Source organism: Convolutriloba macropyga, chromosome 5 (assembly GCF_964194025.1).
Source record: "Convolutriloba macropyga chromosome 5, txConMacr16.3, whole genome shotgun sequence".
NCBI lineage: Eukaryota > Metazoa > Xenacoelomorpha > Acoela > Convolutidae > Convolutriloba > Convolutriloba macropyga.
The window spans coordinates 21,502,559-21,563,506 of NC_134472.1; the positions used below are offsets into that span (position 1 = coordinate 21,502,559).

Here is a 60,948-nt window from a genome sequence, read left to right on the forward strand (position 1 = left end):
TCAGAATGTTCACATCCCCCACTTTTGATTATTTATTCGTTCTCTTGAATCTTGTTTCTGAATTCAGTTGCATTCAATCTAGTCAGTTTTGCACTAGTCGAGATCCTATAGGATTTGAGGAGGAATTCCACTCTCAATAATTTTGTCTGCAATCGCAACTCGATTGTTGCTAAGTCTAAATGTGGTAATCCAAAAATTCAGTAAAAGTTGGATTCGCACCTCGAATCCATTCACCTAACTCTAAGTGGATTTGTGACACGAATTGTATCTCTACAGTCAGGGATATCAAATGGCGCAGTCAGCAACTAAATAACGTGCACACTTGGGAATCGAGCCCTTTTGGGATAAACCAACACTTGAACCTCCATTGCGATGGGATAGATGGCAGATCATGCTAAAATTGGCTATCATGGCTAAAGAAGGAATTTCAATTGACACTCTCCTTGACGACCCTCCGGACAAGGTCACTCTACCCCCAGAACCCATTTACGAGGATGATGTCGAAAAAAGTACAGCTCAAAGTGAACGAGATCGACGTACCAGAAACAAACAGCTCAAAAATTCGCGGCTCAAAAGATGTCAAAAAATAGAACTTGTTGGCATACTGTGTGGAAAAAAAACCTTGGAAGTACTGTGATAGCAAAGCAGTCTCTCTAACATACCTCAGCTTGGGAATGGAAGGGAGACGAATATTTGGTTCGCAAGAACCGAGTATCCAGATCGATAGAGTGACAACAAAAGTTCTTTGGGATTGCCTTGATAGTGTGTTCACTAAGCAAAAAAATATCACATTTGATCGATACACATTTCTCACTCGAAAACAAATGAAAGGAGAACCTGTGGAAAAGTTCTACGGGTGTCTTCGAGAGTTGTCTCTAAACTGTGATCTAGGAAGTCACGGGGAGTCGATCATTCGGGATGTCTTCATTGCTAATATGCAAGCTGGTGAAATCCAAAGGGAGCTACTCAAAGAAACACGGAAGGCTCAAAAAGCTCTCGAGGTTGCAATGAACATTGAAATGGGAATACAGAACCAATTGAAAATTTCTGGAACTCCAATTCCCAACACCACAAATGAAATTTCAAGTCAATCGATAAATAGTGTTCAAGGATCGTGGATTAGAACCCGAGCACCGACAAACCAGTTTGTCAAACCTACGATTTGCCCAAATTGTGGCTATGGCTGGATTCCTTCTCATAGACAAAACTGTCCTGCTCGTGGAAAATCTTGTAAAAATTGTGGAATCGCTAATCACTTTGCAAAAGTTTGTCGCAAACCAAAACAATCTAGTAAACCAAAACCTAGAGTAAACTATGTAGATGACTCGGTTTCTGAGGCGGCTACAGTAGGTACTTCAACAACGGCGGCGGAACAAGTTAACAATATCAGCAAGCTTCTACAGCAGAAAAGCATTTACGATGCCAACTACGACTCCAATTACGATGATTATAACGATAACTGTGTAGCTGCAATTTCCATCAAAACCGACACTCGTGAGGTAGAACCCGTAAATTTAGTCATTTGTGTTAGAAATACATGCACAAAAGCATTGGTGGATTCGGGAAGCGTATGCACTATTGTAAACAAAAGTCTGGCGGACACAGTGGTGTCCGAATGCAGAGAAAGCTATTGGGTACAGTCACCCGAAATACATGATCTGAAAACCTTTTCTAATGATATAATCAAGATTGTCGGTGTAATCATTACATCAATCAAGTGTAATGACTGGATAGCCACGGGCGTTGATGTAACTGTCGTGGAAGACGGTCACCGACCCATTATTGGACGAGATCTCTTTCCAAAGCTAGGCTTTTCTGTTATTCAATTGAAACAAGTTGCAAATATTGATCAAAATCAATGTCCCATCAAGAGGCAGATCTCTTTTGATTTTCCAGATCTCATCACCCGTGGCGGTAAATCTTTAAAACATTCAGTAAAGAAAACATTTCATAATGAATTTACACCTACACATCAAAAAGGGCGACGAGTTCTAATTAACTTACAACCACTAGTTAATATAGAACTTAAAAAACTACTTGACGAAAAACACATCATAAAATTGAACAGTTGTTCAGATAAAAATTTTATTTCACCTATAGTCATTACAGTTAAAAGAGATAAAACAGTTAAATTAGCTTTAGATTCCAAAATCTTAAATAAATCTATTCATAAAAACAAATATCAAATGCCAAATATTGATAATTTGATTGATACAATTCAACAGAATTTGAATACATCCGCATCACAAGAAACAGCATATTATTCAATACTGGATTTGAAGTACGCATACAGTCAACTTAAATTAGGCCCGGAAACGGCTCAACACTGTAACTTTAATATCATTAGCGGTGAGAGAACTGGAACATACCGTTTTATTACAGGTTTTTACGGTTTAACTGATATGCCAGCAGCTTTCCAAAAAATGATGGATTACACTTTAGTCGGACTTCAAAATACCTATTGTTTTCTGGATGACATTATAGTAGTTAGTCGTGGTTCTAAAGATGACCACTTAAAACTCGTCTATAAATGTTTAAAGAAATTAGATGAGGATAACTTACGAATCAACTTACCTAAATGTCATTTTGCAAAAACCGAAATTGAATGGTTGGGACATAAGTTTAGTCAACCAGGAATTGCTCCACTTGAGTCAAAAACAGCGGCAATCGCTTCACTATCAGCACCTAAAAATTTAAAACAACTTAGATCTTTCTTAGGTTCTGTTCATTACCTCGGAAAATTTATCCCTAATTTGTCCCAATTGTGTCATCACCTTCGTCCCTTATTAAAAAAGAACACAAAATTCATTTAAAACACTGAACATGATACAAACTTCCAAGCAATTAAAGATAAAGTTGCAAACACCACAGAAAACACACACTATAATCCTCACTTGGAAACGCGGATCAAATGCGACGCTTTAAGAGCGAGTTTAGGAGCAGCATTAGAACAACGTTCGCATACGGGCTGGCACACAGTTTCATTTGCATCTCGTTTTCTCAACTCTAATTAGGAACGCTATAGTATTAATGAACTAGAATTATTAGGTGTGGTGTGGTCTGTAGAGTATTTTAAATATTACTTATTTGGCAAATCATTCACAATTATCACGGATCACCGAGCATTACTCTCCATTATGAAAGAACATAGATCAAAAAAATCCTATAATAGTAGATTAACACGCTGGATCGATCGTCTTTTGCCTTTTGATTTTAATATTGAACATATACCCGGTGCAAAAATGGGGCTGGTAGATTATATTTCTCGCCAACCAAATCAAAAAGCAAAAGTTACAAACAAATAAGATGAGGAATTTGCGGTAGCAACAATTACCCGCATTCGTGACGCTATTGCTGCAATTTATGTAAATACCACACCACAAACCTGTCAATCACAGCACTTTAACAGCGTTACTCACACAAATTCCACACGTGCCTCGTATCCTCGCTTAACAAACTATTCTAAATTGATTTCTGCCATTAATCGTAATACAACTCAGTTGCTTCTTGAAAACTCTGCAAACGCAGCACAATTCCAATTTCTCTCTACTAGTAGTACAAAGCCAGTTCAAATCCAGCCTCATCTTAATTTCGCATCATACACATCACATATCCATTCAATTCATAATCACACAATGAGCAGCTCCGCATCTTATCCGCAAACTCCCCCTACACACAGCTGGGTCACGTTCCAATCTACCCCCAATTCAAGAGTGAATACCACCCGCTCATCGAATAAAGGTCAAACATCACCAAACTTGGAACTGTCAAAAGAAGAGGTCTTTGAGAACAACTTAACACAACTCTTCACAAAGGGATTCTTGGAAGTTCTCACCAGTAAAGACGCAGTTCTGAAGGAAGTACATGACTGCATCCTTCAAAATGACCCCCAAAGGTGTAAGGAAGTGAATCCTTATCTCTTCTCGTACTGGAGGGATTTATATGTCCGCTCGGGATGTGTTTTTGTGGACGAACACGTGGCGATTCCACATTCGATTCAGGACGCGGTCTTGGAAAGCCTCCACTTAACACATCCGGGAAGTTGGGGCATGATAACGCTCGGGCAATACGCGTTCTGGCCGAATATGCACCGAGAAATTTTGAACAAAGCGGCCCAGTGCAAGCCTTGTACTGATATTGGTAAGAATCTTAAACCTGTTATTCCGGCGTCTAAATGGAAACCTTTATTGCCATGTACAGAGCCGAATGAAGAAATACAAATTGACTTTGGAGGTCCAATCACCAATGAAAAACATCAAGATATTCATTTTCTTGCATGTATTGATCGTTTTTCTAAATATCCTTCTGTAGAAGTATTTGATAAAGCTAATGGACCCAATGTTCTAAATTTCTAGACGACTACATTCAAATTCACGGTGTCCCTCGAAACATTAGATTAGATCAAGCACGTTGCCTGATAGGTTATAAAGTTAAAAATTTTTGTAAACAACATAATATTAACATTCTCACTGCCCCAGCAAACGATCATAGAGCTATAGGATTAGTGGAGCGTTTGATACAAACTATTAAAAGACGCTTAGGCTGTATGAAATTAGACAATAGAAATAATACATTCACAATTAAAGAAGCAATAAAGTCAATTGTATATCAATTACGTATATGTAAACAAAAGACAACAAACGTAACACCTTTTAAGCACATTTTGGAAGAAAGCCAAATACACCACTGAGTAATATAAGTACAACACCTAAATCATCTAACTTATCATATGAAAACATTCTTCACCACTATTTAGACGCTGATACCGTCCGAGTTGAAGACTACTTGGACGAAAATGGTTGGGTGACGGGGGATCGCAGTGATATCTTGATTGACGAGGCCATGCAGAGAGCTCAGGTGGACGCAGGTCGCCGCTACAATGGTGATCACAACAAGTCTGTCTCCCGTTTCATTCTGCACCCAAAGATGAATAATCCGATCCCACGGACAGAGCAGTCACTGGACCTTAATTTGGCTCGGAAAGTAACAAAGCGTTCGAAACGAGATTTGAGGAGGAATTCCACTCTCAATAATTTTGTCTGCAATCGCAACTCGATTGTTGCTAAGTCTAAAAGTGGTAATCCAATAATTCAGTAAAAGTTGGATTCGCACCTCGAATCCATTCACCTAACTCTAAGTGGATTTGTGACACGAATTGTATCTCTACAGTCAGGGATATCACACGAGGATTGGGTATGGGCCATACGAAACAGACCGAAGATTGGATATGGACCAGACGAAACAGACTGATGTTTGGGTATTGACCAGACCGAACAGACCGAAGATTGAATATGGACCAGACGAAACAGACCGATGTTTGGGTATTGGCCAGACCGAACAGACCGAAGATTGGGTATGGGCCAGACGAAACAGACCGATGTTTGGGTATTGGACAGACCGAACAGACCGAAGATTGAATATGGACCAGACGAAACAGACCGATGTTTGGGTATTGGCCAGACCGAACAGACCGAAGATTGGGTATGGGCCAGACGAAACAGACCGATGTTTGGGTTTTGGACAGACCGAACAGACCGAAGATTGGGTATGGACCAGACAAAACAGACCAATGTTTGGGTATTGGCCAGACCGAACATACCCAATTCAGGTAATTGCCAGACAGAACAGATCCAGTTTCGGTATGGGCCAGACGGAGCAGCGCGACCGAAAATTTTCCAGACTATGAGCTCGGTCGCACCGGACCCCCCTTTCCGCGACCCAGGTCCGTCTGGCCTATACTTGTCTTGGGTCGCGGACTTCATCCTGGGTTACAAAAGAATTCGGATGTCATTTCAATGAATTAAGTTCATAATCGAGCAGTAATCGATAGCAGTCATGTGATCGATTATAAAATGGAAGTTTTTTGTTCCTGAAGCCATACTTCGAATCTGAAAGCCTCCAATGTATGTTCAAATGTTTTCCAGTGATATCACAGCTAAAAGACAATGAAAAAAGGCCGAAAGACAATTCGGAACAGTTTAAGTTACGTTTAAAAATTCGATGCTGTTTTTATGCTTAACAGACTTCGTTTTTTGTCTGAATTTTCACTTTTCATATTAAAAACTGATGTGATCAATGACACGATAATATTGGGAAACGAAGACACCGAGTTATAAAGTTTGTAAATTCTTCTGCATGTAAAGAAGCAATCATTCAGTAACCATAAATTTCATTCCCCGTCTAAAGTGTCCACACTTATTCCAATGTTATGCAATTTCCGCTCCTAAATAGCTGGGAAAGAGCGTAGGAGTGTAATTTTGAGGAGATTGCACTTTTTGTACACTCTTTACACTCTTTATTACACTCTTAAAAATTACTTATGTTTACTTTTAGTCCAAATTTTAGTAGAGAAAAGAGTGGAAGGGTGTAATTTTAAAAAAATTACACTCTTTGTCATACGGCAATGGATACCCTTCATGTATCCATATCCGTATTTTAAAATAAATCATTGTTGTAAGTTCCTTTTGAAGAGCGAATGCCATTTAAGTTCAGTTGCTATATACTTCCTCCCATTTTTAGCAGTTTAGTCTGTTCATTCCGTCTGTACCGGATATATATTCATTCACGTTGTAAACAAATCAAACTTTGCTTCCTTTTTGTATGATTAAAACCTGAACAAATTTTCTTTCTCAATATGTATCATCATTAACTTTCTTTCTTCAATTTGCAGCGCTAACGCTCAGTTTAATTTAATTCTTGCAAACGCTTCTCATTTGAGCCGATTAGTTCAGTTAGAGTCAATCGCACCGCGATTGCCCAATCTAGAAAGAATCTAGTTGAAAGTAACAACTAAACCTGCCATTCGCGGCGCAAATGCCTATCTCAGTTTGTGCGAGGCCATTGGCAATTCAATTGACTATACTCATTGTGTACGAGTATAACATGGCGCAGTCAGCAGTGGACTCAAAGAAAACACCACTTCATATAGAAGCATTTTGGGAGAAACCGACAGTAACACCTCCTCTGACGTGGATCAAATGGACGCAGCAATGGAAATTGGCTCTACTTGCTAAGGAAGGGACACAATTAGACATCCTGTTGAATGATCCCCCAACAACAGTGACCTACCCGCCTGAACCTACCTACGAAGAACCGGTGGAAAACCACACACAGGCAACGGAAAGAGATCGTAAAGTTCGAAACCAGCAATTGAAAGTAAACTGGCAAAATCGTTGCGCAAAGGTTGAAGAAATCGGGATCCTCTGTGGCGACAAACCGTGGGGAATTTGTGAACAGAAGACAATATCGTTGCTATATCTAAGCATTGGTACAGAGGGACGGCGGATCTTCAAGAGCAAATACCCTCATTTTCAGATCGAGAAACAACCTTTTAAAGATTTGTGGCGGGCAATGGAGGACTCATTCACAAAGGTTCGTAATATAACTTACGATCGCTTTGTTTTCTACTCGTGTAAGCAGCAAAAAGGAGAGTCGGTAGAAAGTTTCTACGGCCGTCTCATAGAATTGGCGGAGAATTGCAATCTTGGTAGTGAAGAAACTACACTAATTCGTGATGCATTCATATTAAATATGCTTGATCACGAGACTCAGAAAGAGTTGTTGAAGGAAACAGTAGATCCACCAAAAGCATTGGAGATAGCCATACAAATGGAAATGGGAGCACAGAATCAGCAGAAAATTAACCAAAACTTGATGTCAGGTAATACATCTGTGAATTTCATCAATAATAACTCAGTATGCAATCGCAACGCGAATGGACCTTCAACAAAGCGAGAATTCACACGCTACCCAACTGTCCCTCAAAATTATCCATATACGAGTGTTTGTACGGATTGCGGTCTTCGTTGGAGCCACAACCATAAGCAGATTTGTCCCGCGAATGGTAAAAAATGCCATAACTGTGGTATTATGGGTCATTTCGCCAGAAAATGTCGCAAACCAAAAAAGTCACAGAATCCAATTCAGAAAACTCAAAAATCAAATGTAAACCAAATCGATCAAACGCCGGAAAAAAGTGATGATGAAGAATAAGTAAACTATATAACGAGCTATCAACAATTGTACGAACAGGTGTACGATTCAAACTATGATGGTGATTCTGACGACTATGTGGCGGCGATTTCTCCGGATTCAGTTCATAAATTGGAACCATTAAACGTGGAAGTGCAAATGGGGGAAAAAAAACATCTGCTATGATTGACTCTGGAAGTGCTGTCAGTATCATCACAAAAAGTGTAGCGAATAAAATCCTCTGATCTACAAACTCAGCTAAATGGACAGAATCAACGGAAAGAAGGAATTTGAAAACTTTTTCAAATGAGCCGATTAAAGTCATTGGGCACTTGGAAACCACAGTAGTCTACAATCAATGGCAAGATAAGTCAGCAATGTTGACTGTGGTAGATGATGGACACAAAAATATCATCGGAAGAGATCTGTTCACTACATTGGGACTTGCAGTTGTCCAACAACAACCAGAATCTGGTAATATGTGTTTATAACATCAATAATCCTACATGTAAAATTAAAGAGTCAATCGCGACGCAATTTCCACATCTAGTATCGAGAATTGGCTTATCTAAAACACATGTAGCAAAATCAAAGTTTCATCAAACGTTCACAGCAAAGCATCAAAAAGGTCGACGTGTTCCGATAAATCTTCAACCTAGAGTATCAAACGAATTAGAAAGATTACAGACTGAAGGTCATATCGAAAAACTATCGAGTTGCTCTGACGAACACTTCATCTCCCCGATTGTAATTACAGTGAAAAAGATAAGTCGATAAAGCTCGCATTAGATTCTAAAGTACTAAGCAATACATAAAAATAAATACCAAATGCCTAATATTGAAATGTTAATTGACGCCATCTCACAACACCTTACAGATAGACAAAATGGTCAACAAGCATAATTCACCACATTAGATCTAAAATATGCATATAGTCAACTAAAACTACATCACGACACAGCAAAACACTGTAACTTTAACATCAAATGTGGAGAATCTACCGGTACATATAGATTCAAAACTGGTTTTTATGGGCTTACAGATATGCCGGCAGAATTTCAAAAAGCCATGGATTACACACTCATAGGCTTACAAAACACATATTTTTTCTTGGACGATATCATAATCGTTAGTACCGGCACTGAAGCAGACCATTTAGCCTATGTTCACAAATGTCTAAAGAAATTAGATGACGATAACTTGAGAATTAACCTCCAGAAATGTCATTTTGCTAAATCAGAAATAGAATTGCTCGGTTACAAATTTACACAGACTGGAATATCACCTTTAGAGAGCAAAACAGCGGCAATCTTAACAATACCACCACCAACAACATTAAAACGTCTTAGATCATTTCTAGGGTCAGTACATTACATTGGCAAATTTATACCACACCTAGCATAATTATCTCATCCACTTAGACCACTTTTAAAGAAATCAGTCAAATTCATCTGGACAGACGAACACACTAAACATTTTAATCAGATTAAAGAAAAAATAGCAAATAGTACAGAAAATAGCCATTACAACCCTAAATTGGACGTTCGTGTAAAATGTGATGCCTCTCGTTCAGGATTGGGAGCAGCATTAGAACAAAAAACACCGGATGGTTGGAAACCAATAGCCTTCGCGTCACGATTCCTAAATTCAACGGAAGAACGCTACAGTGTCAACGAATTGGAACTATTGGGGATAGTTTGGTCAATTGATTATTTTAAATACTACTTATACGGAAAAAACTTTACGGTAGTGACAGATCATAGAACTCTATTGTCCATACTTAAAGAACACCGATCAAACAAGTCATACAATAGTCGACTGTCTCGATGGATAGATAGATTGCTACCGTACAATTTCACAATTGAGCATATGCCAGGTGCAAAGATGGGACTCGTTGACTACATTTCTAGAAACCCATTTGCCAGAGCTAAAAAGATATCTACATACGACGAACATTTTGTTGTAGCAACAATTTCAAAAATCCGTGATTCAATGAAAAACCTAATTACAAATAGACAAACAGCAACTAAAAAATTTAGAAACATATTAAAGTCAAATTTGTCTTCACTAAAAGATACACAACCATTCGCATCGCGATTAACCATATCACAAACTGATAATTCAACTAATTGCAAGAAAGCATTTGTATCAAAATTAACTGTTTCACCATTGAAAACTCCATTCGCACCGCAATTAACACATGCTAATTCTAAAATTAATCCGTATTCTGTAAATCCATTTGCGTCGCAAATGCCACATAAAGTTACAAAATTACAATTTGTACCAAATCACCGTAAAGTAAATAATTCACATTCCATTAACAAATTCGCTGCAAAAGAGGTGCACATATTAGACAGTAAAGAATGTGAACAATCTGAACAATTATCCTCAATGCAGCCCATTAATGGTAATAAGTCAAGTAATACACCTAATAACACTAAATTAAGCGCGAAAACACAAATCCCCAGGTATAAATACCACTTACACAAAAATCACTCGCTTTTTGCCCAAATTTTGCCTAAGAAACACTACTTTGTGAATAAACACCATAAACCTCTCATATCAAATAATTCAGTAAATAGTCTCAACACGATGTCAAAAGCCAAAGCAACCCGCTCTAAATCGACCCCTACTAAAGCGAGAGTAACTTTCTCCGACACGACACCTTCAACACCCGAATCCAATGCAACAACTCATACAGAAACCCCAACTGGTAGTATGATAGACGAGGCCGAGGACATAATGTTCACTGAGACACTCAATAAATTGTTCAGTAAGAAGTTCCTAGCAATACTGAATGAAAAGGACGCGATATTGAAAGAAGTAAGGGACTGTGTGGTTAGAAATGATGCGGAACGATTGCAAGAGATCAGTCCTTATCTCTTCTCATATCGGAGAGATCTAAGCGTGAAACACGGGTGTGTCTGCCTAGATGAGAGAATTGCGATCCCAAAATCAATTAAGGATGCGGTGTTGGAAGACATTCATTCCACACATCCAGGCAGTTTCGCTATGCTTTCTTTAGCTCAAAATATCTGGGTGCCCTACATCCACAGAGACATACTGGCAAAGGCCAGTGAGTGCAAAGCTTGCACGGAAATTGGTAAGAATCTTAAATCAGTGATTCCGCACCGCAAATGGACACCTCTACCTAAATGTAGTGAACCAAATGACGAAATACAATTAGATTTTGGTGGTCCAATTAAATGCGAAAGGAATAGAACAATATTTGCTTACTAGTATAGATAGATATTCTAAATAACCCACAGCAGAAAAAGTAAATAATGCATCAGGTCCAAATGTAATCAAATTCTTAAATAATTATATATATCAACACGGAGTACCTAGAACTATTAGATTAGATCAAGCTAGATGTTTTACAGGAAAAAAGTTTGGGACATTTTGTACAGAAAATAATATTACACCTATATATGCACCAGCAAATGACCATAGAGCAATCGGATTAGTGGAACGTATCATTCAAACAATTAAACGACAATTATCTTGCATGAAATCACAATTAAATAAAAAATTTATTTTAGAAAATTCACTGAAAGCAATAATACAACAACTAAGAATATCAAAACAAAAAACAATAACAACCACACCATTTGAGGCCCACTTCGGTAGAAAATGTAACACACCTATATCAAATATTACAACTAAATCTGATAGCAAAAATCTCAACTATAATGCAATAATTAATTATTATTTAGACGAAGATACAATCCCGGGTCGTTCCTACCTTACAGATGAACAGTGGGCGGATACAGCTCTTTGTTCTGACACGGAAATTGAGCGAATCATTTGCGCCGCAAGTACCCTCGCAAGAACAGAACAAGAGAAAAGAAACGACGGGGAAGATCGTTTCATAAAGCCAGATGTCGTTTACCGCGCAATTCCCTGCTCCGAACGTAGCGTGCAGGTGAAGTTGGCCAGCAAGATACACGAGAACCAACGCAAAAAGAAGAACTTGGATGGCCTCTATGAGGTATTAGCACCTGGCAGCACAGTGTGCAAAATAAGTCCAACGACGAGTGTCATCAAAGAACCCTACAAACCAGAAGTACGGGTTAGGAATTCTGACATCGCCAAATTTGGGACGCGGGCTGAACGTGAAACGGAGTTAGCACAATACATAGAACGACGCCCAAAGAAAATAAACGAAAAAACTCTCGAACAAAAAATTCAACAACACAAACGAGAGAAAAAGATAAAGCGCAATAGGAAACAAACAGACGATGTAAGTGTCGTTTCTTCAGGACGATCTTGTATATCTTCAGCTAGCAATATTGCAAGATCATTGAAGATGAGAGTGCCAAAAAGAAACCCGAAATACGACGAGGCATTCCAAAATCGACCCGATCTTACACAAATATTAAATTTCAGTCCAATCGCGCCGCAAGTGGCATCGTCCGATACAGCAGGACCATCCGGGGCACAAATAGCCTCATCAGTACAAAAACAGCCTACACCCATCTTGCGGAAAACTTCAAATGCAAAATCACGGTCAGTGATACATCGGATTCGGACACGTCTTCTATTCGAAAAAGCAAGAGGACATTGAAAAAGAAATCCCAAAAATCACAAACAATTGTCGAAAAAGTTCGTAGCACAGAAGGCTACACTGATTATCAGGATACTGGAATTGCGGGAGAGTCAAATGAAGGAGCTGAGTATTCGCAAGACCAACTGAGGGAGATGACAGTTCTCCAGGCTGAAAATGCTGGAAAAAGCGATAGCGAGTGAACTTAGATAAAGAAAACTTTCATAAACTTTTATTCTACCTATTATTTAATATTTTATTACTTAGTAACCGGTGAATATTTATTAATTTTCTGATTTTAATTTAGTAATTTATTTTTCTCCAAGAGGGGGAAATGTCATACGGCAATGGATACCCTTCATGTATCCATATCCGTATTTTAAATTAATTCATTGTTGTAAGTTCCTTTTGAAGTGCGAATGCCAGTTAAGTTCAGTTGCTATATACTTCCTCCCATTTTTAGCAGTTTAGTCTGTTCATTCCGTCTGTACCGGATATATATTCATTCACGTTGTAAACAAATCAAACTTTGCTTCCTTTATGTATTATTAAAACCTGAACAAACTTTCTTTCATAATTTGTATCATCATTAACTTTCATTCTTCAATTTGCAGCGCTAACGCTCAGTTTAATTTAATTCTTGCAAACGCTTCTCATTTGAGCTGATTAGTTCAGTTAGAGTCAATCGCACCGCGATTGCCCAATCTAGAAAGAATCTAGTTGAAAGTAACAACTAAACCTGCCATTCGCGGCGCAAGTGCCTATCTCAGTTTGTGCGAGGCCATTTGCAATTCAATTGACTATACTCATTGTGTACGAGTATAACACTCTTAGAAGTGCACTTCGATTACAATGTTTTATAGTCCATTTTTTAAAATTTTTCTTTTTTTGATCATAAAAGGTCAACAAAGCACTACAATTGAAAGGACGGACAGTCAAAAATATGCCAAAACATCTATATGAAAATGGATGGAACAATATATACGAAACTATGAAAACATCTACGAAAACGCCTTTTGTAAGGGGTACGCTCTAAATACAAGTGGCCATAAGTGGGTTCAACTTATTCAGCCTGTTGACTTTAAAAATTATTGATTTTAAAGTAATCAACACTGCCAGATTTTTCCTTCGTTTCGATCTACTTCAATTTTTTGACCAGGAATGAAACCAGGGCAAAGAATTTTGACAAACTTATTTCTTTTTTCAGACAGATGTCAGAAGCATGGTCAAATTAAACTCCAGCTTCACGTCATTGGTTCTAGACATTTTTGACATTTTTGTAGATCTTTTGTTTCGAGCAAGACAGATTTAGCTGAAATCGAGCTTGTTTTTCAATTCACTCTTCTGTCAATCACGGTCATCATTGATGTCGACATCGATAATATTTGGTACTTTGGTGGTAAGCACTTGCCGTAAAATTATCGCGAAATTGTTGTAAAGCCTAAAAATTGATTGAAAACACAAAAAAAACAGGGATGAGCAAAGCACCCGAAAACCAATAAATTGAAGGAAACCAACCAAGTTTTCTGCAAAATCAGTGAACAAAGACAAACTACGAAAAAAGGCAAGACGACTCCTCCAACAAACAAAACCACCTAAACAAAACAAAAATTTAAGTTCTGGATTTTAATTTTTTAACGATTTTCAATTTCACTAATTATAGAAATCAAGAATGGGTTTGCCTTTAACATAGTAAACAATAATAGGTTATGCTAGGTCAAATTTTCCCAAAATTTCAGGTCTGCATTTGCAGTGCAATGGGGTGTTAGGGGGGGGGGGGGGTGAGGAGGGGCAAAAAATTATTACCCATAAAGCTGAGCTGGATGCCGAAGCAGTTGAAATATTCACAGATCATTGGCTGTTGAAAACAGTTGATACATGATAGAATAATTTATTTTATAAGCTAAGCATTATTTACAAAATCGTAGACGCAAAATTAAAACTTGTTATAGTAACAAAATAGTCAGCATATTCCAAATTGTAGAATACATTATTGAATATTAAAATCATTATTACAATCTAAAATTGTTACCAATAATCAACTGGTAATTGTCCTTTTCCCTTTTTCCATTTCACTTCATTTTCAGCTGAAAATTTAACGGCATAATTGAGAAAATGCCAATAAACCAAATGAACTAATATAGAAGAAAATAAAGAGTCGAAGTTCATAATTTCGTCAATTAAACTGAGAAATTGAAAAATTACCCAAAATAATTGATCGGTTTTGACTGCCAGAGCTTGAGAGCACTGGATTTTTAGCAGTAAAGTGTCCCAAAAAACCAAAAGAAGCAAAGGTTTCAATAACCCGTTGAACAGGTCAAAGTTCAGTTCCAAAAACAAAAAAGTTCAGTTCTAAAAACACGGTAACTATGTTAGATATTCGAATGACAACGTTTATTTTCAGTTGTCTGTTTCTTAAGGTTTTAGTACGCTCAATTGTTTCAACTTTACGGAACAGACCATACTTCGACTTTTATGGTATGCGAAACTTTTTAAGTTTCATTTATGCAATATTATGACAATTATACATTTCATTCATTTAAAAAAATTCCAGCGGCAGCGCATGAAAAAAATTGCAAATCCATAACCTAATAAAAAAATGTTTATTTTTTTAAAACAAACTATATATTATCAATTGATTGTTGAATTTTTGACAATAATGTCCAACCAAAACTTTACTCAGTTTTGTTTTGATTTAAATGCTTCCGAGGTTCAACGACTGATTAAAAGTTAGAGAATTAAATTTGTTTGAGTTTTACCTAATTGTAAAAATTTTTCCAGATTATTTCTTCTTATGCCACTCTTTTGTGATTTTGGGCAAGATAGATAACTGCTGCAACAGAGAGTTGTACTGTTGCCTAGATTTTTTTTAAAAAATGTTTCCTTTGATTTTTCTGTCATTAGTTTTGTGCATTTTGCTTCCAAGTGACAATTAAGTCTGAAGCAAATGGTTCACTCAAAGTGAAAAAAATTTTTTAATCTCAATTGATTTTTGCTTAACTGCTTTTTGTTAATATCGATATTAAATCTACGAAGAGCCCAAATTACAATTTTTATTGTCCATTGTAATTGTTACTAAGGGGTGTATGCATCTCATCTTTGACTAATAGGAGAATTTTCATTTTGTTGATCGTGTAGAGGGAATAGTAAAAACATCAAAAAAAGTTCTAAATTATAATCCCAATATTAGGGTTATGAATATTTAGTCTTTTTCTGCTTCCAAGCTTGATATTTAAGGTTATCGTCGGTGCATGTGTTTCTTTCCTATTGTGTTCCCAAAACTTTTTCTTGTTTTTTTGAGTTTTGGATTTTTCTTGTTTTAATTCAAATCACAGTACCACTGTTTGCTGTTCTTGTGATGTCTATCACATTCAAATTTTGCAAAAAAAATCATATAACTTTTCGCAAAGAATTTTGTGTTATTTTGATACAATTTTATGCAAAAATTGGAGATGATTACTATTTACTTGAGCAAGAGCAGAGTTTTTGTTATTTTTTCTGTCATTGTGATCGCTTTTGAATGATCCGACAGGCTCAAACTTGACGAAGAATTGACTGAATAAGTGTTTGGAGAGCCAATTGAGAACAAGTTATCCAAAAACTTTTACTGCGTTTTTTAGTTGACAATTTTCTTGCGAAAGTTCAGTTAGCATTTGATTGAGTCCCATAATAAATTCTCAATTGGTTCGAGGTGAGAGCATTAAATAAATCATGAAGCAACAAAAATTTTTTCCGAAGACTACTGGCTTTCTGCAGAGGTGAGGGGGTCGAGTGTTATCGCGACGCTACGGGTCGTTTTTTCAACCGATGAACTGTTAGTCGTGGGCATCGAAATATCTTGAAATTTGTGATAAATTTGAACCATTTTTAATCATTGCGATAATCTGATTTCGATCAAAAGCAGACAAATTTGCCATTTAGACGACAATTTTGCTCAAAATTTGTTTGAGAAAAATGAACGAATTATTGAAAAGAAAATAATGTTATAAAAGTTTTTGAAATCGTTCAATAACTTAGGTGCTAACTTGCTTTCAGTACACTAGTTATTACAGGATCATCATAAAAAGGCTATTTGAGATTGAGGTCAGATTTTGAAAAACATTGGGGTCTTTCCCATTATACCCCCCCCCCCCCCACATGGAAATATAGCCGGCCCCCCATTAAGGTATAATTACCATGATTGGGGGGGGGGGGGGGCTATAATTTATCTGACCACTAACCTGGGGCGTGGGGGCTATAACGGGAAAGACCCAAATATTGGTTGCGCAACTCTTTTTGAAGTCGCTGAAAACTTCGGGCGTTTATTAAGAACAGAGCAGCGGTTCATCCTTAATTTCAAAATGACTTCTATAGAGTCACATAACCATTACTTAAAACAAACAACATGCAAATTTTAAAATGACGAAAGTCAGTAGAATTCAAATTCATATACAGCTAATTCTGGTAATTTAACTTGGGGCACTGCAAACTTTCGGCATTTTTCATACTTGCGAGTGGGTGCTTTAAAAAATTTTAAGGTGACGTAACCTTAAGGCACCTCAACCTGGGTTACTCGATACTTAAATTTTGTAAACTTCATATAGGAAAGTCTAGATTCTAGTGTCCAATGCAAGTATCTGCCACTGCGTTTTAAAAATGGCATGTGGTTAACTCAATTCCAGGTTCGTTTCGATCTGATTACATCTAATTCTGTCAATCAGGCGACCCAGACACAACTGAGGTACTGAGATCCAGCGAATTACTGTATGCACCACACAATACTGTATAGACCTGTCCAGAAAACGAAAATCCTATATTGGGAAGATTAGCCAATGTTGAATAGAGAAACGTTCCGTCATTTTGTAGGTAAAATTTTTTCAGCGAAGATTTTGCTATGAACAATCCAGCTTTTTTCTCTGCACTCCAGTCGGAAAATTCGCCTTGCAGAAAATCAAATCGTAGGCTTTTGTCAATGTAGAAAATGATCTCGGCGTAGGCCTGAAAAAATAAAAGTTCTATTTTTTTCATATCATCGCTTTTGATAATAAACTTCAAAGCAAAACGGAAATTTGTCTAGTTATATGCTGAGTGTGTTGAAAGTGTGGGTCTATGTGCTGAAAATCTTTTCAGGGCACTCAGCGCATTTTGTAGTAAACCAAAAATCAAGTTTGAGAGTTTTCAGCACATAACCCGAAATTGGGTCTCAGAGAAACTTTGAGTTGAACCATCATATTTTAATTGGGATCTTTTCTGTTTGTGCCTCCAACAGCCTAGTGAGTGCATTTTTTTGCACCCACTTTTTTCTACATAGTGATTTACTTTGTCATGGCACGTGCTCTGTAACAGGGGCGTATAATGTATTTTTTTTTGGGGGGGGGGGCAGAAATGATAAAAGATCCTTCAAGCGTAAAATGCAAAGTCAGCTCTGTTGATATTATAAATTCCACTATGCAAAATTTCTCATCAATTTGATTTTACAGGAGTCATTGAGCAAAAAATAACAAACTTATCATAAAATGTGTCAGAAATTTTTCAATTTTGAATTAAAGTCAAATCATAATGTCATTTTGTAAAAATAAACTAAATAACAACATGCCAATTGCTCTCGAACGACGAGAGAGTCAATGTAATAGAGAGGGTGGTTGTTTATAGGGGCGAAAACTCCAACTAGGAAAAAATTCAAACCCTGCGTTCTAGACTGGAGCAATTAGCTCTCAACTATCAGGGCACTAAAATATCATATCATAAAATCGCTTTTGTTTTAACAAAGTACTTAATCTCAGAAAAATAACCAGCTCATTGCCAAAATTGCCGCAAAACGTGACTAACGTGATAGAGAACAACAGAAACGTTTTGAAAGTTCCAAGTTTTTCAAAAAAAAAGCCGACGTAGTTATTTCTTTTTGGCTGGCGTCTTTTATCATTAATAATGCTCATCAAAGGAGTCTTATTTTGACCTTGAAAAACGTTAGAGTTATCTCAATTGATCATCGAAAATTGAGAGGTTTAAAGAAATGACTTCAGCAACTAAAAGTAGCAAAGTAGCAGTGGAAAAGTGCCATGAAACGATTTAAAAAGGTTCTTTTGAAGTATTTGAAACCGTAAAACCAAAAGTGCTTTAGTCCGCAAAAAAAAACCATGATCCCTGCAATATTGCTCATCCTAGAAAAACATCAGGCAAAAAGCTTTGCATATAAGAGGCGCATACGTTTACAATCTTTTTTCAAAAACTTTTTTGAGAGCATGTAATGAAAATGACAACACACAGCTGTAAAAGAAGTGGACACCTACCTGAAAATTGAGGTGATTTCAAAAAGATTATTGCATATGTGTTAAGAATTAAAACGCATAAAAATAAAATGTTCATACGCGGAAGTTCAATTTTACAGTGCATTTTTCTAGGGAGTTAGTTGAAGTTCAAATCAAACATGTAAAAAATTTTGCTTGCACAAATAGAAATTTTAGTGAATAATTGTACATACGCAAAGTAATAATAATCGTTTTCGGCGCTGGTTCACTGTGCATCAAAGATGCGGTTTATATGTGAATTTTATAAGATTTTATCAAAAAAATTCACTTAGTTTCAGCTCAATCTACACGTAAAATCAGCACATGATTTCAACATTTCGCAGCGATAAAAATAAGCGTTAGAATTCGGAAAAAACTCTCAACAATTTGGGTTTTTTGTAAATAATCTGAGCAGTTGTCAAAAGTTTTGAGCGCTTTGCTCTATCAGGAAAATGTGGCTAAACAAAAAAAGCTGGAGCGCAAAATATGTACTAGAAGTGTTAACGTAAGACAAGAAAAAAAGAATATATCAAATTTGAGGAGAATTCCAGAAGTGGCTGAAAAAACAAAATCAGAAGTTTTTGAAAATAAGTAAAATTTATAGTAAATGCTATCAAAAAGGGCAAAAAATATAAACAGTGATTGGTCGATAAATTGAAAGTGACTTTAAGCTGCGAACAAACTTTTTCATGTTGACGTCCTTTATGCACAGTTTTGATTCCATTTATGTTGATACCGACAAATTTTTGTCTACAGGGGCTTGTTTGGCCCCAACCGAACTTCTTTAATTTTTTTGCAGTTTTAATGTCAAGTAGAGGGTATATCTTTTCAACTTTTGTTTTTGATTTAGTTAACACATACTACCTAGTCTTAGCATTAGGAATGATAACATTCTCCGCCACCTCCCAAAAGGCAGTATTAACTTAAGAAAACGCAAGAAAAATTTAATATGTTTAGATTGGTCGGTATCACCTTTTATATTCTGAATAAAACTGCGGTAAGTTAAGCGTTAAGACTTAAGGATGCTTCGTAAAGTTTAATTTTAAAACGTGAATGTTCGTTAGTGTGTTCTGTCAAAAACATTAAAAAAACAATTACCACGTTTAGTTTGGATAGAAAAAATTGGTCAATTTTTCCGTTAAAAAAAACTTGTTTGTAATGTAGTCATACCCGTAGTAGCACGCTACAACTAACAACTTCAGTTGTATTTTTGAGATTAAATTTTTAAAAAGCGTTGGAAACATGAAATTTGTTGTTCTGCTTTTGAAAAATCTAGTTTAAATTTTGTAATTTCTGGGTATTTGGTTAAAGTGTAGCTTTAACAGACGTGATGACTTAATAGAGAATCGGTTCATTGGACAACATTCTCAAAGAAAATTTGGCAAACGAAAACAAAAATTATACAACTTTTTTGTGGTTTGAAAAAGAAAACATAAAGTTGTTTCCCGGACCTAGCTTCAAGTGTAAATCAGTACTGAATCTTTTTAACTCCATCATGTTTTTTACTCTGTCAAGTTAACTGTTCATGGCACTTATTAGACATTTCATTGTAAATTACAGGACAAATAAAATCTTTTCTCGGTTATTCTTATGCCCAGCATGAATTTTGTACGGCGAATAATCTGCGCATTATGCCTTTTAAGCGGGTAATTATATGCGCATTATGCGCTTCAAGAGGGTAATTATATGCGCAGGATGCGCGTTTGCAGCATTCTTTTGCAAATTATGACTCAGGCATAGACAGATACATGTAAATCTATTTATACGCGCTACTCAATGCTACGCTCTACTCAATGCTATGCTCACTCAATGCTATGCACTCAATGCTATAATTATGCTCTACTCAAAAGGCTGTTTTGAATTGACAAATGAATTAAGAAATGAATATCCCAAAAACATGCAGCGGGAAATGAACAGATTCACAGAGTTTAAATGTTTGAGTTTAAATGAAATTGGTATTGTGCGCTATTTCCCCTTCAGTTGATTTCCCGAATTGATTCCCTCCGCCTCCGATCTACTCCGTCTCCGCCTCCACCTTCGTCTCCGCCTCTCCGCCTCAACCTCCGTCTCCGCCTCAACCTCCGTCTCCGCATCCACCTCCGTCGCCGCCTCCACCTCCGTCTCCATCCTAAATTCAATGAAAATATCATATATATATATATATATATATATATATATATATATTTATATTTATATATATATATATATATATATATATATATATATATATATAACATTGGATAAATATTCGCCCCCCCAGCTTAGTGTTCAGATAACCTATAGTTCCTTCCCCCCCCCCCTAACTTAGTTGTCAGATAACCTAGCCCAGCATCATAATGGGGGGGTATGATGGGAGACCCAAATATTTAAAAGAAAGAGGGAAAATGAAGAGATTGTAATAGAGTTTGTAACGCTTTGAGGAGGTTAGTCTCTCATTGGAATGTATATATATATATATATATATATATATATATTATATATATATATATATATATATATATATATATATTTTATATACATATATATATATATATATATATATATTATATATATATATATATACTATATATATTTATTTATACACACACACACACACACACACACACACACGCACACACACACACACACCACACACACACACACGCACACACACACACACACACACGCACTCAGACACACACACACACCACACACACACACACACACACACCACACACACCACACACACACCACACACACACACCACACACACACACACACACACATACACACCACACACACACCACATGGGCAGCCCCTCAATTATCTTAGAAAAAGCGCTTTTTCCCTTCACGCCAACAACGTTTGTCTTCCCTCTGACACTAAGAGTTTCAGCAATTTCAACATAAACATCATTTAAAATTGGCTCGCGTAAGGACCCTTGCTCATTGTAAGGGTAATAAGCGTGGGTTCTACCAATGGTCTTTCCTTTAGCGGTGCAAAAGTGACATCCGTAAAACCCATTAAACTTCAACATATTAAGAATGTGACTTTTTGCACCGAGGTCGGAAATAAGAAGCCGTACTTTGAATGTTGCGTTGACAGAGAAATTATCCGAAATTTTAACTTTCACACTTGTACTTAGCTCTGCGTGAAGATGATCAACTACTTCTTTCCAGTCGGGATGAGTGGCACCAACGATAACAACGATAACAACGATAACAACGATAACAACAACGACAACTTGACAACAACGATAACAACGTTCAATCAATCTGAAAAACACAACATATGATGAGCATTGAGTCTTTTATTCAGACACTGGAAAAAGATAAACTGAAATAGACTGATAAACAAACACTGCGATTGACACCCCACGGGCGAAGCCCGAAGCTTGTACTACTACTACTACTACCAATACACCACAATTAATTCTGACTCGCACATCAAATTCCGCCTCCGCCTCCACCTCCGAACTTCGCTTCCACCTCCGCCTCCTAGCCCCGCCTCCACCTCCGACTCCCCCCTCCACCTCCGACTCCCGCCTCCACCTCCGAACTCCACTTCTACCGCACAGATGCGCCAATATGGTATAGTTCGAGCTAGAATAGCTTTTGTGGGTATCGCCATTTTAATAGTTTTAAGCATGATATCAGCTATTCGAAATTTTCAAAACTTGCTATGTTCGTTGTATGTACAGTCTGATGATGTGAAACGTTCTGTGCAGTGTACCCCAATGATGTAAATTAGGCTGCGAAGAAAAGGGACAGAGTGAGATCCTTCTTAATCGACTCTGGGCAGACTGGCAGAAGCATTTACACTTGTATCTGTCTAGTTCAGTAATGGTTACTATTGAAAGTCAATGGTTCAGCAATGAAACGCACTGTGAGCAAGGTCCGGGTGGTCCGTTTTTTGTTCTGCTCGTCAAAAATTTGTTACTCTGGTTTTGGATTTTCGTGTTCCGTCTTAGGCGTCTACTTTTGTATTGAAACTGTTTGCAACTATTTTCAAGAACTGCATTTTTGGATAGATCTCTAGCCATGGTTTAGCTTTATGGTCAAAATGTTTGATTAAAAAGTGTTCCAATGTTTTGTTTATACATATGTTCAAACGTTATGAGCGGTTAACCGTGGTTCGGGGTTTTTTGGTTTTATGTCATCTTTCTTGAATGCTCTTTTCAATGTCCTTTATGTATTCTCATCGTAGTATTGATCATTCGGTCTGATCATAGTTCCAAAAATACATCGCAACCTAGGAATGATACGGTTTGAGCTTTTATAATATTCACCTAGTACAAAATCTTTTTGCAATTGCGTGTCAGCTGGTGCAAAAGTTTTAGCAGAATTGGTTAGTGTGTACTTTTAGAATGTAACAGTGATATGTTCAAACCCACGACTGTTTTTACGCAATTTCACTAGAGATGTAGGTTTAGCTGGAGTTAGCAAAAAGATTTAATTTTTCGGTCATAGTGCTTGTTAAAACAGAAAGTGCCATAATCTAGTGAAGATCAGCCTTAGCTACTTATAAGAATTTCTTCGGATATTCCCGTCTACGACTTATTCGTTGATCCAGGAGAGAGCCCACACTTTCACCTTTGGCATGGACTAGAAAATTATATAGAGCGGACCCCATTGGTTTGGTTTCAAAACCAAAAATCCACAGTCATAGTTTCCTGCTTCTGTTAAGCTTGAAAGAGACCACTCATTCGGAAGATTGTTTTCTGTTGAGTGATAGTATATATGTTAGGTAGATTGCTTAATAAGAGTTTACAAAGGTTTGATGAAACCCCGAAATTTTGCACAAACCCCCGTCGGTTCGCTTACGCGTTTCAAAAGTTATATATTTTTTGCAAACCAAAGTTATATAGTTTGCAGCGAAAAATTAAACATTTCTCGGTCGGTTCACTCACTTGTTGTTAGAGTTATTTATTTCGCAACAGAAATATTCTGGATTTTGCAGAGAATTAAAAGGCTGATGGTTTTTGATGTAGTTTGTCTACTGCCGTCCACTTGCAGGAGTGAATTGATTCTTAGAGTGCTTTTTTCACGCTTCACTTATTGATTTTCACATCTCTGACATTAAAAACCGGCTTTATTTCTTTGAAAATATAGGATGAGTTCTGATCATCACGCTTTAAGATATTAGCTTCCATGTTACGAGAAGGTTCACAATTATATTTTGTGTTTGGGAAATGTAGAATTTTGTATTTTTGTCGTTAGAAGGCTTCTAGCTGGGGACTGGCTAGCGCCCAAAACTCTATCAAAATTCCGAAAGATTTGTTTGGTAGTTCCTCTTGTTGTAAGGAGTGTACTGTGTTGTCCCCAAAAATTGTTGCTCTTTCGGCTGCTTGAAAACTTCCCTCTAGATAATTGAATTAATAATCAAAATATGTAATACCAGCAACAAGTAATGTTATAGCCAGAGACAGTTAATTGAGTAAGTTCAACAATCAAAAGGATTTTTTCTATCAAAACCAATTAATGATCCACACTAAATCAAACCAATTCAATCAATCTCTCCGCAAGTATCCACAAATCCGTCACTCTACTTCTTTTCACCGATAACTGAAATAAGTTCTGCCTCCCAGTAGCTGTGTTACTGGCCAGAAACTTATAATCTTCGCAATCAACAATTTTGAAAAACGTTGCAGTTTCACTCACTGCAACTGCCAAACTATGTTCTTTCGCAAATAACTCACTAAACAACTACAATTTTCTCACTCTGAGAATCAACTGCTCCACTTGAGCTTTCTCTCTCACGCTTTTACTGACGAACTGCTGTTTCTCAGCCTCGTCAGTCTTTCTCTCAGGCTCACTCTCTCGCGTCTAATGGTTTTTCTGGTGCTTGAGGGTACTCAACCTTATCAGTTTTTTATCAGCAAAACGTGACGTGTCGTTTCTTTTCGAACATTTTGACCTAACGTATCAGCGTATTAGTGGGCGTAGAATTTTGTCTATGCGCTGTAGTTTATCTAAAGTAAATGTTTGCTTAAGATGACCAGAAATTTGTGAACAACTCGCTTTGATAAATTCAAGATGCAACAAAACTTATGTTTCATGTTCAACAGTTCTTATACAAGTACATACACTCTGTTTTATCCTTTTTCATGTTGCTTAAATTTCCCTGATTTAAACCAAGAATACGTTTGCTCCCCTGTGGTTCTGAGAATATTGTGTTTTAGTGATCTAAAAATCAGGGAAAACATAGTTCTTTCTGCCTTTTTCTTTGTTTACTTTAAAGGCCAAAAAGAGCGGTTTGGGGTGCCGGAAAAAGCCCGTTGTTTTTCTCAATGTGTAAGGAATTGTCCGAGGAGTGATCAGTTAAAATTTCATGGTGATCGGATTTGAGGAAGTAGGGTTTTCAGGACTTGCGGGGGGGGTGGTGAAAATGCGGACGCCTGGATTTGCAAATTTTGAGTTTCTCTCTATCAGAAATTCCTTCAAACAGCCATTGTGCTTTTTTGGACTTATCAATCTATTCTCTAGAACACTTCAGGACAATAATTAGTCCCATCTCGTTCATTGAACTCACTTCATAACTCGTTTTTTCCACCAAAAATTCTCTTTTGCAAATGTTTAGACCTTTTGAACCTCTAATACTTTAGCTACCGCTCTTTCCTGACAACAATGATTTGCTCCACTGTGTAATTACCAAAACTATAGTAGTGTAACTTTTTCCGGGCTCTGATTATAACTAGACACTTTGATTTAACCGTAAATCCCCTGATGAATTCAAACTGACTGACAAAATTTGAATATAAGAACTCAAACCAATAAATGCGTTAGTTCCCAAGATCTCTTCCAATTTTCTCCTACAAATACAAAACACTGTTGAAATGATACTCTAACTAATTCTTCTAAAATGGGGTTACCGGCCTTGGATTCAAAACAGTATTGCAATAAAAATCTAACACTTTTCAAATCGTTTTATTTTCCTTTTCATTTCTTCATGCGCGTCCCTTCAACCATCTTTTTATTTTACTTAATTTTAATATGAATTCAAGCCCATTTGATTTTTGTGCACAAAAGCCGAACACTTGCTGAATTACACCATAAAAGTATCAGTTTTAACGATTAAAAGTCTCTTTTCCACAATTCGAAAAACAAAATATTGGTAAGTTCTTTTTCTTTCACATACAATTTGCTTTGTTTATTCACAGAGTATAGTTTTTAACAACAATTTTACCTCTCTGTCTTTAATTGGTGTTCCCCCTGCTGTGGGTAATCGTTGGAGGCTAACAAACATGTTTTTCGTTGGAAAATTACAATAAATTTGGCCGACAAATTCTTCAAAGCATAACTTTTGTTTGTTTCCCGTTTTAAGCACTAATTTTTCCTTGTTAAGATAACCTTTATATCTTTGCTGAAAACACTAAGCAGTAACCCCAAACTTTTAGTTACTTATAGGGAAGAAATACTCGCGTTTATCATACCAAAATGGCTATTAGAGGATGCATTTTTGGGAATTCGGGGAATTCATTTATTAAATTATCATTGCTTTTGCCAAGCCGTTCCATTTTTTTCCTGGTGTTTCCATACTTAGTTTCTTCCGTTTAGTGACCTCTGAGTTTGATTCCGACTATTTCTGACAACTTGATCACTTTGCAAACTTAATTGTGTTTTGTTTACACAAGATTTCACACCGACTTCATGTGTGCTTCTTTTGTTTACTTATCAAATATGCTCAAGATCGGCCTCGAAACTTTGCAAATTAATTAGTATTTCAAACGCCAAGTCCCTCTCTCAACTAGGGGTTAAGGACCCGTGATTTATATCAATTCCACACTCCTCCCTTCTAGACTATTATTCTCCCGAATAATAAAAAAGTCCGTTGTTCACTGAGGACTAGCACACCCTCTCCTTTGCACGGAGCGTTTTTCAGTAAAATAGTGAACCTAAGTTAGTGTGAACCATTTAAATAGAGCTCCAAGTAAATGAAAGTTAGGAAATGCCCAGAGCACCGATTAGTGGTTAGATAATAACTAGAAGATATAAGAATGATCATATATATGAGTCCCTCAGTCAACCAATCGTTTTGAACACAAAAACTGGCCAAAAAGAAGCTCACCATCAAAACAGTCCTGAACAAAAAACCCCAACTCTGTCTAATTTTAACCCAATTCCGAACATTGCAATCCAACAGGCCATATTTTTCCAATAGTTTTTTTTTTCTTTAGAGCATATGCACTTGAGTATTAACAGCAGACTTATTGATTCTATTATGAGCTTCTAATTTAATGTACGGCATAATAACTCACATTCGTAAGAGCTGCAGATTTGACTAACTAGTTCTCACCAAAGACAGTTCAACTTTACCAACTTTGTCAACTCTACTTTCTTCCTCCGATGCTTGAATGGATGACCGCCTCCATTCTCATTCTTCGACTTTTTCATTCGTTTGCGCAAGAATCCCCTGGACGAATAACACCTCGTTTTCAGTTTGTTCCACTTCTCCTTTCGACTGACTTTTTGTTTTCTAAACAACAGCTTGTACAACTCAGGGTACTCCAAATCCACGCTTCTCTGATCGTCACTCGCCCTCAACAAGTTCGGAGAAGAACTATACGACACCTCCCTCTTATTTTGTACTATCTCTTCTCGGCCAAATACGCCCATTGAAAACCGTTTTAGACCGGTTTTCACTGCTTTCTTGACTTCAAAATCCGAGGACTGCTCCCGTTTATTATCTTGCTTCGAATAAGAACTCTCGAATTGTACTGGCACTACATTCTCTCCAAAATCAAACGAAAAACTATTTTCTCCGTCAATTAGCAATTTCAGCTCCAGATCAATTTCCTTTGAAAGCGACACTGACTTGTCGTCACCAAACTTTCCCTTCTGGATTTGCAACACTTCACAATCTGATTCGCTAGTTGAATATTTTCGGAATAAGATTTCTTCTGGAGTAGAAACACTGCCTTGCCCCAACATCAGTGACTGCTCAACTGCGCTTCTTTCAAACTGATTGCTCTGAGGAGTCCCATCATTGGCAGCATAGGAGAAACTCAGTTCCAACTTTTTCTCATCCGACTGGAGTAATTGAGTCTCCGAGCTTAATGAACATTTTTTCTTGCGATCTGGCTCTTCCAACTTCATCTGAACTAAACCACAAACCACATCACCCGAGCCATCACCACTTCCATCTCGCTCATTAATGAAGGCGTAAGACTTTACTAATTCTTCAGCAGTTGAATGTTCAAGAACATCACCAAAAACTGATTCATCAGCCACTGCAATTTCTGCATCGAAGCTCCGATTCTCCAACACTTTGAAATTTTCAGGCGCTAGCTGCTGACGCAAAGTTTCAAAAACAAGTTCATCTTCCTGTATAGTATCACCGCTGCCTCCAACAATTGCGTTTCTTTTTGAGTCCTCGTTTTCAAATTTGTCTTTTTCATCAACTTCGTTTTCTCTACAATTCTCGGAGAAAAAATTTCCGCCTGATTTCGCGGCTGTAGCCGATTTTTCTTCTTTGCTTTCTTCTAGAAATCCATCCGAGTTTGCTTTTGCAGCCTTGCTACCACAACTTTGGGTGGCTTTGCGATCGGCACCGTCTGTTGGGAAAGATACAAAACTCCCTTGTAATTTCTCAGAGTTATCTTCAGACGTTCGGGTCACACTAATGTGGTCAAAGTGCTGCGACCCAGTACTGACTATACCCTGACGTGAACTATTAGCAATTAAATTTCCACTAAAAATATTTTCTGCTGCTGTGGCCAATTCACCTTTTTGAGCAACACTAAAATGCGGCATAGCTGTTTCTCCAACATCTATCCATTTACCAAAGTACGGCATGCAAGGACCGGACGTGACGTATTCAGAGGCTATCAACCCTTTAGAGCACTGTTTTCCAACTTTCAATCCGTTTTTGGTAGTCAACTCAAGCGATTTAGAGTTAATATGCCGCTCAAAAATGTTTTCAAAGACCACATCGTCGTCCATGCATTCAAATTTGTTTTCATCGTCGCTATCGAAGAAGCTGTCGTCATCGCTAAAATCGTCTTCACTTAAATTTGCATCGTCCTCCACCTCACTGTCATTAATTTCCTCGAGTGCTTCGCTTCTCATTTCTACAATTTTCATGTTTTTACCAATGTCCCACCGCGCAATACATCGATCCATCATTTCCTTGACCCGTTCATCTTCAGATTTAGTCTTTGTCGTAATCTGCTCCTCCGTTTCTCCGTCAGAACCAAAATTTCGACTGCCACCAATGACGTTTGAATCAGCAACAGTCTCCACACCGGACGAATTGTCAGTCAACTCTGTAGTCCTGCCTTGATTTCCGACTCTGACAATCGGCTTCTCGTCAAGCACTGCTTTTACTCCGAATCCTACAGCTTTTATGGCAGACCAACGTTTAGTTGAAGAAATCTTTGTTGTCTTTTCGTACATCACTGATTTGACAATAATATCGGTTTTAACTTGAACGTCTTTCATTTTGTCTGATTTTGGAGTCCGCTCTTGGAGCGGCAACTCCTCTCTGTCAACAACGTCACTTGGAAAAACTGGTCTGTCAATTTCATACTTTAAAGCTGCTTTCTCGTATTCCTCTTTCTCTATCAAGTATCTCTCAAACGCGTCCTCATAAAATTTTGGGTTATTGGACAATCTCAGATCAAAGAAGTACAAAGTTTCTTGAAGAGTCCAGGCACGATTTCTTTGATCGGTTTTCCAAAATGCACGCGGCAAATAATTTAAAGCATCAAGAGCCCAACCACACAACTTGTCTGGTAGAAACCTCTTCACCTCTTCTTCTGACCACATGAAAACTTCACAAGCATCTAAATAATACTCACGCCAGTCCTCCCAAACTTCATATCCAGGCGAAGGAAACTGTTTTATTAATCCGAAACCTGACATTGTTATCCGAAATGCTTCACTCTGAATGCTCCTCTGAGGCTTCAATTTCTGCTGCTATTCTATTCAGCTCTTCTTCTCGTCTCTGTCTGAGTAAGCTCCTCAATCTATCTGCTCGGGTGCTTCCACCACTACGCTGAGTTAGGATCCTCGTCCCGAGAAAAATCACTGACTGTCTTCCAAAATTACCCTCTCCTGGAAATATCTGTCTCTGTTGCTCAAATTCTCTCGATCTCCTCCGTTCCACAAAACTTGTAATCTCGTTCTGACTATCGTTAACGTGTTCCTCGACTTGCTCTGCGTCGGAAGACGCCAGCTTTGAGCACTTGTTGCAAGTCTATCAGAACTCTCTCTTCACACTCGTATTCAAATCTTCTGAATAACTGACTTTTTAACAAGAGAGCCCACCCAGGAGCGCCACTGTAGAATTTTGTATTTTTGTCGTTAGAAGGCTTCTAGCTGGGGACTGGCTAGCGCCCAAAACTCTATCAAAATTCCGAAAGATTTGTTTGGTAGTTCCTCTTGTTGTAAGGAGTGTACTGTGTTGTCCCCAAAAATTGTTGCTCTTTCGGCTGCTTGAAAACTTCCCTCTAGATAATTGAATTAATAATCAAAATATGTAATACCAGCAACAAGTAATGTTATAGCCAGAGACAGTTAATTGAGTAAGTTCAACAATCAAAAGGATTTTTTCTATCAAAACCAATTAATGATCCACACTAAATCAAACCAATTCAATCAATCTCTCCGCAAGTATCCACAAATCCGTCACTCTACTTCTTTTCACCGATAACTGAAATAAGTTCTGCCTCCCAGTAGCTATGTTACTGGCCAGAAACTTATAATCTTCGCAATCAACAATTTTGAAAAACGTTGCAGTTTCACTCACTGCAACTGCCAAACTATGTTCTTTCGCAAATAACTCACTAAACAACTACAATTTTCTCACTCTGAGAATCAACTGCTCCACTTGAGCTTTCTCTCTCACGCTTTTACTGACGAACTGCTGTTTCTCAGCCTCGTCAGTCTTTCTCTCAGGCTCACTCTCTCGCGTCTAATGGTTTTTCTTGTGCTTGAGGGTACTCAACCTTATCAGTTTTTTATCAGCAAAACGTGACGTGTCGTTTCTTTTCGAACATTTTGACCTAACGTATCAGCGTATTAGTGGGCGTAGAATTTTGTCTATGCGCTGTAGTTTATCTAAAGTAAATGTTTGCTTAAGATGACCAGAAATTTGTGAACAACTCGCTTTGATAAATTCAAGATGCAACAAAACTTATGTTTCATGTTCAACAGTTCTTATACAAGTACATACACTCTGTTTTATCCTTTTTCATGTTGCTTAAATTTCCCTGATTTAAACCAAGAATACGTTTGCTCCCCTGTGGTTCTGAGAATATTGTGTTTTAGTGATCTAAAAATCAGGGAAAACATAGTTCTTTCTGCCTTTTTCTTTGTTTACTTTAAAGGCCAAAAAGAGCGGTTTGGGGTGCCGGAAAAAGCCCGTTGTTTTTCTCAATGTGTAAGGAATTGTCCGAGGAGTGATCAGTTAAAATTTCATGGTGATCGGATTTGAGGAAGTAGGGTTTTCAGGACTTGCGGGGGGGGTGGTGAAAATGCGGACGCCTGGATTTGCAAATTTTGAGTTTCTCTCTATCAGAAATTCCTTCAAACAGCCATTGTGCTTTTTTGGACTTATCAATCTATTCTCTAGAACACTTCAGGACAATAATTAGTCCCATCTCGTTCATTGAACTCACTTCATAACTCGTTTTTTCCACCAAAAATTCTCTTTTGCAAATGTTTAGACCTTTTGAACCTCTAATACTTTAGCTACCGCTCTTTCCTGACAACAATGATTTGCTCCACTGTGTAATTACCAAAACTATAGTAGTGTAACTTTTTCCGGGCTCTGATTATAACTAGACACTTTGATTTAACCGTAAATCCCCTGATGAATTCAAACTGACTGACAAAATTTGAATATAAGAACTCAAACCAATAAATGCGTTAGTTCCCAAGATCTCTTCCAATTTTCTCCTACAAATACAAAACACTGTTGAAATGATACTCTAACTAATTCTTCTAAAATGGGGTTACCGGCCTTGGATTCAAAACAGTATTGCAATAAAAATCTAACACTTTTCAAATCGTTTTATTTTCCTTTTCATTTCTTCATGCGCGTCCCTTCAACCATCTTTTTATTTTACTTAATTTTAATATGAATTCAAGCCCATTTGATTTTTGTGCACAAAAGCCGAACACTTGCTGAATTACACCATAAAAGTATCAGTTTTAACGATTAAAAGTCTCTTTTCCACAATTCGAAAAACAAAATATTGGTAAGTTCTTTTTCTTTCACATACAATTTGCTTTGTTTATTCACAGAGTATAGTTTTTAACAACAATTTTACCTCTCTGTCTTTAATTGGTGTTCCCCCTGCTGTGGGTAATCGTTGGAGGCTAACAAACATGTTTTTCGTTGGAAAATTACAATAAATTTGGCCGACAAATTCTTCAAAGCATAACTTTTGTTTGTTTCCCGTTTTAAGCACTAATTTTTCCTTGTTAAGATAACCTTTATATCTTTGCTGAAAACACTAAGCAGTAACCCCAAACTTTTAGTTACTTATAGGGAAGAAATACTCGCGTTTATCATACCAAAATGGCTATTAGAGGATGCATTTTTGGGAATTCGGGGAATTCATTTATTAAATTATCATTGCTTTTGCCAAGCCGTTCCATTTTTTTCCTGGTGTTTCCATACTTAGTTTCTTCCGTTTAGTGACCTCTGAGTTTGATTCCGACTATTTCTGACAACTTGATCACTTTGCAAACTTAATTGTGTTTTGTTTACATAAGATTTCACACCGACTTCATGTGTGCTTCTTTTGTTTACTTATCAAATATGCTCAAGATCGGCCTCGAAACTTTGCAAATTAATTAGTATTTCAAACGCCAAGTCCCTCTCTCAACTAGGGGTTAAGGACCCGTGATTTATATCAATTCCACAGGAAAAACGGAAAGGAACCACAACCTAATTTGAAAAAATGGCCAAAGTAATGCGAGGTGCCTCGAATCAATGACGATAACAAATAGATTGAGGAAACGTGATACTCTCAAACCTGTCGATGAGTTTGTCCTCGGAGTGTCTGTAGCTCTTCACAGCCAACTTCATCTTCTTGAAGTCAGACACCACCCTCTCCAAGTCCTTCATCTCCTTCACCACTTTGAACGCCTTCTCAAAGTCATCCATCATCAACACAAACACCTACCATTGCACAACCATTATAACACAAGACATCTTTTTTGAGGTTCCTCTTCGTTGGTTGTTGTAAAGTTGATGTGGTTACTGTTAGTATTACTGTAACCCTCGACAAATAGAATAAACCATTTTCAATACATCTAGTCGATTAAAGCGCGGTATTGGTCAACCAAAATATTTCCCGGAAAAAATGGCAACAAGATATCGTTTAAAAGACCCCACTTCAATTTAGTGAATCAGTGCATATTATCATTTGCACTCCAACTTTTAGTGGGTGCATATTTTTGCTTGGAATCCCACAGCTAAATAGGTGTCAGTGCATGTTATTTCCCAGTTGGAGGTGCCAGACCCATTAGACAACTCGGGCGCGCACCTGTTATTTCTGCCCTCCAAGTTACATAGTCTGATGTATCTCAGGAACCTCACCACTTAGATTACAGAATAGTCTAATCAGAGACTAATGTGAGCACGACGGAATCTGCTCAGAGACAGTTTCGAGCACATGCGGGTCTGATGAGAGACAATTTTGAGCGCAAGTGGGCTGATCAAAAACAGCTTCGAGACAAAGTTTGTCTGGTCAGAAACAATATCGAGCGCATTTAAGTCTAATCAGAAGTGGACTCAAGCGGACCTCGACTGCAGAAAGAATTTCGAGCAGTTGAGCGCAGTTGAGTCTGATCAGTATTCATTCCGGTCCGGGATGAACTGATCAGAGATGGTTTCCGTCTGGGAACCTGGGACCTCAGTCCGATTTGCACACATCAAGCGCTCATACTATGTTATCGACTTCTAAGCGACGCTATACAATTTGCCATTAAAACTTGCGGATAAAAGTAGAAGAGTGAACACTGATGAATTCTACTTTAATTTTTTTCTTCTCTATCCTAAAAGATTTTTCACTTTTTCCCCAATAAATAAAAATTTTCCGATCCACTGTTAATTCCAAATCTGATTTTAAACAATTTCATCTTTGTTCAATTGTATCTAGCTAGCCACAGTTTAGTGAGGCTAGCTTGAGCTTGATTCGACTCTGCAGCTTTTAGTTTTCTAGCCTTGTTAGTAAAAAAACCAAAAATATAAAAATACTGCTGAAAAAATATTGCACATTTTAAAAGAAAAATTTCGAGATTTCATAAGGAAAAAATGTTTAAAACCAATTTTTGTCTCTGGAATTCTGTCAAGTAACCCATCTGTTGGCCAGTAATAATCGTTAAACACAGAAAAGGACAAAAAATATTCAACAATCGCAAATCTTAACAAAATTTTGCTAAAATTCAAGATATTAAATTATTCAGAACCATTTCATTGTCTCAAGAGACTATCCAGTATCCTTATTAAACAGCTTTAACAAGCTTTAAACAGATTCACTGGCTCATAAAGATCCATAAACGTGAAACATGATAAAGATTTTCCAAAAAATTGAAAAAAAAAAATTAAATTTTATCAAAAAGTTGTTGAAGCTGGTGTCATTAAAATATTGATCACCATTCAATTACTTCTAGAAACTATGCGACAGCTTATCAACAACCCTTAAAGGAGGTCCCCAGGACTCTGGTGCCGGAAAATAAAAAAAATTTAAAAAAAATCAAAGTAACTTGAAAAAATTGCAAAAATTTTTTAAAAAATGGTGATAATAAATCTTGAAAAACATTCCATTGCATCAAGAAGCTATGAAGCTAAAATTTTGAAAAACTGCAGTTGCATAAAGACTGCAAAAATTTGTGATAAGAAAAGTTGTAAACTAAATCATGACCGAAAAACATTTTCCAGTAACTTATTATCAAACCCTAACGGAGATTTTCTGTTAGGCTGGCAAACCTGAATATCGAAAATAAATGTCAAAAATTGAAGAAAATTGCAAGTTTTATTTTAAAAATGCTAAATGTCGTGGTGTTTAAATCTTGAAAACGATTCCATTACATTTAAAAACTATACAGTAAGCTTTTGTCAAAATCTCGAGGAGCTTTTTGGCTCTTGAGGCTGGAGAAACCTAAAAATCGACCAAATTTTTCGGAAAAATTAAAAAAAAAACCGCAAGATTTATTATAAAATATCGTTAAAATTTGTCAAATTGAAAAATTGAAATCTAGGAGGCATCAGTGGGATGCGGGGGAAACAGCGTGCGTGGGGGTGGGGGCTGAGAGCATTAGTGGGGGGTTCAACAGTGGGGGTGTCTTCAACCTCTATGAACCGCCATTCACACCATAAGTATAAGTCTCCAAAACAGTTTGAGCTGAAACAGAGCTGAAAGGCTCTAAGAGTACTTAATGACCGCTGGGCGCTAACTGTTTATCCCGTTTTCGAGGACGAAAAGTCAAAAGTGTCATGCGAAAAATCGATCTAGCGAAAAATTGCATAAAAAGGGACCGACGGGACTAATATAATTGCTAAAAATTTCGTTTGAGAGCAATTGCTCTCTTTCAAATAAAAAAACCTTTGGAAATCATCTCTAGTTTTGAGCATTAATCACGGATAGAAAACAAACTGCTCGGCTTCATTTTATAAATTTACTCAATAACCGCAATAAAACTTTGTTTACGTTACATCTGTGCAACTACGACAGCCTTTTAGTAGACTTAATAAATTTTCATCACTTCTTTTGAATGAATATCCAGAGTTATCATTTTCCGTTCGATTCCAAATTTATTAATCAAAAGTTGCTAATTAAATGCTCCAGAAAGAGGGATGGGATATTAGGCAAAGACTTGATTAGGCCAACCAAATTTTTATAGCAATTAGGCGAGTTCAGAAGAACAAAATTTAATTAAACTTCAAAAAATTGCAAACTTTTGTCATTTCTCGAAGCTTTTAGAGAATATTCAAGGAATCAAATCGATTCAAATAACTATGAAACAATGTTTTAGGCAACTGGTTTTTTGGGACTTGTGTAACAACCAAAGATTCTGGTTAGTCACTTTGCTTAGTATTCCAGCTTGTAGTTAAGAGTTCGTTGGTCGTTCTTTGTACAATAAAGTACAATAAGTTCATTGTACTTTATAGAAGTCAGAAATTGAACGCTTATCGGTAACATGTGGTGCAAACCCCCCGAGGCGGAAAAACTCTCAATATTAGATTGTATATAAATTTCAATTTCACTGTTCAGATTTCTTACTTAATATAAAGCCGGAGCTTAGAATTGAATTCTTTTGACTGTTGTATTCAAACCAAATCACAAGAGAAAACCATGTAAGTTAAATAAGTGTATTTAACAATAAGACTTAGAGATTTTCTGGTAACCCTTTTTCGTCAAACCCAAGTCGAACCCATGAGAATAAAAGGATTCAAGTTTTAAATAATAGTAACGGGTAGGGTTGCTAGATTGGTGACAGGAGTTCCTAAACCCCATCCCCTACAATAATCAGATTAGTTTTCAAAATAAAAGTTGTCTTGGAATGACATCTTTTGATTAACACAAATTATATTGTAACTTATTATTTTATTCTGGAGAACAAAATAGTTTAACCATAAAAATGCAGCGCAACTTATATTGCTTTCGCCCAACTTCCGAACAAAAATTTGAAAAAGTTTTGTGTTTTTGGCGAAAGCAATCAAAAAATTTTAAGTGCGGCGCACTTAGAAGTAGTAGTTGGTTCGGAACCAAACGTTGAACGATCGAACGCACGCCGCGTGCCAAGATGGCCACCTCAACGGATACCGCTCGTATGTTTTTACCGGAACCTTTTAATGGCACGGGAGATATATCGGCATATATCACTCAATTTGAGTTACTAAGTAACTTGCAAAGTTGGTGGGCGCCTCGTAAAGACGCTGATGGTAATCCTCAGTTGGATGGTGATGGTAATCAGCTATACACTGATAAAAGGCATCAGATTTTTCTACTTAGGTTAAGAGCTGGTGCAATAGAGTTCTATCATTCGTTGGACGATGAGACTAAAAATGATTACAAAAGCCTTCGGAATGTATTTGAGAAACAATATCTAGAACCCCCGGAATTTTTCAGAGGAGCACTTAGAAAACGAACTCAAGGAGAATCTGAGAAAGTTACTGAGTTCTTAGCAGATCTAAAACTTCTTGCTAAAAACGCATATCCTGATGATTTTGAGGAGATCAGAGAACACCTTGTTATGCAAGCTTTCTTGGAAGGATTGCTGGATCAGAATGTTAGATTAGAAATTAGGAAAGAAAAAGATTTTTCCCTGGCGGATGCTTTGAAAAGAGCCGTGCATTTAGATGCAATCTACAGGTTACAGATTCTAAGCCAAGGCGGCGTTAATAATGGTTTAAATAGTAGTGCTCACGGAGTAGGATCAATTGATAGACTTATCAATCGCATGGATTCGATGATGAATAAGATGGCTATCAGTCAAATTAACTGAAACTCCGAAAGAGAATCTAGGCGGCCAAGTCGGCCATATAAGTCAAACAAACATTCTCAATCGCCGATACATGGGTTTTCTCGAAATCAATATAACTCTAGGGAGAGGTACAAATCAAATCAAAAGAACAATACGGGTTCCTCATCATCTGCATTCCGTAGAAATTCTAGTTCGCGCTCGTCTCGAAGACCTCTTTCTAATACATCTCCATCACCAAGCGTCAAACGACGCGTTAATTTTAATAAAGAAATTGTTTGCTATCAGTACAACCGTAAAGGGCACACTAAAAATAATTGTCGCAACTGCTGGTCATGTGGATCTAGTTCACATACAAGAAGAAACTGTCCACAGTCAAATACGTAACAAAAAGAAATAATATAGAAAGTAATTTTGTCTTGTCGTGTTTACTAAATGACACAACTGAACCCAATATACGGGATTCAATCCCTCCTCACCTGTCTTAAAGTTTCGAATATCCTCTTGACCGCTCTAATAGACTCTGGCGCCGTTATCAGTGTTATACGAGAATCAACTCTGGCGAGGATGAATTTTTTCCTTGGGGTCTACCAGTTGTAATGGTTTCATTGGCTTGATTCAGCCGTTGCAAAACCTTAATGAGATGTACTTAATTGCATCAGCAATTGTAACGGTACCCAAGGACCGTGAAATTTACATTAGGACCTTGAATACTACAAAAAGCAACATTACATTGTACAGCAACCAGAACGTTGCAGTTTTAAGTGAAGCACCTAAGAAATGTATTGTTCGTTCTGTCAATCTTACTGGTGAAGGTGTTCAGCCATCCTTGGAGAAAATTTTTGCAGAGGACTTGCAAAAACTTAATAATGAGCAACGTCAGGCGGCAGAGAAACTACTTGAACAGTATTCACATGTGTTTGCGCGAGACAAATGGGATCTTGGAAGATGTGATTTGCATAAACTTCAAATCAAGTTAAAAGAAAATGCGCAACCAAGTAGGGTTCCATATCGGGCAATGAAACCACCAAAACGGAATCCTCTAAAAGAATTTGTCAATAACCTACTGACAAAAGACTTAATAGAGCCGACCCATTCGGAATGGGCAGCGCCAACAGTGTTAGTTCAAAAGAAAGATGGTAGTTATCGATTGGTCATAGACTACAGGAAACTGAATTCCCAGACTGTTAAGACATCATGGCCGTTGCCACGGAATCAAGATATTCTGGGAAGCTTACAAGGTAGCTGTTACTTTTCAAATCTTGATTTAGCAACGGGTTTCCATCAGATGGAAATAGAAGAAGATCAACATCTTACTTCTTTTATAACCCCATTTGGCTTGTACCAATGGAAGCGAATGCCAATGGGGCTTTGTAATGCACATGGAACTGGTCTTAACAGGATTGACATACGAAATTGTACTGGTGTATATAGATGACATCATTGTTTATGGCAGGTTGTTTGAGGGACACCTGAAGAACTTAGCTATCACTCTAGGTAGAATAGAAGGTGCAAATTTGAAAATATCGCGCTCCAACTGTAAACTCTTTCAAAATTCTATCCGTTTCCTGGGTCATGTTATTTCCAAGAATGGAATTCAAACCGATCCAGATAAAATAGCCGTTGTAAACTCATACCCATTACCTAAAACGGTGAAGCAGGTGCATTCATTTTTAGGACTAACAGGATTTTACAGGAAGTTGATACCAAGTTTTGTTAAAATAGCGCAACCTTTGTATAACCTATTTAATAAAGAAAAACTATTCCATTGGAAGGAGGGTTGCGATAAAGTTTTTCAGTTTTTGAAGAACACATTGCTGAATGTCCCAATGTTTTCCTACGGAGACTGATACTTTTGTCCTTAGTACTGATGCGTCTCTGTCTGGTATCGGAGCTGTTCTTTCCCAGAACCAGGGTGGTTATTTAAAAGTTATAGCGTATGCTAGTAAAGCTTTACAAAAGAGTCAGCGCAACTATTCTGCAACAAAGCGGGAATTGTACGCAGTTGTTTATTATACCCATTATTTTTGAGAGTATCTCATTGGTCGAAAATTTGATGTGATAACTGATCACCGGGCTCTAGTTTGGTTATTTTCTTTCAAAGAACCTGATGGCTTGGTAGCAAGATGGATAGAAAAATTAGGTTTATTTGATTTTGAGATCAAACATCGACCGGGAACACAAATATCGCATGCAGATGCTTTGTCGCGCACGATTGACAATTCATATAAAATATCAGCAGTTAATTTAGAGTCCTCAACAGAGGCTGAAGTTCCTTTTGCTAAGGCACAGGCAGATGAATACACATTGGGAAAATTTTGTAAATGGTTAATCTCTCAGAATCGCCCTCGGGACAGGCTCTATGGTGGGATTTCATGCAGAAAAGCTGGTGCAGTGTTATATGTACATAAATGTGCTAAGGTGGCAGTGCATATAGCTGATTTTCCTTATTGTACTGAGGAAGTACCTGGCATTATGGATAATTCAACGAAAATAAAATATATGAATCCCATCACTCAAGTAGTTTACACTAACTATACACTAACATCTTGTGATCCTATTGCGCCTTATATGTATAAAACTGCTGAAGGCATTTGGATGCACTATGGAAGTGATCATTCCGTTGCTCGGAATCCAGAATCTTTGAGTGTGTTCAGTCACTAAGACTTTGCTGACAATCTACCCTCACTGCACACGGCAGGATTGTTTTCATATGAAAATTTACGAAAAAGTGCAAGAGCACGCGTTTTGAAATATTAACGAAGGACAATTGCGGGTCGGGAGGTTTACTTAGAAGCTGGTAACAATTATTCACATCCTGGTTAAAGCCATTTCAATACCAACTTACGAACGGAATTGTCTGGCTTTCCAACATGGAGATACTTAGAAAGTTTGGAAAACTTAGCTGCAGGCTCGTGGTATTGGGCCGAAAAAGTTACTCTCTCCGTGTTAACATTGTTTGCGATACTTGATGTTTTCATATATTGTCTAGAAATTGTGTTTTCCGTTCGACTGCTAACGTACGGCTTTCCTTTGTGTACTGTCGCCTCGCTTATGAATCCGTTCGCTCCGTTTCTCAGGACCATGGATGGTCATCGTGAGATAATGCAATTACAAGATCCTGTTTCTAGTGTTCCGAATCAACCACTGCTAGAGGCAGTGCCTCCTAAAGTAGTAAGAGATAGCCTCTATACTACAGAAAGGATAGTGGCTATACAATCTGAAACTAGAAGGATCTAGCTTTTTATTTAGAATGGCATTCAACAGCAACAACAACAACAACAACAACAACAACAACAACAACAACAACAACAACAACAACAACAACAACAACAACAACAACCGATCTCTTGGGGAGATTCTCAATAGCCCGTTGACTGATAATGATCCGGTATCATTATTTAGTCCTATTTACGAAAGTAATTGGCCTGAGGAAGTCGAGAGGACTAGGGGTCCTTTTGAGGCCGCTGTACCTAATTTATGTGTCCCTCTATATGTAGAGATCCCAGATATCAATCTTGGCTCGGTGCCAACAGAATAACCTCCAGTTAGATCTGATGTTCCATCCTTAAGAAAAGAGTCCTTGGCAAGGCCTTCTTCACCTGCCGATTCAACCACTGTAATCGTGCCCTCACCGACAAAAGAGGAAACAGAAGACGAAGCACCGGTGTGCGTCTACCGTATACCCAAGAAGGTGAAGTTTAATGTTCCAAAAGTAAGTCCTCTAAAAAGGAATAACGACTTTCCGGGGAAAGTTGAAGTAAAGCCGGAGCTCAAAGAAGGCGTTATTGCATTCAGTTTGACAGACCAAGCACCGATGCTTACACAAAAGAACCTTGGTGGAGAGAAAGCTCGGTGTCTCCTACAGAATGACCCGAAATCAAGAATAAGAAATCATCAGGAGTTGGTACTCCTAAAATTGGATGGATTTCTGAATCCTGAGCAAGCTGGTGCTTTAAGAAGAGAAAACGCAGGTTTAAAAGAAAGGGTCTTAACTTTGCAAAAAGATCTACATAGATCAACTCAACAGCTGTGGTCAGCTGAGAAAGAAAAGGAGACTTTATTAATGGAAATGAAACGTTTAAAAACGGAAAACGAAAACCTCAAGGAGAGGATGGAGGAACTCAAATTGAAAATTACTAGAAAAAACGAAGAAATACTTCAAACCGAGTACTCTTTGGAAGGGGAAAAAAAGAAGTAACAAAAAACTACAAGAGGACTTAAAATTTGAAAAAGACGAAACAGAGAAACTAAAGAGAGAAAACGATCGACTAAGAAAGGAAAGAAATAGAGCTAGACTGGAGTCGTCAGGCAGTAACGGTACCAGTAACAAGAGGCAGTTGAAACAGCTACAATCAAAAAATGACAGCATCTACTCGGCAGTAGTTACCGCTGAAAAACCCAGAAATCAGATTCAAAAGAAAAAGCCACGAAGGAGCCACGTCTTCCTCCGACAAAAACTAAAACAGAATACTAATAAAAAAATCATAGAGTTTGGTAACTCTTAAATTCTCTCCTAAATTTCATAACAGTTGGTACTGTTAGTCTAGTTTCGCTTTCTTATTACAATTTTACTGGTGTATAAGTATTACCTCTTTACTTACGAGGTTTCATTACTGCACGTGGACGTGCTCTCTCTGGGAAGGGAGAGGTGTAACAACCCAAGATTCTGGTGAGTCACTTTGCTTAGTAATCCAGCTTGTAGTTAAGAGTCCGTTGGTCGTTCTTAATAAGTTCATTGTACTTTATACAAGTCAGAAATTGAACGCTTATCGGTAACATGTGGTGCAACCCCCCGAGGCGGAAAAACTCTCAATATCAGATCGTATATAAATTTCTATATCACTGTTCAGATTTCTAACTTAATATAAAGCCGGAGCTTAGAATTGAATTCTTTTGACTGTTGTATTCAAACCAAATCACAAGAGAAAACCATGTAAGTTAAATAAGTGTATTTAACAATAAGACTTAGAGATTTTCTGGTAACCCTTTTTCATAAAACCCAAGTCGAACCCATGAGAATAAAAGGATTCAAGTTTTAAATAATAATAGTAACGGGTAGGGTTCGACTTGGGTTTTATGAAAAAGGGTTACCAGAAAATCTCTAAGTCTTATTGTTAAATACACTTATTTAACTTACATGGTTTTCTCTTGTGATTTGGTTTGAATACAACAGTCAAAAAAATTCAATTCTAAGCTCCGGCTTTATATTAAGTAAGAAATCTGAACAGTGAAATAGAAATTTATATACAATCTAATATTGAGAGTTTTTCCGCCTCGGGGGGTTTGCACCACATGTTACCGATAAGCGTTCAATTTCTGACTTGTATAAAGTACAATGAACTTATTAAGAACGACCAACGAACTCTTAACTGCAAGCTGGAATACTAAGCAAAGTGACTCACCAGAATCTTGGGTTGTTACACTTGAAAACTTCGATTTACTCCCTACGAAGTGCAAGTTGCAAAAACTATTTAAAATCTAACTTGAGAAAATTCAATAATTATTAAAATCAGATTTGCGGTTATCTTCATTAACTGCATCTGTTGAAAGTTGTGACGTTTGAACACGAAAGGATGGTCGTAATTTTGTACGAATAATTTGAAGTCTGAGCATAAGTTGGGCTAAACAATCCAAAAAATAACATATTTTAATAAAAATCTCTATTAGTTCTTTGAAACAAATTGCTCAACTCGGTTAGATAACAATGGAAAATTAAATAAGTCAGCAAATAGAGCTTTTTGATGTTTTGTTTCGATGTCCATGTGTAGGGGCATCATATAATGAATAGACAAATAGCAGTGTAATTTTAACCTATCGTAAAATCGTAACAGTGTTTTTCAACATAACTGAATGACCAGACCATTTAACAGTTGTTCATTCGTAACTGTGAAAAGTTTCTCGTGATGCAAAAAATAAGTACTATCGAATGTTCCTTTGTAGGAAAAAATAGAACTGCTTTTGGTCTGTATTTTTGAATGAGGCAACAACGCATCAATTGAAAGCAATGAGCCAAGAATGAAAAAATAATTTGAAAGATAAATGAAAAGAATGAAAAGAATAATTTGAAAATGAAAGATAAAAAAATCATTTGAGTATAAAGTTCCTCCCACACTAAAGTGGATCGGAACAATACGCGAATCAGAAACACCCTTAGAAGCTCAAGGAGACAGAGTTTGTGATCATACTTGAGTTTAAACGAGGGTCTTCTTCATAACAAATATTTTGAACCAATTTAAGTGAGATCATATCGCTTAATGGCGTGGATCGGTCTGCTCAGACGCCATTTTGGCCTAGAAGAGTCTGCCCATGAGAGATTTGGAACGAGAATTGGGGCTGGGTTTGTTTCTTCTGGTTGAATTTTTGTGCAATGATTAAAGAGCAATGCTACTCAAAAAAGAGCAATGAAAAAAAAAACATTCTGAAATGTGGAGAATAATATTAAGAACACCACTGCGATTATTATTAATAATTGCTTTGCGTAAATTTTTGAATTCAAGTGGCGACAGTTTTTCCATATTTTTCATACGATAGGCGCATTTTTTCGGCCATTAAAATTGGCACTAGGCTTTAACTATAGAAGATAACTTGATTAAAAAAGAATACTGTTCTATAATTTCTCGAGATACTTCTAAAACCAGCAACTCTACTTTTCATGGATTATCGAAGAATAAGTGGTCTTACATTCATAAAGATTGGATTTAATATTGAAAAGCAAAATTCATTACCTTTTCCTCCAGCAGTGGTTGGACCTTTTCGTAATCAAGCACTTTGTTCATGATAGCTTCAGCCTCTGAATTAAGTTGATCACGCATCGTCTCCTCGTCAAAAGATGCTGACAAAAAGTTCTCTCCCTGAACACAACCAACTCATGTTGAGATTTTATTGATAATTAAACATAAGAAATTGTCAATTTTGCTCTACAAAAAATGATTATATGCCCGGTGGTTTTTTTGGCTTCATCGTTTTCTGTTGCATTTCAAACAACGTAAGACGCGTCGTCGATTTTTGTCGTCTCTTGCAAGATTCGGGCATGTTGGGTTATAGACTTTCGCAAGCGGAATAAAAAAAGCTTTTTCAACTAAAAAAAGAATTAAATTCTCAAAAATGAGAGAATAACAAAATGATATTTTACAGTAAAATTTAGAGAATTACAGGAGAGATCTGATTAATAGATCACGATGGTGTTTTGATTTTGGGGAAATTCATCCGTTTAATTAGTTTTTATTCCGCTTGCAAAAGTCCATCCCCTAACAGGTTATGGGTCAAAAACCTAGTCTCTGAGCTTAACTGCAAAAGAGAGACAAGAGAGTAAAAATTGTGAAAGAATTGTTGCGCAATTTAAAGGAGAGTTTTAATTAGGCTGAGAGAGAACAACCTAATGTAATTTGTGCATAAGATAAGCCTGACATAGCTTGACAAGAAGCTCATTTTGTTCAATATATACTTGGTTAGAGAATTGAAGCCTTGAGGAACAAGAAAGAACATGAAAACGATTATAAGAGATGTCTAAGTTCGAGAGCTTAAGAGCAGTTGGTGTAAATGGGTAGCACACCGGGCTCGCAAGTACGAGATGCTCGTGCGAATCCACTACTGGTTCATTTTCACAGGAATTGCAACTGCATAGACCCTCTAACATGGCATAATTCTTTATAATAGTGCAAAAGTCTTGCAAAATTCAAATGTATGTTGGACTAGGTCTTTTTGACGTTAGAAGCTTTGATTTCTGATATTGTCTCGAAAGAGAGATTAGTTTAGAACAACAATTGTAGTGCGCACATTAGTTTGTTGTTAGGACTCTGAAAGCTTGTCTGCAATGGTCTTGAAAGTCCGTCTTTTACAGTTTCGGACACGAGGAAAAAATACTCAAATTTTTTTACACCTCTGATGAGGAATTTTAGTTGTTCATTCCTCTTTTGTCGTTTTTGTTTTATTTGGTACTAAAAATTTAGTTAATTTTAGCAGGCTGAGAGAGAACAACCAAATGTAAATTGTGCAGAAGATAAGTTTGACATATCTTTAAAAGAAGCTCTAGGCTCCAACAAATACTTGACTAGAGAGATAGAACCTGAAGGAACTGATTGATAGTTAGAAACGTTGTATTTCATAGCAGCTCCTCAAAAAGGTTTGAATTATTCGCAGTTGTGGCTATGAATATAGGTTTTGCTACCTTCAACTTCGTTAACAAAAAATATTTATCAAAATCTTAACAAAATGCTTATTGTACGAGCTACCAATGAGATGAAATGTTGAAAACGACTGATGTACTATTTCCGCTTGATCACCTCAAAAAACCGCAAATCTGATTTGATCAAGTTTCAAATTAACCCAGAATTCAAATATGTTCAGTTTCGCCAACAAGCTAAACAATGTTTTGAATAAATTCGCGAACTGTTCTAAAAATTTAAATTCCTTTGAATAGAACGCTACCGTATCTTCCCGGGTCGAGGTGTCAACGCTAAAATCACTTAAAAATTTAAGATTAGCGGTGAATGCGGTGAAAAGATGTGAGAATTGCTACCATATTATAAACCAAAATCTCGGATTTTGTGTGGAAGACACCGACGATTCATGGCTTATTGTGAGTTCAATAGGGGTTCACTAGAAGGGCTATCAAGTTTCATTTCAGGGTGACCATCTAATACACAATAATTTTATTCGTCTTAATCACCTCTATTTCGTGCTTTGCATCTTTGATGTTGGTGACAAGGAAGCTCTGATTGTCCACAACTGGCCAGCCCTCCTCGTCAACATTGCCAAGCATCTCTCTCATCTCACCTTACAACACATAAACACACACTAGTTGTGAACAAAGTCATAGATGTGATCAGAAAAAGTAAAAGAGACAAACAAGACAAAAAACGCTAAGTTGACAATAGACTTTTTCAGATATTGCCTGTCTTGGAGAGATGCATCTACTTGGAAAGCTTTGCAAGATAAGCATCGCTTATGAACCGCTCTCTCGTGCCTACTTTTTTCCCAACGCATGTTCTCTTTCCTGGAGAATAATTTGTCATTTATGAATAGAAGGAAAAAACTTAAAATTTTGCTAATCAGATTAACTGGTGCTAAATTAATGAGATTGACTCCATGTTTTAGTGTGTCCCGGATCTATTCTCCGCATTAAAAGAACTCAAAGGAATCACCTGTCACTTTCTACCGATCTCTTACTATCCTGAAGTGAACTTGAAGCAGTGAGTGTTCAACCGGGCAATCGAGTAGTTCTCTAGATATATGTTTTTGATTAATAATTTTTTTCTTGTTTTCAGATATCCAATCGCAACAAAATTTACATCAATTATAAGGACTTCGGCTCAGACCAACTTCTGGACCTGGACCTTGCGTTATGATTAGGCAATCTCGCTGACCTTACCCTGTGATAGGAACATAGATGGACATGTCTGCTAAGATCATTCTGCTAATCAAGAATCAAGAGATTGAGTGACTTCGGGGTTAGACCGTAAAGCGTCTCTTCCCATTTTTTCCCGTCTTTGCTCCGAGAAAAACATTCGGCTTGAATTAGCAAAACAAAGTTCATTCTAATCATAACCCAAAAGTTTTTTTGAGTACCAAATTAATGAAAGTTTTTGTGGAGTTTGAACCCATTTTATTTTGAGGCCGACAATACAGTCGTTCAACTACACTTGTTCAATACCAATTTGAGCAACCATTAGCCGACTATTGCACAAAATCTGAACAGACGTTGGAACCGCCTATAACCAGACCGTAAATCACATTTCTTCGCAACTTAGGAGCAGATCCTATTCTATAACTTGCCCTATGACCAGATCGTTTTCTCCACTCTTGCTCAAAGCATGTCGCAGACGTCGCCATCTGATTGGTCAATTAATCAAGCGCCCGCAGAAATTGAAATAAAGAAGATAGAGAAACAGGAAAAAATGTAGGTTAAATCAAACAAACGGTCATACAAACAAACAAACAAACAAACAAACAAACAAACAAACAAACAAACAAACAAACAAACAAACAAACAAACAAACAAACAAACAAACAAACAAACAAACAAACAAACAAACAAACAAACAAACAAACAAACAAACAAACAAACAAACAAACAAACAAACAAACAAACAAACAAACAAACAAACAAACAAACAAACAAACAAACAAACAAACAAACAAACAAACAAACAAACAAACAAACAAACAAACAAACAAACAAACAAACAAACAAACAAACAAACAAACAAACAAACAAACAAACAAACAAACAAACAAACAAACAAACAAACAAACAAACAAACAAACAAACAAACAAACAAACAAACAAACAAACAAACAAACAAACAAACAAACAAACAAACAAACAAACAAACAAACAAACAAACAAACAAACAAACAAACAAACAAACAAACAAACAAACAAACAAACAAACAAACAAACAAACAAACAAACAAACAAACAAACAAACAAACAAACAAACAAACAAACAAACAAACAAACAAACAAACAAACAAACAAACAAACAAACAAACAAACAAACAAACAAACAAACAAACAAACAAACAAACAAACAAACAAACAAACAAACAAACAAACAAACAAACAAACAAACAAACAAACAAACAAACAAACAAACAAACAAACAAACAAACAAACAAACAAACAAACAAACAAACAAACAAACAAACAAACAAACAAACAAACAAACAAACAAACAAACAAACAAACAAACAAACAAACAAACAAACAAACAAACAAACAAACAAACAAACAAACAAACAAACAAACAAACAAACAAACAAACAAACAAACAAACAAACAAACAAACAAACAAACAAACAAACAAACAAACAAACAAACAAACAAACAAACAAACAAACAAACAAACAAACAAACAAACAAACAAACAAACAAACAAACAAACAAACAAACAAACAAACAAACAAACAAACAAACAAACAAACAAACAAACAAACAAACAAACAAACAAACAAACAAACAAACAAACAAACAAACAAACAAACAAACAAACAAACAAACAAACAAACAAACAAACAAACAAACAAACAAACAAACAAACAAACAAACAAACAAACAAACAAACAAACAAACAAACAAACAAACAAACAAACAAACAAACAAACAAACAAACAAACAAACAAACAAACAAACAAACAAACAAACAAACAAACAAACAAACAAACAAACAAACAAACAAACAAACAAACAAACAAACAAACAAACAAACAAACAAACAAACAAACAAACAAACAAACAAACAAACAAACAAACAAACAAACAAACAAACAAACAAACAAACAAACAAACAAACAAACAAACAAACAAACAAACAAACAAACAAACAAACAAACAAACAAACAAACAAACAAACAAACAAACAAACAAACAAACAAACAAACAAACAAACAAACAAACAAACAAACAAACAAACAAACAAACAAACAAACAAACAAACAAACAAACAAACAAACAAACAAACAAACAAACAAACAAACAAACAAACAAACAAACAAACAAACAAACAAACAAACAAACAAACAAATAAACAAGCAAACAAACACACACACAGAGCGAGAGAGAGAGAGAGGGAGAGAGAGAGAGAGCAAAAATATGAAATTAACCATAAAAACAAGGGAGCACAGTGGATATACAAAAAAAGGACAGAAAGAAAAAGAGATCGAGATAGCGATTGAAGGGATGAAATTAAATAGAGGGAGCGAAAAAAATTCTCAGATGAAGTTGTTCCTCCGCCCTCTAGAAATTCTACGGCCTTTTTAGCAATCAAATCAAAAAGGAGATTCACCTCAAGGAGACAACAATAATAAAAAAGGACTTAAAAAGTACTTGAAAATTTTGTCCCAAAAACTACACATACCTATAAAACCATAGCAACCCAAGTCTGCAAAACACGCTTCTGGCACGAAAATAATTGCACGACGCTTAATCAGGGAACCTTTATCAAGGACGTTTGTTAATGTGCGTTAGCACATGATGTTCCGACCCGAGCTCATCTACTTTTTTAACAAAATTGTCAACCAAATGAAGAGATAATCGAGAATAAATGAAGAAGTTTGAAGGAATCGTTAAACACCCAAACTACTAATCGAACTTAATAATGGCAAGCCTCGTTGGAGTGCTCACAACGCTCAGAAGACCTACCATTAAAAAACCTAACAGAGGAAACAAACGACAAAACAAACAAAAGCAAAAAACTTTTTTTGAGACAAAAACTCAATATCTAATTTTAAAAGCACCTAGTAACTACATCAAATTGCATTCAGACAAAACCTTACCTACACAAATTTATTTTTCTTCAATCACAAATTCGAAAGAATTTGCCTTTTTTGAGAATAGATAACAAGTTCACACAAAGAAGAAATAGTGAGGAGAAAATCAAAAGTAAATCAACATTTTTTAAACCAAATAACTTCAAAAATGCTTTAACATAAAACTCCGGATGATTTTAATACGTCATGTAGAAACCAAGAGGGTTTAAATGTGGTTAGAAAAAGCAATATAAGCGGAATGAAGGTGCAAGATAACTAAAAAAAAACACAAAGAATTTGCAAAAACTGAAATTATTTAGATAATTGAAATCATCTGAATATTATGTTTTTTTTAAAAAAAAATTCAATTGTTACATATACTAATTCAATTATAGCTATACTGGAATGTTAATTAAATTCACCTGGGCCTCATTTCATAATCATAGGGATATGTTATTACGCGAATTTCTAAAGGGAAGACAAAAAGAAACACGAAAATTCACCAATCGAAAAATATTTATGAAAATGCGTTTTCTCCAACAAACGAAACAACAGTAATGACATAATATCAATGAAGAACTTAAAATATGAATTTCAAAAAAATGGAAGGGACCTCTCAAAGATGAGAATGAGTTACAAGCTGACAAAAAAGAACAATACAAACTAAAAAGTTTTTAAAAATCTTGAACAAAAAACTTTAAGACAATAAGCTATACACTGACTGCATTGATTAAAAACATTCAATTCTCAATTAGAAGTTTATGAGAGTATTCAGGATTTTAAAAAAATTTTACTCCTACATCAAGAAAAAACATGCAAAAACAACAGATTCAAAAAAAATTGTGAAAGAAAAGTGTGAAAGCCATTAAAAAATGAACTATCCTGTCAAAACTTTTTATTTTATGAAAACTTTTTAACACCAATTGGGTTGTTTTTTTTTAAAAAAAGTGATATATAAAGACAACAAATGTGAACAAATATATTAAAAACACAAATCTTTTGAGAAAACCCGTAGTTTCAAAGACATAAAAAACAATACTTTCCAACGGAATTAGATAAATACGCTAATTCTGCCTCGATAGAAAGGCAATGATATCTTTCGTTCATAAGTCATCAATAGGTCACCACAATAAGTCTGATGGCTGAGAAAACGACAACAATACAGGCAAAAGCAAAAAGTTCATTAGAGAACTGCGAGAAGAAAGTGTCTAAGCAATTAAAACCATAAGTTTTTCTCTGAAATTTTCACATGTGATCAACTGAGATCAATCCTCAAGCGTATAGGAACTGTAAATTTAAGGAAAATACACCAAGATTCCGAATACGAAGGAACCAAATATAGGAAAAATGTCCAAAAAATGAAAAAATATCCAAAAAACATCCAAAAAATATCGATCGTTGTATCGAAGTCAAAAAACAATAGTTAGAAGAGAAAACTGCTTACCAAATGTTTGGTTGTAGTTGAAAAAAACGTCTTGTCATTTTCGGGACTGATTTTTCAAATAAACGGAAATAAGTTTGAAAATGTTCAAATTTTTGAATAACTTTTTCGAAAAATTGTTTTTGAAGTCTTAAGAGCTATTAGCTGTCCACTCAAAGCACTAGACTGACTTAGTTAATGCTCATAAGGGAGCATATTTTAAAATTTGTCAGCCAGACTGCACTTGACAAAAAAATCCAAAGGAAATCAAAATTTCATTAAAAATTGCAAAAACTCAGAGTCGAAGCCATAAAAAATCTGACCGATTCCTTCAAAAGGAATTGTTTGTTCATGGGGCATCATTTGATTCTAGTTGAGGTTTATCTTTAGCAGAATTTTGATATGAAAAGTCTATAGTGTCCAAGTGCTTTGAAAAAAAAGATAAAAAGGTTTTGTAACAGAACAGCTCTCATATAGAGTTTGATATTTTAATAATAAAATTCCCTATGAGACCATTACTAGCTTTTTTATTGTCTTTCGTTTATAAGAGACACACATTTGTTTTATTGTGTAGCGTAATATGAAATTTTGAAAAACATTTTTTATTAGAAAAAAACTATAATAGAACAAAACTTCTCCTAAAAAAAACAAAACCATGCCAATTATCACGTGTTCACATAAAACTTTAATCCTTGATAACTCTTTAAAATAAAAAAATTAGAAAAAATCTTTTTTAATTGCAAACTTTATGGCCCAAGTTGACTGAGCAGAAAACCCATTTGAGTATATAGTTCTTCTCACCACTAAGATGGGTCGAAGCAACAATAATTTATTGTATTACCAAATTTGTAAAAGTATAAGAAAGCTAATGCAAAAAAATATCCAAAAAATCATCCAAAAAACATGTCTGAATATCGAAAATTGTTGAGCAAATACAAATGGGGTGGAAGCAAAAATGAGCGCACAATGAATATCAACGATTTAGAAGAAGTTCAAGGCCAGTATTAAAGTGCATGCACACTAAACAAAGGTAAGGTACTGCTGAAGTATACGTTCAGATATATTTAAAGTAAAAACTAAAATAGCACTCCTTTAATTTTTAATGTCATTTTAAAGTAAATTAAGGAGGGTCAGAATTGCGTTAGTCTTAAAAGTAAGTTAAAATGAATGACAAGCTAAAGTTACCTTGAATTATTTTGGTGTTTGTGTTAATATAAAACATCACGTGAATGACTTCACTTGCATTTGAAAACTATTTGTTGTTGTTTCAAGTAAAAGTGCTTAGATTTTAACGAAGATTGTATCTTTCAAATAAAAATTTTCATCAGTACATGGTCGTCATTTCAAAACAAGCCGTTTACAAACCCCCAGCTCACGATTGATAAAAATATAATCATTCTTACACCGCAGAGGTAAACCCAAATTGTCAAGGGCAAATTCGCTCGATCTGCGTATCTCTTGTTCGTTTTTTCTATGGTAATAAAATATTGCCAAAACGGATTTTTCAGCAAAAACAAGCAATATTGAAGGGAATTTTGCAACCTGTGTGTGCAAAACTGTCCAAATTTTAACCGCGAACTCGAGATACAAGCTGTGTATCTTATTTTTTGCGCAGTACAAATCACGAATGTGCTCGATTTGTGTCTTTTTTTTCCGCACGTAAGCTAACTCTAATTCGCTCTGAAAGCATCTAATCTTCGCACTGAATGTATATTTTCTCCACCATTATACATAAATTTAAGATTTAAAGCGCGTTTTTTAATTGGTAGCAATTAAATGATTAAAAGAGGTTTACGTGCTAATAATATACCATATGAGGCTGACAATTTATCACAATGTTTTCACTTGATAAGATTTGTAGGTCGGGAAATTGGCTGGAATTTGCTTCACACAAATTCTTTTTTATGGGATTTCACAGAAAAATTGACAAATAAAATGATTTCCAAAAAATATGAGATAATTTTTTCAAACTTATATGAAAACCTTTTAAAAAACAATTCGCATATAGAATTTGATAAAATTGTAGTAAAATTCCTCTTGAGACCATAACTAGCCTTTTTCTGTCTTTTGTCAAAAAGGAACATACCTTTGTTTGATTTTGTAGCGTAAAAAGAAATATTGAAATAATGTTAAGATGGAAAAAATCTTGTATTTGAACAAAAATTCTTCTGAAACTGCACAATATCATGTCCAATTATCACCTGTTCACACAAAATTTTAAACCATGATAACTATTTAAAATAACAAAACAAGAAAGAAAACTTTAATTTCGAGTTCTACAGACAAAATTGAATTGGACAAAACAACCAATTTCAGTATGTAATTCCACTCACCACTAATATGGGTCGAAACAACAAAAACAATTTGTATTATGAATTTTTCAAAAGTATAAGAAAACCAATGCGGATAAACACGTCTTAATATCAACAAATGTTGAGCGAATGCAAAAGTGGTCGAAACAATAATGGTCACAAAATTAATATCAAGGATTTAGAAGAAATTCGCGGCAAGTATTCAGGTGTAAGCACGCTAAATAAAGTTCAAGTACTGTTAAAGTATACGTTAAAGTATATTTAAATTAATACATAAAGCAGCAACCCTTAAACTCTTAAGGTCGTATTAATGTTGATTAGAGTAGGGTGAAATTGCCTCAGCGTTAAGTGTAAATTAAGGTGAACATTCCGGTATAATTTCCTTGAATTATTTTTATGTGTGTGTAATATTCTAATAAATCACGTGATTTACCTCATCTCCGTTTTAAGGTTTTTTGCTTCGGTTTCGTCTCAAAGTAATTAATTATTAACAAGGTTTTTATCAAATGAAAATTTCCATCAATACATGATTTTGCATTGTATACGGCGCAAAACCATGCACCGTTTACAATCCCCCCAGCTCACGAATGGTAAATATATAATCAGCATTACGCTGCAGAGGTGTACCCCAATTTCCCGATCTGCGTATCTCTGTTCGTTTTTCCTATATTAATACCATGAAAATGTAACATTGTTGAAAAAATTGGATACTTTAGCAAAAACAGGCAGAAATGAAGCGAATTGCGCAAGCAGTGTTTGCAAAAGTGTCCAAAATTTAACTGCGCTTCTGAGATAAAAGCTGTGTATCTTATCTTTTGCCCGGTAAATATCACGAATAAGCTCAATTTCTGTATCTTATTTTTCACATGTAAGCTATCTCTAGTTCTTACTGAACACATCTGATCTTCGCTTCGCACTGAGTGTTTGTATTATCCACCTTTAAACTTAATTGAAGAAAACGCGTTTATTAACTGATAGCAAATATACGCTTAAAAGTGGTTTCTCCTAAAAGTGAGCAAAATCGTGCCAAACATCACGTTTTCACATAAAACTTTAAAACTTGTTTACTCATTAAATTAACAAAATTAATTAAATCTTTTTAATTTCGAATTCTACGGCCCAAGTTGACTGAGAAAAACACCCATTTGAGTATATAGTTCCTCTCACCACTTAAATGGGTCGAAGCAACAATAATTTATTGTATTACCAAATTTGTAAAAGTATAAGAAAGCTAATGCAAAAAAATATCCAAAAAATCATCCAAAAAACATGTCTGAATATCGAAAAAGGTTGAGCAAATACAAATGGGGTCGAAACAATAATGAGCTCACAATGAATATCAAGGATTTAGGAGAAGTTCAAGGCCAGTAGTAAAGCGTATGCACACCAAACAAAGGTAAGGTACTGCTGAAGTATACGTTCAGATATATTTAAAGTAAAAACTAAAGTAGCACTCCTTTAATTTTTAATGTCATTGTAAAGTAAATTAAGGAAGGTCACAATTGGTTAGTCTTAAAAGTAAGTTAAATTGAATGGCCAGCTGAAATTACCTTGAAATATTTTGGTGTGTGTATTAATAAAAAAGTTCACGTGAATGACTTCACTTGCATTTTAAAATTATTTGTTTTTCGTTCAAGTAAAAGTGCTTAGATTTTAACGAGGATTCTATCAATCACATGAAAGTTTCATCATTACTTGTTTTTCCATTTCAAACGGCGCCGTTTACAAATCCCCCAGCTCACGATTGGTAAAAATATAATCATCATTACGCCGCAAAGGTATACCCAAATTGTCACGGGCAAATTCGCTCAATCTGCGTGTCGCTTGTTCGTTTTTCCTATGGTAATACAATATTGCAAAATTGAATAGTTCAGCAAAAAAAACCAATATTGAAGGGAATTTTGCAACCCGTGTTTGCAAAAGTGTCTAAATTTTAATCACGAACTCGAAATACAAGCTGTGTATCTTATTTTTGCGCAGTTTTCCGCAATTTTATCAACCATTAAACCTAATTTAAAGGTTTAAAGCACGTTTATTAATTGATAGCAATTGAATGATTAAAAGAGATTTACACGTTAATAATATACCATATGAGGCTGACAATTTATCACATTGTTTTCACAAGATTTGTAGGCCGGGAAATGGAATTGGCTTCACACAATTTCTTTTGAAGAGGGATTTCACAGAAAATTTGAGAAATAAAATTATTTATGAAAAAAAGAGATATTTTTATTAAAACATATCTGAAAAGGTTTTTAAAAAAACAGCTGTCATCTAGAATTTGGTAAAATAATAGAAAAATTCCTCATGAGACCATAATTAGCCATTTTTTTGTCTTTTGTCAATAATGAACTTACATTTGTTTCATTTTGTAGCGTAAAATGAAATTTTTAATTTATAATACCATGGAAAAAAACCATAATTTGAACAAAAATTCTCCTGAAAGTGAGCAAAACCATGCCAAATCTCACGTGTTCACCCAAAAATTTAAACCATGATAACTCTTCAAAATAGAAAAACTAGGAAAATTTTTTTGCTTCGATTTCTACGACCAAAAGTGACTGGGCAAAAAACCCATTCGAGTATATAGTTTCTCTCAACAATAAAGCGGGTCGGAACACCAAAAAACTTTTTATTACAAATTCTGTAAAAGTATAAGTAAACCAATGCAGAATAACATGTCTTAATATCAAATAACATGAGCCAGTACAAATGGGGTCGCAACCATAATGGTAACGCAATCAATATCAAAGGTTTACGGCCAGTGTTATAGAATATGCACACTAAACCAATTTAAAAAACTGCTGAATAATACGTTAAGATATTTCAAATTAAAAAATAAAGTAGCGGCCCTTTAAATTTAATGTCATTTTAAGGTGAAATAATGTAGGCCAAAATTACTTTAGCGTTAAAAGTGAGTTAAAATGACTGATCGGGTGAAGTTGCTATGAAATATTTTAGTGTTTGAGTATTAATATAACAATTAAAGTGAATGACTTCACTTGCATTTTGAAATTATTTGCCTTTGTTTCGTGTAAAAGTGCATAGATATTAATGAGGTCTCTATCATATGAAAATTATTATCAGTACATGTTTTTTCATTTCAAACGGCACAAAACCAAGCGCCGTTTTATTTCCCCAGCTCACGATTGGTAAAAATGTAATCATCATTACGCCGCAGAAGTATATCCAAATGGTCACGGGCAAATTTGCCGGATCTGCGTATCTCTTGTTTGTTTTTCCTATTTTAATACAATATTGCAAAAAATAGATACTTTTGCAAAAACAAGCAATATTGATAGTAATTTTGGCAACCCGTGATCCTATAATATTCCAAAATTGAACAGTGAAATTGAGATAAAAGCTGTGTATCATTTTTTGCGCTCTACCTATCAGGAATCCGCTCGACTTTTGTTTTTTTTATCGCATTCAAGGTAACTCTAATTTGCAATAAAGTATCTAATCCTTGCACTGATTGTATTAATAAGCCGCCATTGAACCTATTGCATCCGCCAAATATATTTAATATTTTTATATTAGATGTGAGTTGTAGGCCGGGAAATGGACTTGGCATCACTCAAAGCCTTTTTTTTTAGAGATTTTTCAGAAAATTTGACCAAAAAAATTAATTCTGAAAAATAGAGATTATTGTATTAAAACTTTACAAGTAAAATTATTTAGGAGAAAAACCCTCTCAATTTTTCTTTTTTTTGGTTGAATAGGTTACTTCTTCAAAAAAAACCTAATATTTACGTAAATTTTTTCATCTATAACACGAACGTTTGTCCTTTAGCAACTTATAAACTCCTCTTTTTTGTTGTGAATAACGAGATAAGATTGGACAGAGGGAAATTTCGGTAAAAATCACAGGTAAATTGATTACTGTTTTTTTCTTGCTAAATGTGATATAAGGAGTGATTCGCATTCGACTTCAGCAAATGAATTGCTAAATTGTTTTAAAGGTATCTAGCATTCTTCTCTAAAAAGTCCCTGAATTCTGCGTCAGTTTGGATATCCATTATTTTTGTCTGATAAATCCCTCCATTGCGCGACCAATTTTTACAAGATTACAGGGTTCTATTAAATTTTGAATCAACATTTTATTGCGCCTATTTACAGATTCATAGGTGTCTATTATTTTTGTTCGTCTATTTGCACGTTTACAGGTGTCTAATGATTTTTCCTGGAAAAGTTCTCCATTCTGCTATCTCGCTCTTTTTCTATATATGATTGAATTTCATAAATATTTTATTCAGAAGCAGGAAAAGGGTGTATATCACCTATGAAAAGACATACACTAAAAAACAACAAAACCCAAAATTCTAAACAAATATATTTTGTCGCGTCATTAATTCTCATCCTTAAATCACTCTAAAAGCTTCAAATCACTTTTGCATGCTCAATTAATAAAGCTTCAAATTACTTTTGCACGCTCAAAAGCGCGCTTTCAATTAGGCTCAATTGGGAATTAGAATTAAATTTTTTGCAAAAAAATAACTGAAATGAGCGGAAACGTGCTACAAGGCTTGTCGCCTATATTACTATTTTAAATTATCTCAATTTCGCAAAAATGGCGTAACTTCTTTGGCGAAAAATAGAATACAAAGCTTGTCTCCTAATTTCGTTCGTTTAATGTATCTAATTTTCGCGCAATTTTTACTAAGACGGAAATTTTGGGGTATACCTCTGCGTCGTAATGATCTAAAATTGGACTTTCAAACATTTTTAAAGGTCAGTTAAAATTCTTGTCGTTCCTTCAACCTAGCGGATCAAATAATAGTAGCACAAACATTTTCAAAATATACGCGATATCCGTTGAAATTGACAGTGCTAAAAATGAAAATATTATCGCTAAAACACGCATTTTATGCGAAAATCCGCCACTTTTTTCACCGCACTCAGCTCTAAAAGGAGCGGCTGCTTTGTGGTAAAAAATTGTTAATTTTCACCGCACTTCATTGATTTTTTACATCCTTGAACTCTTCTTGGACTACACAAACTATTATTAAGGGAAAAACGAGCATGCGATTATTAGGCTAACATACACAGCACGCAACCAAATTTCACGGTCTACCGAAGCAGTTTCAGATCTTTCCGTGTATAACGGCGCACAAACAGAAATGATCCCAAGTTTCAGGACCCCTTTTTGTTGTACCTGTGATTAGGCCCTTGTGACTTGCCAGATCTGCTTTGGATGGCTTTTGGGTCTGAAGCGGATTTTTTGCTTCAACTGGCTCTGATTGGGGGGTGTTGGGAACATTGGCGGCTGCACCCGGCCCTGAGATTGTTATGTTTGGAGTGCTGAGAAGTTTATGACGTGAGCTCATCCTGAAAAGAAAATAAACTTTCTCTTCGGTAAAATGGTGGGTGGGGGTGGGTAATATTGATTTTTTAATGTTGAGCGAACATTCACGTCTCGGTCAAGACTTGAATTAGACGTGAATGTCGTGACTAAGACTTGCATTTAGCTGATAGTAAAAACCTGACAGTGCAGACATGGTCATAGCTCTGAATCAGTACTGATATAAGGCTTGAAATTAGAGGTTTCCAGAACTTATTTTGGCTTGGCGTTAAGTCCGAGAATTCATAAATTACTCCCCACACTTAGAAATAGAATACTGAGGATGGTTAATTTCAACGTCATTAAGGTGATGAAGTGCTAGCAATCAATGAGCGGTGATAAAAATACCTTATTAAAGGTGCCCTATGGGATCTTTTACGTTTGTGCCCCCCCCCCCCCCTGCTTAGTGGGTGCATATTATTTGCGCCCCCAGACGCACGTGCCATATTTTACATAATGAATTACTATGTAATGACACGTGCTCTGTAACTGGGGGAGCATGACGTACTGGGAGGGGGGGGGCACCCTACTTGCACACACAAATTTATAGTTATATTTATACCGTAAGGTGGGCTATAAGAGATATGATCACTACTCGGGTGTTTCCAATTAAATCCCCTACCCCCCCCCCCCCCACGAAATTATAGTCCCCCCGCCTTTGGTATGTTTACCATGATTTGGGGGGGGGCACTAAGCTGGGGTGCGTGGGGGGGGGGTGGGTTTAATGGATGTGAAAGAACCAAATATAGCACATACACTTTGGGCCACATAACATATGCCATTTCAGATGCAAGCTGTATATTATGAAATTATTACAAAATGAAGATCTATTGCGTTTCGCGGTAGCTTAGTGGGCAGGTGACCATCACACGTCTTTCCAAGCGTTAAACTAGCCTGAAGTCACCAAGCTTAGATCGACCATCCGGAATTTTGTGGGTGTTCTGTTCAACAGGTATATCTCCTTCATCACTGGATGCCTCGTTACACTGTTCCATCCGCATCTTCTCTGCTGACCCTCCACTTGCAACGCCACTTCCACCTCCACTTCCACCTCCACTTCCACCTCCACTTCCACTTCCAACTCCTCCACTGATAACAGAATTGGGGAGCTCATTTCGCGTTGATACTCGTTCGTCCATTTTGATTTTGTAAATAATTAAATTACAGTGCAATGACCGTTAACATTGCTGGCCAATAATGTCTGTAGTACATAGACATCATAATATTATTATCAGTTAACGGCGCACGTGCTTGAATAGGTTAATTAGGCCGCTGAGTTTGGGTCTTCGCCATTATAAATTTTACGTCCTACCCCCGGGCGCACGTGCTATTTTTTACGTAGTAACGTGCAATATAACAACATATAATTTGCCGGATCTATTCTGCCCCCCCCCCCCCCCCCCAGTATTTTTTACGCCCCCCGCCCCCAGTATTTTTTACGCCCCCGCCCCCAGTTACAATTTATGTGTTGTTATATAGCACGTTACTATGTAAAAAAAATAGCACGTGCGTCTGGGGGGCATAAAAAATATTAAGCTGGGGGGGGGGGGCAAAATAGATACAATTTGTCACTGGGGGCGTAAAAAACACTGGGGGTCGGGGGGGGCAAAACAGAATAGATCCGAAGTTTTTGGTATGTTCGGTTTCAAACGTAAGAAAGCTTCGGGCTGCTCAATTTTGCCATTATAACGGGCTTCATGCGTAAGAAATATGTTTGGTTTTATATGGTAAGATATAATCGGTTAATTTGGCTAAAAGATTCGACAAACAGATTGGTCATTGATGTGGATTCAGTCGGTCAATTCACATTCACAGAGTTTTGGTATGAGCATCGGAAAAATACGCACTGGCCATTAGACAAGCTATTTCAAGAAAATCCAGAAAAGTTTCCGATGTTATACAAACACCTGAACGAAAGAATGTAAAAGTTTCTAGAAATCGTAAATGCCAATGATAGGGTAGAAGTACCAAGAAGATTACCGAAGTGGTTCCTTCTGATACATCCATTACATATCATTGGCCAGAGGAAGATGAAAGATGAGAACAATTTTGGCTTACAGGCCAGCCATGAAAACCAGAAACCAGAAGAGAGACAGAAACTGCCTCACATGAAACTGCTCAAGTAAAAGCTTCAAAACAAGCACACGAAAACAAAATGAGTTCCACGTTACAGAATCAACAACGAAACAATAATAGTTCCAATTTTTTTTCTAAAATGGGGAATATATATGCCAGTCTGGCTTTTTTCGGTCAATTTTTCATCTTTTGTTTACGCAACGTAGCAAAAAAAGAGACACATACATCATTTTGTTGAAAACCAAACCAAGAGAAAATTTCCTTGAAAAATTAGGTATTCAAATGACCAAAAAATGAAAAAAAAATACTTTTCGCGTGTTTTTGCTCTTTTTCCTTCTTAGTGCGCAT

At 36.2% G+C, this 60,948-nt stretch overlaps 1 protein-coding gene across 1 annotated transcript; it reads right to left on the reverse strand.

Moving 5' to 3' along the window:
• Positions 1-29,640: 29,640 nt before the first annotated feature.
• Positions 29,641-59,762, reverse strand: LOC142340310 (uncharacterized). Its single transcript, XM_075390885.1, has 8 exons — positions 59,419-59,762; positions 58,339-58,511; positions 45,871-45,977; positions 43,928-44,053; positions 32,747-32,892; positions 31,592-31,661; positions 30,571-30,675; positions 29,641-29,958 (listed from the first exon to the last, which is right to left on the reverse strand). Exons 1-8 carry the CDS (start codon positions 59,661-59,663, stop codon positions 29,641-29,643), a joined length of 1,290 nt encoding a protein of 429 aa, XP_075247000.1. The 5' UTR covers positions 59,664-59,762.
• Between the last annotated feature and the right edge of the window lie 1,186 nt (positions 59,763-60,948).

Bases quoted from the DNA above. Each gene is read 5' to 3' on its own strand.
- LOC142340310 (XM_075390885.1), bottom strand. From the start codon at position 59,663: ATGGACGAACGAGTATCAACGCGAAATGAGCTCCCCAATTCTGTTATC. The intron at 58,512-59,418 runs GCTAGTTTAACG...TTTTCTTTTCAG, and splicing joins TCTAAGCTTGGTGACTTCAG to GATGAGCTCACGTCATAAAC. The intron at 30,676-31,591 runs GTCAGTTTGAAT...AAAAACCATTAG, and splicing joins CTTATATTCAAATTTTGTCA to ACGCGAGAGAGTGAGCCTGA.